Raw genomic sequence first — 72,089 nt, 5'->3', positions numbered from 1 at the left:
TTTTAACAGGGGAAAGAACTAAGGATTGGATAATTATGAAAATATGCTCTGCATGTAGATTTTCTTTTTAAGTAAATGAAATTTTAAAATGTATTTATTTTGCCAAATTGAACACTCATTGATATTTATTGAATGTCGTTAATTGTTCTATGGTAATATGACGTGATTTTTAAAAATTAATATTTAGCTTTTAAAAACTGAAATGTTAATAACCAACCCTCATATTCACGGAGAGAGACCACAGTGAGCACAGGGAGGTATGGGGACAGCACTGTATTCCAAAACTTCGTTTTAAGAAAAGTCTATTAACATTTATTAAGCTTTTACTATGAGCCAGAGTTTGAAGTGCTTTATATACATGTCATTTAACCTTCACAATAGCTTCAGGAGGTAGCTTCAATTATTCCTATTTGACCCACGAGCAGACTAAGATACAAGTCACACAGGCACTAAGTGATGGAGTTGAGATCTCAGGATGAGGAGCCCTGGGGAGTATATCACTGACTGAAAATAGAGAACACCATGTTTTAGGAGCAAAAGAGCATAGCAATCTTTCTCGGTTTACGGAGGAAGCACGGACTATCTCTCGTTCATCGAATGACAATAAAACTCTGGTTAAAGAGTGTGCTTCTCATATATTTTAATCCAGGTTTCTCAACCCTCAGAACGATTGACATCTTGGGTCAGATAATTCTTTGCTGTCGAGGCTGTTCTGTGGCCTGTAGAGTGTTTACAGCATCCCTTAAGTACCAGTAGCAACTCCTCCGCCAGAGCTGTGACAGGCAAAACCCTCCCCAGACGTTTCTAAATGTCTCCCTGGAGGCAGAATCACCTCCTTCAAGAATCATTGCTTGAATCTAATCAAAACATTCGCTTTTCTTTAGCACCTCTGCTGCCAAGCCTCACGTGGTTGACACAGAAAATACTGAATTATAAAGGTATGTGAAATCATATTGATTTTATGTCCATTTTATGGACACTTCTAATTTTCAGAATATTTCGATGAGTACCTTACTATAAAATATATAGGAAAAGCATTACAATCCCATTGGCAAATAAGGACTTTGAAACATATACATGAAAGGAGGCATCAATTTTGGTACAAAGAACTCAAAACACAGAACAGGATTTGAATGTTACACCTGCAGACTGATTAAAAGACATTGGGTAAATCTCCAATTTTTAGTCTCAGTTTTCCTCATCTGTCAAATGAGAATAATAATCCTGCTTCTGCCCCTCACAAAGCTCTTGGAACAAATCAGAAGATCACGTACAAGTACAAAGTGTACTCATTACTGTTGGTTTGTCAATGCTCGTCCAGAAAAGTAAGGGCTGAGATGAAATTGGAATATCACAACTAATACTCTCTTTCCTTAGACTAAGTGTGACAAATATGTGGGCCCCACTCCCTTGACTCTGCAGATATTGGTAATTCATCACAGATCTCTTTCCCAGTGTGACCCCATAACTTCTCAGTTACACACTCCAGACAGCTATAAATTGCAGTTCAGGTTTTGAACTTGAAACCAAATCTATTGGTTCTTTCTATATTACATAACGCTGCCACTTGATTCTGAATCCTTCAAAGATCAGCTACTTTATACCTTATTATTTACATAAAATGTTAATCTATTGGTATTTTAACAGGGAAGTCAGGTCAATTGACAAATCCAACATTTACCTCAGACTTCCAAATGTACAGCCTGTGATTAGTCAGAAATCTCAAGCCTCATTTAGGACGCAGGTCTGAGCGCCATAGTTCTCAAACTTTAGAGGGCAGCTGACACACTTGGAGAGCTTGTTGAGACAGATTGCTGGGCTCACCCTCAGAATCTGACTCAGTGGGTCTTTGAGGGGGCTTGAGCATTTGCATTTTTTAAAAATTTATTTATTTATTTTTGGCTGTGTTGGGTCTTCGTTTCTGTGCGAGGGCTTTCTCTAGCTGCGGCAAGCGGGGGCCACTCTTCATCGCGGTGTGCGGGCCTCTCACTATCGCGGCCTCTCTTGTTGCGAAGCACAGGCTCCAGACGTGCAGGCTCAGTAGTTGCAGCTCACGGGCCCAGTTGCTCCACGGCGTGTGGGATCTTCCCAGACCAGGGCTCGAACCCGTGTCCCCTGCATTGGCAGGCAGATTCTCAACCACTGCGCCACCAGGGAAGCCCAGCATTTGCATTTCTAACATGTTCCCCAATGAAGCTGACATTGCTGGTCCAGGGACCACATTTTGGAAACCACTGCACTAGTGAAAAGACAACTGCCTTAGAGCAAGAAGACCTCGGCTTGAGACATCCTTCTGGTTTTTATAATTTCTGTAATCTTGGGGAAAAAGTGCTAGTCCTTCCTAGGCTTGAGTTTAGTGCTTTGTAAAGTGGTTCATGAAGCCTGATCTGCTTACCTCATAGAGTTGTTTTGAAGATTAAATTACATCGAGGACATGGGAGATTCTTACAAATGGCAAATACTCTTGATGAGTAAATGCTTGTTAGTGCTTTTGCCGTTATTTAGAGAAGGTGCCTTCTTAGCCTGGAAGTTCAACCAGCTATTTATGGACCCACTTCCTCATGGGCAGTTGACCAGCTTTCTCTCCTCTCCCACAGCCACGGGCCAACTGCCGCAAGGAGCTACATGAAACATGTCAGGTCTCTATGTAATGTTCCCACATATTTGTCAGGCTTAACCAGAGTCCAAGTGAAAGAAATGCTTTCAGAATGTTCTGAATGTTTGGCCCAAGTCATTGTTCCCCTTTGCTGGTCTACAGGGAGTAAAGGGAATCTGTCAGTCAGAGATGAACTAGGGCGGAGCCATCAGCCACTGGCATTTACTCCTCAGAGATTTGCTTGTGACTCATGACAGCAATTTGCCAGGGTGAGGGGAAGGAAATTATCTGGAAAACACCCTCAATAAGAACCGAAACCAACATTCTGGGAAAAAGAAAAAAAAAAAAGTGAAAATTAAAAAGAAACAAAGTCAAGTTCCCCAAAAGATCCCTATCAATCTCGCCAGAATTTTTTCACTCAGAGTAGAAAGAACCCAGATCTTGATATTCTGATTCCAGGCTCTGACACTTATTTGAATGTAACTGTCGCTAATGTGATGAACAGAAACTAATTTATTCCCCAGTCAATTGTACCTTTCAGTTTAATATAATTCTGTTAACTTTCTGTCAATGGCAGGTTTCAGAACCTCATTTTTTTCCAGGAGATAGAGTCCAGTGAGAGGAATAGAATGAAGATCATCCCAAGGCTCTGAAAGAAAATAAAATCAGCAAGATTTGGAGAAACCAAATATGAAAATTGAGTCTACAGTCTGCTCATAAAACGTAGGAACATAGCTCTTCCCCTGGCACTGTCTCTGAGGATAAGGCAGATAAAGAGCCAGTAGGAGAGCTTTTAAATGGTAGCAAAACTGTTCTAGTTGCAGGGTTTACCTGGAAAGTTTGCACTTCTTTTTCATCTAGAAGATGGGGGGTTGTAACATTCCTCTACAAACAGACCCATTTGTTTCTTATTTATTCACTGAACTCTTCTTGTTTAGGTTGCGGAAATACTCCCTGAGAGTTATCTGACCTTTGGAATTCCTTGCAATGCAGAAGGCCAACCACCAGGAAAATCTACTCTAGGGTGTTCTGAAACACAAGGTAGCATCTCAGATATACTCATGAAAAAATTGAATCAGGTAGGATGTGATACTTGGTTCTCTCTTTTTCTGTGGTTCTTCTCTAAGAAATCTGCTTCCTCTGCCGCCAGATATGGGCATCATCGTTTTCCCCTAAAGTCCCCAAGTTACCAAAGTATATATTGTTCTTGCTTTCAGTTCTTTTTCTACATGAATATCAAGGCATGCTCCAGTGACTTTCAAAGTTCTCTCTAACATAGGTTTTTGTTTGTTTGCAATTGTTCCTACTAGCACTCTTCTCTCCAAAAGCATTGACTTGTCTCACTATGAACTGGAGTGGGACAACCAGAGAAGCAGAGACTCAGAGATTCTTTCTAAAACCTGATTTTCTTGATTCTCTTTTCTTGAGGTGACTTCTCCTTCAAGAGACCCCACTATGGACAAATTTGAAGCTCATGCTGGAACAGTCTTCTCCGTTCCAAGTTATACTAGCTACCTCAGACTTTAGCACCACTCTTTACCTTCTCAGTGTCTGTGGACCCTTCTACTCATCAACCACATGTATATTCCATTGTCCACTAGTTCAGCCTTGATTGCTTTTAATGTCTAATTTTCTAGCCCAGATGATGATTTCATAAGACCATAGTCATAATCCCTCCAAGTGGAATGGATTTTGGTCTGGTCCCCAAACTAAGCTAACACCTGCCTTAAAATCAGCTAAACTTTATTGAGGTTTATGCATCAAACACTGCGCTAATAGTAATAGGAAACACCTATAGGATGCTCACTATTGCCATGCCCTGTGTGCTTTGCAACTCGATAACTCAGTTTTTATTATAGCAACCCCATGAGGTTGGCATTCTTATTATTTATTCCCATTTTGCAGATGAGAAAACTGAGGTACAAGGAGGTCAAGTAACTTCCCATACATTTAGCAAGTGTTATTGCCATGATCTGAGCCCAGAAGTCTCTCTAAATAGTTCACAATCTTCACTATACCGCCATCCTGCCTCTCAACGGGTGAAGCTCTTTATAAAGGTTATCTCAATGAGTCATCATAGCAACTGCATGAGATAATTCCTGTTGTCATTCTCATTTTAATTTGGAAAAACAAAGATTTAGAAAAGTAAAGCCCCATGATTTATTTAATGTAGAACTGTAACTGAAATGTAAGTACAACTGATACTAAAGCCTATATCCTTAGTCACTGTTCTGTTCTATGTTCATCCATAAACATTTTCCTCTTTACCTCTTTCAGTGACACTTTTAACCAGTGTTTCTCAAACTTAGGCAATGTCTGTGATATTATAAGACATATAAGAAGAAAAAATGTTTTGGTTGTCCAATATTGATTTAAATTATTTTTATTATGTTACATAAAGACACATAAATATAAAACTAGATAAGTACTTTATATGCTTGCAGTTTTTTTATGATTGCAAAATCAAAATTAATTTACACATTAAATAAAAATACAGCCAATAATTCAATAAAAAACCAGTTAATATGAATAATATCAAGCATCATTTCAAGTGCAAGGTTTTTTTTAAGATTTAGGTGATAAAGATTTTATTTTTTATTTTTTATTTTTTTATTGAAGTATAGTTGATTTATAATGTTTTGGGAGTACAGCAAAGTGATTCAGTTATATTTATATATATATTTATATATATGTATTCTTTTTCAGATTCTTTTCCATTGTAGGTTATTACAAGATATTGAATATAATTCCCTGTGCTATACAGTAGGTCCTTGTTGGTTATCTATTCTATATATAGTAGTGTGTATCTATTAATCACAAATTTCTAATTTATCCCTCCCCGCCTCTTTCCCCTTTCTAACCATAAGTTTGTATTCTATGTCTGTGGGTCTATTTATGTTTTGTAAATAAGTTCATTTGTATCATTTTCTTAGATTCCACATATAAGTGATATCATAGGATATTTGTCTTTCTCTGTCTGACTTACTTCACTTAGTAGATAATCTCTAGGTCCATCCATGTTACTGCAAATGACATTATTTCATTCTTTTTTATGGCTGAGTAATATTCCATTTTATATATATACCACATCTTCTTTACCCATTCATCTGTCGATGGACACTTAGGTTGCTTCCATGTCTTGGCTATTGTAAATAGTGCTGCTCTGAACATTGGAATGCATGTATCTTTTTGAATTAGAATATTCTCTGGATATAAGCCCAGGAGTGTATTTGCTGGATTATACGGTAACTCTATTTTTAGTTTTGTAAGGAAACTCCATACTGTTTTCCATAGTGGTTGCACTAATTTACATTCCCACCAGTAGTGTAGAAGGGTTCCTTTCCTCCCACCCTCTTCAGCATTTATTATTTATAGACTTTTTGATTATGGTCATTCTGACTGGTGTGAAGTGATAACTCATTGTGGTTTTGATCTGCATTTCTCTAATAATTAGTGATGTTGAGCATCTTTTTATGTGCCTGGTGGCCATCTATATGTCTTCTTTGGAGAAATGTCTATTTAGGTCATCTGCCCATTTTTTGATTGGGTTGTATTTTTGATATTGAGTTGTATGAGCTGTTTGTATATTTTGGAGATAAATCCCTTGTCGATCACATCATTTGCAAATATTTTCTCACAGTCCATAGGTTGTCTTTTCATTTTGTTTATGGTTTCATTTGCTGTGCAAAAGCTTTTAAGTTTAATTAGGTCCCATTTGTTTATTTTTGCTTTTGTTTCCATTACTCTAGGAGACAGATCCAAAAATATATTGCTGCCTTTTATGTCAAAGAGTGTTTGCCTACATTTTCCTCTAGGAGTTTTATAGTATATGCTCTTACATTTAAGTCTTTAATCCATTTTGAGTTTATTTTTGTATGTAGTGTTAGAGAATGTTCTAATTTCATTCTTTTACATGTAGCTGTTCAGTTTTCCCAGAAGCACTTATTGACAAGACTGTCTTTTCTCCATTGTACATTCTTGCCTCCTTGATTGTATATTAATTGACCATAAGTGCATGGGTTTATTTCTGGGCTTTCTATCCTGTTCCATTGACCTATGTGTCTGTTTTTGTGCCAGTACCATACTGTTTTGATTACTGTCGCTTTGTAGTATAGTCTGAAGTCAGGGAGCATGATTCCTCCACCTCTGTTCTTTCTCAAGATTGTTTTGGCTATTTGGGGTCTTTTGTGTTTCCCTACAAATTTTAACTTCTTTTGTTTCACAAGTGCAAGGTTTTGATGGACAACTTTGTACTGAAATGACATTTTCAATGTGACCATTGTAATAATTGCTATGGAAGAGTTGTTTTGAGCTTGGCACTCTTGACTACCATATATCGTGTGATAATACAATCTCCCACCCATTGTCTTTATTCCATGTACTGAGAAACTTTTGTCTGTACAACGTTATCTGGCCTTCACATGCCCAAAGATATTTGCATAGTAAATCCATCTCTGTTCCTACATAATTAGCCCACAGTAATAAAGACAGTTTAATTTGTTGCTGATTTGTCCATTACACAGGACACACATGGCTAGTCTGTTAACAACTCCTGTGGATGGTGAAGACAAATTTTATCCATTAGCAAACTTTATTTGAAGGTCACCTAAAATGGAAAGGTATCCCTGCATCTCTGAATCTTAAACAGCTGGAACTACTTAAATGTCTTTTAAAAAAACCCCAAAAACCTTAAAGTGCTGTCTCAAAGTAGACCTGTAGGAAATACCCAATATACACTAATGCACTCACACGCATACACACAAACACACACACACACACGCAAACACCATTTATGGTGTTTTAAAAGCCAAATTAAATTCAGTTTTAATGTGTTTTAAAACATCAGCTCTGGAAGAAGGAAAAAAGTTTTTAAAAAATTAGAAGCAGTTTCATGAGTAAATGAACTGAATGCCTGTTAATTCCATTACCAGCAAAAACAGCAGCATTTAGAGATTAATGTGTATTCTCAGATTTTCAATTCAAAATTAGGTTACATGTTCTTGCTTCTAAGTGAAGAGAGAAAGGGACCTGAAAAAAAATCAGGTGGAGGATAGTCATGGGAAGTCAATTTTTCTTTTTACTATACTTCAAGGAAAAGGTAAAACTGCTCAGAAGAACATGAGCTGATATCCTATGGGAATGAACTTCTGTAACCACAGGAGAAACGGAGGCTCCAGAGTAAAGAAAGCTGCAGGACAACTTCATTTCTGGACCCAGGAGCTTTGTATACAGTGTCAAAGGACTAATAATATGGTAGTTAAAAGGGTTAAACTTCAAAAAATTTTGTTTTTATTGAAGTATAGTTGATTTACAATATCGTGTTAGTTTAAAAGGGTTAAACTTTTATTTTGCCCATACTTTAGGAAACTGAGGGAAAGGGTTAGAATTCCAAACTGTTAAGCACTCTGTTTTCAACATCTTTAAAACTAGATTTTGATCATTTGTGTATATTAGTCATGGTGATTTTAATAATGACAATAAGCTAATATCTATGTGCATTTTCCATGTTAATATCTTTACATACATTATTTTATTTCGTTCTCTTGATGTCAACAACCACATGAGGTGGGCATAATTAAAATCCCCATTTTTATAGGTAAAGAAAGTTAGTCATGAAGAGGTTAAAGAATTTACTCACAGTTAAGCATCTATCAAATGACAGAATCAGGATCAGAGCTTGGGTCTCTATGATCCCTAAGCTGGAGTTCTTAATCCCTAGCACAAAGTTTCCTTCCAAAAAGCACTCTCCAGGTAATCAAATCCTAATAATATAATGCACCCCAGCAATTAGCTGTCAAGCCTGCTTATATTTTTGATGGGAAACCTGAGACCCACAGATATTAAATGAATTCTTTAAGCTTATAAAACTAGAAGTAAAACTGGGTTACAAATTCGCAATCCAATGCTTCTACCACATATATTAATTTTTGAAAAAATAAAAACTATTAACATTCTGTATTTTTTATCTAATTTAATTCTCACAATTCTGTGTATCCAGTTATGCAGAATTAATTACATTAATTTCATATGTAAGAAAATGGAGGCTGAGATGTTAAATTCTTAGTAATCTCAAAATTAATTGTTTTGATTTTTGTAAAAAAAAAAAATCATAGTTGAATTATCCCTGCTCCTTCTTCTGTTAACTCTAGCCAGGCACTGCTATCCCACAGGATGCAATGCAGGCCATCAAGCTAATTCAGCTCATTGACAGGTTTTGTTCATAGTCGAATACCTTCTGGCCAGTTTCCAGTTTACCCTAAACCAGGTTACCTCTCATTGTCATTACCCAGCAGTCTCTGAAGGCATTTGAGTTTGTGAGTTTGTGCTAGCAGAGTACTTAGAAATTAGGGTGACCAGCTATCTCAGTTTGCCCAAGACTAAGAGGAAGAGCGTTCTCAGGACATGGACTTTTCAGGGCTAAAACCAGGAAAGGAGTAGGGAAAGCAGGATAAGATGGTAGCCCTATTAGATATCCATGAAGTATTTACTGTTTACCGGGAGGAGCACTGAAGTCTAGCTTTATAAACACATTCCAAGCATCATTCATATCAATAGACATTTATTTTCTACTCTGTGTCAGACAACTGCTAAGCACAAGTGATAAAAGTAAGAGAGAGAATCTGCCTTCAGTGATCATAGCATGTAGGAGAGGGGGATAAGGCAAACTTACAAGTAACTGTAGCCCCAGGCAAAATGATGAAAGTGGTGCTGGAAGCTGAAACGAATGTTCTGTGTGTATATTATTCATAATAGGGTGACACGGCTTGCAGTTGGGAGCCAGTTTATAAAACTGAAGTTCCCAGGAATCTCATCTCTCCACTTAAAAATGTAACAAGGTCAGTACAATGAAGGATACGCTGCAAATGCCAAGTACGGTTTCTTCAGCTGTTTCCAGGGGAATCCAATTTTTAATAGGAAATCCGAGTCTTTAATAGGAAAGTCATTCTTATAGGGAAGTCAATAATTGTGAGATAGTTTCTTAGCCACAGTCACTTTTCACACACATGCAAATGCCTTGATTGATTTACTTAAGGCACAGGCAGCTTAGTTGAACATGAGCTGTTTTTTCAGGTGACCCTGTGGCGTGCGTGGGCCTAGGAAAACCTCTCAGTGATATTAGCTGTAGAAAAGTAGCTTATGGCAGCTAAGCTACGCAAAGCGTAGCTTATTACCCTTGCGAGCCTGCTACCAAGCTCTACATCACTGCTGGTAATGACTGAGAAAACAAGTCATTAGAAGCCTGGCATACCTATCTGTATAATGGGCCACATTCATTTAACAGTTCAACAAACCTTTATGACTCTAGTTATTGACAGGGAGGGAAGGAAGTATAATATTAATTCCACCCTGAGGTTTTGGAGGGGTGAAGAAAATTGAGGAAGACTTCACAGGAGAAGCTACGCTTGAGTAGAGAATGGATGGTTCAGGATTCATTCCCTAAGAGGACGGGAGTAGAAGTGTCAGTCTTGACTGTTAGAGATGAGGTGAGCAGAGAGCTATGGATGTGAAAAATGGAATAAGTCTGGGGAATGGAGAGTAGTTCTGTATGGCTAGACCATCTGTGTTAGGCTGAAAAATGCCATCATCGGTATCCAAAGATGTGTACAGTCTAATGCTGGGAACCTGCAAATATGTTACCTTACGTGGCAAAAGGGACTAGGCCGATGTGGTGAAGTTAAGAATTTTGAGATGGAAGATTGTCCTGGATTACGTGGATAGGCACAATGTGATCACAATGGTTCTTATAATAGGGAGGCAGCAGGATCAAAGTGAATGTTAGATGTGACAACAGAAGCAAGAAGTTGGAGTGTCGAGAGGAAGGGACCATGAGTCAAGGAATGCAGGCAGCTCCTAGAAGCTGAAAAAGGAAAGAGGATGGATCCAACCCTGAAGACTCTGAAAGGAATGCAGCCTTGCTAACATCTTGATTTTAGACTTCTGACCTCCAGAACTGAAAGAGAATACATTTGTTTGTAGTGAGTTTGTGATAATTTGTTACAGTAGCAATAGGAAACCAATAAACCATCCTATGCAGCAAAGCCTCAGATCCTTGAGAACTTGGTGAGTTCTGCTAGGGTGTTATTTGATGTTATTTCATTGGTAACAGGGAGTCACAAAGGGACTTGAAGGAAAGGGTAATAATACACAGAAATAATCAACCTTTCCAAATTGCCAACCTTTCCAAAAATAGAGGCTGCACAATCCTGACTCTGAAGATCAGACAAGTTCTGCTGTAGCTCTGCCTCCACCAGTTCTTCGAGGACTTGGAAGGGATCATTTGTTAACTTGAACAATGACTGTTGCTGAAATGCTTTTCAATAATTGGTATAAATGTCATAGCCAAGATCAACTTCAGGGATGGGGAATACCAAACCTAGCTGCTTATCTTTGCTTCAAATAGGGGTAAGCCGTAATCCATGATGTTGGCACGAGTTTACTGAATAAGTAAATTTCAATTACAGAAAATGCTGAGGCTTAGATAGGAAGTTGTTATGCTGCAACTCATACTAAGAATCTGACTAAATCCAGGAAGGTTAACAAGCCACCTAGCGCTGCTTTCTTTGGCATGGTTGTACCAAGTGACAATGTGGAGTAATGACAAGAAACTAGGACTTTCCTATCAGGATCCAGATGCTCTGGCCCTGGCTTCCTGATATTTCACATTCTAGCTCCTTCTTTTCTTATCCTACTCTCTCTCCAGCCCCCCTTACTTCCTTAGAAGGGAGTATCATCTTATACAGCCTGTGTTTTTGAGTCAGCATTATCTAGAGTTGAATCAGTGCTACCAATTAGCACCTATATAACTTAAAAAAGGTACACAGTGTGTCTTTGCCTGTTTCCATATATGTAAAATATAGATAACAAAGTATGTGTCTCATGGGGCTATCATGAAGATTAATTGTGGTAATAATACCTGTAAATTACCAAGCATCATGCCATTCACAGAATAATTACTCAAATGTTAGCTTCTCTTATTGCTGTTATTTTTATTCTAATCCCTGGACTCTAAGATATGAGACTCCTAATGACTATTTTCATGGTAGAAATGAATGGTAGAAACTGCTATATGATCACCAATCCATTTCTTGTTCACGTGCTACACTACAGTTCATGTTCTCTATTCCACTATTAGGTGAAGGGATGGAATGTGAATAGAACAGAACTGCACCCCTCTAGGCCTTGCCCAAAACCTTCTGTGAGATTCTCCATGTTCTTTCCCCCTTTGGCTTGAAATAGACAAGTAAAGTGACCCTGAAAGCCACAAGTTACAGATTGCAAAACCACATAACTCAAGAAATATATGTCATGAACACTCATTTTAGGGCTTTATATACAGAAGACATAAACGTCAATCGTGCTAAGCCACCAGATTTCAGGTTATGTGAGTTTAGAGAAGCTGACCAATATTAGAAGTTTTTAAACTCTTTGTTCTCTTTCTGGTATGAACCCAAATACAAGAAGAAACAGAAAAAGTTAGTGTATCTCTCTCTTTTTTTTTTTCTCACTTTTGATTTTAGTGTCATGTCTAAGAAACCATTACTTAACCCCAAACCCTGAACATTTTTCTAAGAATTTTATAGTTTCAGCTCTTACATTAACATCTATGATCCGTTTTGAGTTAATTTTTGTTTATGGTCTGAGGTTGGAGTCCAACTTCGTACTTTGCATGTAGGTATCCAATTCTCGCAGCACCATTTGTTAAAAAGAGTATTTTTTTTTTCCATATTAAATTCTTTCTATTCTTGTCTTTCTATTCTTGTCAAATATCAATTGACCATAGATGTATGTGTTTATTTCTGGACTTTCAAGTTTATTCCATTGATTTACATGTCTATATTATACCAGTACTCTCTTGATTACTCTAGCTTTGCTGTAGGTTTTACAATTGAGAAGTGTGAGCTCTCCAACTCTGTTCTTTTTCGAAGTTGTTTTGACTATTTGCATTCCCTTGCATTTATATATGAAATTAGGATCAGTTTATCAATCTATTTTTAAAAAACAAGCTAGATTTTGATAGGGATTTATTTGAATCCACAGTTCAGTTAAATGGATTATGACCGTTTAAACAATACTAAGTCTTCCAATTCATAAACATGGGAATTCTTTCTATTTATTTAGATCTTCCTTAATTTCTTTTAATAATATTTTGTAATTTTCCATGTACAAGTCTTGCACTGCTTTTGCTAAATTTATTGCTAATTATGTTGGGGATTTTGGATGGTATTGTAAGTGAAATTTAATTTCTAATTCAATTTCATTTCTTGTTATAGGTCTATTCAGATTTTCTACTAGATATTTTTATTAATAGATTTTATTTTTAGAATAGTTTTAGATTTACAGAAAAATTGAGCAGATAGTAGAGTTCACATACACTCTCACATAGTTTCTTTCTCCAATTATTAACATCTTGCATTAGTATAGTACATTTCTTACAATTAATGACCAATATATTGGTACATTATTTTTACCTAAAGGCCGTGCTTTATTCATATTTTTTTCAGTTTTTACCCAATATCCCTTTTCTATTCCAAGATCCTGTTGAAGATACTCCATTTCATTTACTTGTAATATCTCCTTAGACTCCTCTTGGCTGTGACATTTTCTCAAACTTTCCTTGTTTTTGTTGAGTTTGACGGTTTTGAGGAGTACCGGGCAGGTATATTTGTTTTTCACAAAGAATGTGTGTGCATAGTTTTCAGAATCAAAACTGACTTTCCATGTCTTGCTGTACAGATTAAAGGTAAAATCTACACAGGACTTATTGTAGGGGTCATTACACAAGAGGAATTAAAAAAAAAAAAGAGCACCTTAATTCTATTGTATCTTGTATTGTTTTGCAATTTCATGAGTGCTCATTTTTTTACTTTATTTTCACAATAAATCTGTTGACTTCTTTAAATCATGAACCATAAAGTCTTCCCTTCTGTGTTCTCTGAAGTGCCGGGTTTATACTATGTGTTCACTAGATATCTGGTGGTCAGTTATTTCAGAAGCACTGAAGTTCCTTATCCTACTACCCAAATTCCTTAAGCATCTAGAACTCAGAGATTTATTTCTTTGGGTAGAGAAAACATTGAATAGATTACTCATTGGCGATTTATATCTCAGTGGGAATGAGTTAACCAATGTTGTCCTGAGTAAAGATTTTGATATGGTGTAAGTGGTAGATTGATTTGTGGACCCCACTATTTCTTCACCCTGTATCGCCATCCTTGCCAAGTGACTTTGCAGTTCTCTTATCATGAGAGGAATTTTACTCATATTATGGTTCGAAATCCAGCCACATGACTTGCCTTGATGAACAAAATGAAAAAATGGTGGTGTGCCATTTCTAAGCCTAGGCTTCAAGAAACATTTGTTGTCCCCACTGACCTTCTTGTACTTCCACCATCCCCATGACAAGGACATACCCAGACTAGCCTGCTGTTCCAGAAGGAGGATGAGAGACATGTGGGGCAGAGCATCTCCAGATAAACTTTCCTAGTCACGCCCTGCCTGGTGTAGAATTTCCAGCCAAGATGATATACATGAGCAATTCCAGCCTAGATTATCTGACCTGAAGCCAACCTACACTTGTGTAGGCTATGGTAATACGTGATTTTTTTAACTCACAACATATTTTGTAGTATTATGTTGCAACAGTTGATTGATTCAATAGCTTATAATTTAGGGCAGCCAAATATTGAGATGGGCAGGATGAAGTGCCCATCAATAAACTGAAGTGAGCAAGGAGGGAAGTTCAGGAGCATCAGATACAAATATTGTCCTAAGTTGTCTTGGTGTGTCGCACCCAGTCTGGTGAAATGGGTGTAGTGGTGGGGGTCTTCTGGTACTGGAGAAAGTCTAGCAGGGTCTGCTTAAACAGATATAGCATGTGCCTAATAATCACAAAATGTAATATTTACCGACTGTTTACCATTTAATATTCATTGCCATATGCCATAACAAGCAAGGTACACCTGGACTCATTTACAGAAAGGAATTAACCTTTTAAGGAATATACAATTATATTTACAATGTGGCATAATAAATGCTACAATAAGGGTAGTAGAAGCTGCTACTGGATAAATCAAAAGAGATACCTGAACAAGACTTAAAGGAATAGCCGTGGCCAAAAATGGAAGAGTTAACCAAACAGAGGGAAAAGGGTGGGGAAAGAAAACATTAAATATAAAAGGCATTGGTTATTGAACTCTTACTCTGTGCCCGCCACTGCTGTGTGCTTTACTTGTATTGAAGCCTTTACATCAACCATATGAAGCCAGGACATTTGCAGATGAAGAAACAGGCTGAGAGTGGTTATGTGACTTTCCTAAGGCCATAGAATTAATTAGCAGTAGAGTTGTAGTTGGAACCCGTTCTTTCTACTCTTAGCCAGTGCACCATAAGGTGCACTCTCTCTCTCTTTCTCTCTCTCTCTCTCTTCGAGGCCATGCTGGGAACACCAAGGTTCCAGTCTACTGAAAAGAGAACTCCCTTCTCCAAGTTCATCATCACTTTCCTGTCTTCCTACAGATGGGGATTTCTTTCTGGCTTCAGTGCAATTAACCTTAAACAGCTGTGTCACACTGTGCTCAGAATAAGAGGTCAGCCAGTTGGGGTGAGGCCAGATTATGGGTCACAACATCCTGAAAGCAAGAAAAGATCTGTGCAGATGTTTTGCTGTAACATTGGCTCCCAACCTTCCCATGTGAAGCCCTTCCAGCCAGAGCCACCATTCACTCTTAGCGCTCAAAAGTCAGTGACTATGGTTTCCAACCCCAGAAAGGGAAGCAGGGGAAGTGAGCTGGAGAGTCCATTATTCTTAAAAGCACGGTGTCAAGGCATAAAACAAACAGGCAAATTTCAAAATGCAAAGCCCACCCAACTACAGTTTTGGGAAACTGCTTTAGGGTATAGGAGCTGTGCTGGTGAACTGCTCGGCACAGCTGGACCTAATTGGGCTTTGGTCTGGGAAGCCTCTCGTTGCTGCAGGCTGCCTGGCACACCGCTCAGAGGTGAAATCCACTGAGACAAGAATATGATTCTGCATTCCATTGGAAGCAGCCAGGGATACTCTCTATGCTAGGGGACATGGAAATATTCTAACATACAAAGAAAGGGGCTTTCCATGGATTTCCCAATAATATGCATTTATCTGAAAAGGAAAGTAAGAAAAAGCCCCGCTGGCCAAACAGAAAGCAGATCTGTCCTCTGCACAGTGCAGGCACTGTTCTGAGTTCATTCTTATGGAAGAGACACCCATGACGTGTACTGTTTTAAATAACTGATTATTTGCTTCTCATTTGAGATGCATAATCTACTCAATGAAATGGGCACTTAATAACCCTCTCTTTGAAACAGAACAATTGAGTTAGTTGCTAGTCAAACATTTCTGTCTCTTACCCTGACCAAACATCCATGGAGTGAAAGAGGAAACTTCTCACTGCTCTTCCAACATAGATGGCTCTTTTCTGCCTTCCTGCCTTTGCATAAGCTGGTCACTTTGTCTAGAAAACTGCTTTCTCGCTGTTGAATGCTTAATAATCCTTCCAGATAACAGTGGTGGTGGTGATGATGAAGAAGAGTGGCCTATGATATTTGTCTTGGTGTGCTCTGTGCCTGTCACTGCCCTAAAAACTTTGCGTGGATTATTTCCTTTATTTCTCAAAAATAATGTGCTCTGTTTCTCCCCATTTTACAGACAAGAAAAATCAGGTACAGAAGAGCGTGTTGTCCAAGGCATATGGCAAGTAAGTGCAAAAACATGGCAGTACACATCAACTAAAAAGACTAAAATGAAAAATACAGAGCACACCAAATGTGAGGAAGGATACTTTCCTATATTCCTGGTAGGAGTATAAACTGGTAGAACCACATTGAAAAATTATTTGATAGTATTTACTAAAGTTGAAAATAGGTATACAAGTCATTCCACTCCAAGGTATATAGACCACCCCCCAAAGGGCAAATATATGTTCATCTACTAAATATGAACATAAGTAAAGCACTAATTCCATTCCAGGATACGTAGACCCAAATGAAATGCAAGTAGGTGTTCACTAAGCAATTTATACATAATAATGTTAATAGCACTATTTATAATAGTTCCAAATTTGAATTATTCAAATGCTATCAACAGTAAAGTGGTAAGACTGGAGATTTTCATCCTCACAACAGGTTAACATGTTAAAAATCTCCAAAATCAAATCAACAAGTAGACATTGTGCCCTAAATGCATTTCACTGTTTGTTGGGGTTCCCTTCCCTCCAAAAACTCCCAGCCTTGTAGGAAAGATATACTTATGAAGAACAATATTAATGCAAGATTAAGTGCCTTGTAGAATCAAGGTAGTATAGATTCTGAAATAACAGATTTGGGACTGAATTCCAGAGCCACAGTTATTTATGGTGTACCTAATATGTGTGTGTATATATATATATATGAGATATGGAGTAAACAAGATAGTTCCCTGGCCATTGTCAAGCCTACATTTCAGTGAGGAACAATCATATGAGACATTTTAACCAGGAGTACCCCTCATCTCGCGCCACATCCCATCCTTTTACTAACTCTCCAGCTATTTCCCTGAATGCGTCACCTGTGCTTACAGTGTCCTTCCAAAATGTATTCAGTTCAATAATTTTTCTTCATCCTTTGAAATTCTATTCAGGCATCACTATTTTGACAGTTACCCATACTACCTCAGAGAGAATTAATCTCTCCCTCTTATACACTAATAGTAATTTTTATACAGTTATAAAAATCCACTTGTTATGGGATATAGAACTGTAAGTCTGTATAAAAGACTTGGACCCTGTCCTCAACAAGTTTACCTTTGGAGAGTTTCTTATTGGTTTGCTTCAGCTGCCTTATCCCAAATCACAAGAACTGACTCTCAAGTTTTCAGGAATTTTGCAAACCTGTTGTTTAACTTAACCACTATTAAAACTTAAATTATATTAACTTACAATTAAATAAACCATACTAAAAGCAAAGTTAATACTCAAACTTTATCACTTTCTAATTATTTTACTATCTATCATCTAGCTCCAAGGTTATTCACATTTATCGTATCTATATGGTGGATATACTACATAATGGCATACTGCTGGTCACCTCTTCCCAACTCCATGTTCAGCGAAGTCATGTTGGTGGCTTGAAATTGTCCATAGTAGGAGTACTTATACTACAGAAATGGCAAATGCTGCAAATGAGTTATGATACATTTACTAGCATACCACTCATTCCAATTCAAATGAATCATTTAGAGGCAGCTGTATTACAACAGGCTATGATATTCTCATTTCACATTCAAAATGAATTAATCTTGACTGATACCTAGAAACTTTTCTAATTAGAAGAAAAGGATATCGGAAAAACAACACATAAATACAGCACGAGTCCACACTTTCCTAAAATGATACAGAATCATCCAAAATTTAAGAAGTTGTAATAACTTTATTTCAAATCCAGCTCTTTCTTTAAAGGCAATTTTCATTTTTAACTTGAAGGATCATAAATTCTGAGCAATAAAAAGGAACATTTAAGTTTTACAGGGTTTTTTTTTCCCCCTGAATACTGCAAACGTTCCCCCTCAGATAAGAAATGCTCTGGTCCTTAATTGGTTACCATTTTGAGAATTCATTATATTTGTAACTTGAAGAGATATAGGCTTTTTAACCTTTTCAAGTGCTCGTATTTTAATATATTTTATCTTTACTATAACACTGTAAATAAGTTAAAGTTCTACTAAACTATACAGACACACTCACATTGTATGTTTTTCAACATATCTTATTGTTTTCCATGTATTCTGTATTAATTTCCATGCTTTGATTCCTGGGGGGTTTTTTTTGCCATCTTCCTATTCAATCGTTATAAAATTTTGATAAATTGTTATATAATATTTACCTAGGTTGCTTGCTATAAATATTCAGATATTTAGATTTCAAGGTTTTACACCCAGAGATTCTGCCTCAGAAAGTGGAACCAGTTAACAGAAGCTAGAAGTATGGAAAGTCTTGTAAGAGTGGAGATAAAAATAATCCTCAGTCTAGGAGGTTCTAGAAAATAAGACCCAGTCCACCATCATCACATCTATCTCTAGTTGGGAAGCTGGAGAACCAGAAAGAAAGGAATTTAACATCCTTCATTCATTCATTAAATACATATTTAACATGTACTAGGTAGCACCCAGTTCTACAGGCTAGCATTGCAATGTTGATCAAAACAAAACAAAACAAAAAATCGCTGCAAAACTGAGAATTTTAGAGAGATTACTCAAGATTAGGCTGAAGATAAAAACATGTGAAAATAAGAATACGTGTCTTAGGTAGTTGCTGGAGAGTTACCAGCTGGGATGTAGGAGGAGAGAGGGAAGCTATAGAGTAGAGAAAGGGGACAGAACAACAGGGATATAGGGCAACTGAAACCAAACCAATCAGTCTACATACATCACAGGTTTATATCTGTCCATTGCCCAGGACCGGCTGGGATTCTCTGCTATGCTGTCTGACTTCCTAATCAGAAACTTGAGAGACACCAGGTGCCCCTGAAGGGGACCTCCGAATGTGGCCACACAGGCTGGTCATGGCCCACCTCCAGGCAGCTCCATTTACCTAGGTATGTGACAATGACACCTTAGTTGTACCATGTGGCAGCTCTGCTCCAAGACACATTCCAATAGCTCACCACCTCCAGTACTGGGAGATGATCTCTTCTTTCTTGGATTTATCCTAATCTAGATAATTTTTTAAAACTTGCCATCTGACATGGAGAATGACTTATATCAAGACCATATAGTTTCTTTTAGCTCTAACATTCCACGGGGCTGTCATTCTGATAGCTTTTGCAAATCCTTGGGGATTTGGAAGAAGAATAAAATGAATCCCACTCATACTTCAAGGCTCAACTCAAGTCTCATGTCTCCCTGATACCTCCTCTTCCCCTTATCACTGCCTTCTCCAAACTCCTCTAACAATTATGGTCTGAACTCTCCCAGGCTCAGATAAGAACAAAGTAGGCTGTCAGGAAAAGGGCTACTGAGAATGAGAAAGATGCTAGAAAAAGTCAGAATGGAGAACTCTGAAAACCAACACAGGGTGTGGCCAGCAGACCAAAGTGCATGCTCCTGGTGAGTTTGGTGATCTCAGCCTTGGGTAGAAAAGCTGTTAGCTATTTAGGAAGGTAAGTAGGAAGGGCAGAACACATCCAGAAGAGGAAAGTGTCTGTCTACTATGGGTTCCAGCTTTTATTCCAATCATAGCAGAATCATGGGTGGGGGGGGGGGGGTAGGATTTGGCTGGGAATAGCATTAAGCTCCATGGGGAAGGGCACTGGTAAGAGATATGCAGATAGGCAGAGTGCTGAGACACAAGCATATGCACACACAAGCGCACACACACGTGTATACTAATGAACACACACAATGTAATTTGTAATCGCCTAAGTATGTCTCACAGGTTGGAGGGGGAGGGTTATTTTATTTGTCTTCTTAAAAGATAGTATTTTGTTTTGTCATTATAACCATTCTATCCTTTGTCATCAGATACTTGGAACTCAAGAGGTTTAAAGTATCACTAGGGTTGTACTTCTATTTTTTTTTTTAATTCAAAAAATTTATTCCAAGTACAGATAAGACCTAGGTTCCTAAACGATTGCAATAGCCTCAGTAACAAGGGGCTATTTTCTTACTTATTTCCTTACTTATGTGAATTTGCAGAGTCCACCAAAGAACGTTAAAATAAGAAAAAGAGGGCTTACTACACTCTAATTATTTGTTTTAGAGGAAAGAATTGATCCAGATGACAGAACAATCTACCAGACAGAGCAGCCAGTAGGAAGAGTCCTTTGGGTGGAGGTGCATTTGCCTCACTAGATAAAGAAAGGAAGTGACAGGAAATCAGTTTATTTTTAACAATCCTATCCTTTCTTCCATCATAACATAAACAACCATCCCCTTTTCTAGTCAGAAGGCACAGTTTTCCATAGCCTCATGAGGCCGCAAATGAGAACCACACTAAATAGCCATTGCTGGCAGAAGATAAGGAGGAAAGAAAGTGTCCATATGAGGTTTATTTATTTTATCAGAGGCTGCAGCTGTCAGGGGGAGACTGTAAAAGCCATACACTATATTCTGGACGGGCTGTCGACTTCAAAGCAGAGGTCCGTGGAGAAGAGTCTGGAATCTTCTCACCACCATTAAGCAAAGCCCTGCCAAGTTAAGCAGAACTTCTCTAGTGTCTGTGAAATGAAACACACACACTGTAGGTTGCAGTTTTGCTGGAAGGTAGGTGTTGTTAAGAAAGCCATGGCTTTCTGAGAGGGTTAAGAACTGCCAAGGAAGAAAATACAGGGAGTGCACAGTAGACAAAAGTTGGAGTTTGTATTAACCCTTGGCCCGTGGTATTCCTGGCTTATTTTGCATTACTCATTTCAGGATATTTGAAGAAAGAAGACTGTGTTTTCTGACTGTAAATATGAGTGCAGCAGGTTGAACCGGGATACGCCAAATATTTTTCTAACCGAGGGAGACCAGTGTAGAATTTGGATGCCGAGAAGATGACTAACCAGGCGTTTGTCTCATATTTACTCATTTAGGGCTGATGGGAGTGGAAAGAAACAGCTGGTGTGAGCTATTTCTATTGGGAAGCAACGAGATCCAGCATGCCATAGGAGATTATTTTAAACCCAAGGTATATTATTGTCACGGGTCTTTTATAGAACCCTCCTACCCAGTAAGCTCCTTTGTCAATGTCTATACACATACACAAAGAAGTGTTAACTGGATCTCATGGGTGAGAATTTTTTTTTTGAAAACAGAAAGGACAAAAAACACATTGTGCCATATTAGGCCTTCATGGTGACAAGATGAACTGCTTCTGTTAAGAGTAAAGCAATGTCTTTATTTTTCATGTGTGATGTACAACTTCTGAGTGACCCTAACATTTTTCCACTAACGGTTGGTAACCACGTCACAAAGGCCCCCCAAGGACTGAATTCTTGAAGACATTTACTTTTTCATGGCTAACATTTCCAATACATCCTCCAAATTCAACCTTGTAGTCTCCCCTTTACCAGAGAAAGAGCCAACTTAGATTTTCTGGAGAAAGGCTTCAGGTAGTGGTTTATTTGTATTTTGTATTCCATTTAACATCTGACGCATCTCAATGCAGAAATGCAGTTCTAAGGCAGGTTCTCTGTCTTCATAGAATTTTAGACCAAAAGCAAATTTCTGAGAGCTTCAAGGTCAGTTTCCTTATTCATAGGTATATTCTCAATACTTAGCAAATTGCCTGGCACGTAATAAATGATCACTTAATGTTAGTTGATGGATACTGTTGGCTTTTATCCAGACCCTAGTAGCCTTTGTTTCCAATATTGGTTCTCATTATTCAAGATTCTGGCTGTAAACATGAAAGGGTATTGTGTGGGTACTGAGTTCAATAGGCATCAAATATCTGTTTTGTTTTGTTTTGTTTTCTTTGCTAAATCCCTGCTAGTTGGCTTTTGTTGTAGTTGTTTTGGTGGTTATTCTGTTTTGTTTGTTTGCTTTGTTTTGTGTTATCTAATTTTTTTCTCCAAAAGAGTGGCATAAAAAAAACACTAGATGTGTTTTTATAAGTTTTACATCCTGATGCCAGTTTTCCACCATTGCCAACACACACACACACACAGATTTGAGACTCCTATAAGGAATTTCTCTCAGGACCTCAATCATCCTTAGAAATTCAGTTATCTGCTTTTATCATCTACTACATTCCCCTCAAAAGATAATTTGCTTTTTAAGGCCACTCTTAAAAGCTGAAAACATTTCTAGTCTTCCTGTCCTCACTGCTAACATGTCTTTAATGATGACATTTCAGTCCTGTGCTTGACGCTAATTTTTAGAAAGCCCTTTCTGACCACTTTTATGTACAACCTCGAAGAGAATTTAAGTGACTTGACCAAGGTCTCTCATAAATTAGTTCTAGAAATAAGATGAGGATACAGGTTTTTCTGACTCCCAGTTCAGTGTCCTTTTCTCTACACCCAGCTGAAGTCTTCCATCCAAGAGAACTAGCACTTTCATAGGAATACAAAAATGGCAATATTAACAATAATCACATTGTAAGATGATTTCTCTAGTGTTATAAATGTCCATCATGTTGCTCAATGAAATAAAATGATGCCAAGTCAAATAGCAGAAGCTGTGCCCAGAGGCGATTGGAGGGTCATGGTATCAATGGTGCAACCTCAGATAAATGGTAAAACAAGAGTGAGATTTATCAAAGGGCCAAGGAAATACTCGAATAGAAGTGACTTGAGAATTTTAATGGGTTAGAATTTAATGAAAGCTTAAGCAACTATGATGTGTCAAAAACAAACAAAAAAAGAATTCCACTTTCCCACCAAATACACCTATTTTCCCATAAATATCATTGCTTACATTGTGACTGCTGTCAAAAATGTACTTTCTTTTCTTCCCTATTGTCTGAATCCTACCTTTTCTTCAAGATTTTATTCTGTTCCATGAAGCCGCCTCTGAGCATCTTGGACACACAATTTTCTCTCCTTACCCTGAGTCTAAGTCTGTGCTTTGACTCTGCTAAAAACCTTTTTTTTCCCCCCAAAAAAGGTTTTATTCTGCTGACTAAAGCCCCTGTGCCTTCCGCGTATTTGCTTTTTCCAAATAGTTTAATACAGCTTAATACATTTCTGACAATGAACTGACTTCAGGGTCTGGGAGTAAAGGCACACAGAGTTAAAGAAGCATGGGGCATTCAGGATGTGTCTCAGAGGCATGGGACCTGCATTTATAGTCTGAGTTCTCTTTGCATTTCTCATCCCTCCTTGTAGAAAGTCATCCATGACAATGAGTGCTCTGTCTGGCATTCTTAAATAACCCAGGAACTTATTTTTCCACAGGGGCAAAGAGTTATTACACATTCAGATGTCAGTCAATAGATGTCAGTCAAAACTAGAAGGCAAAATATTGTTTACAATTATAGTATTTAATGAGTTTGAAATTGGAATACACGGCCAGGACATGTATTTTTTTTCCTAATTTTTAAATTTACTCTTTAGAGAAAGAATGCATTATCTTTTTAAGAAAAGGTTATGTATTAGAATGAACAAAACCTGGGACACTGATAACACCAAGTGCTGGCGAGGATGTGTGTGGAGCAATAGGAACTCTCATTCGTTGCTGATGGGACTGCAAAATGGTGCAGCCACTTTGAAAGATAGTTTGGTGGTTTCTTACAAATCTAATAATAGTATCCTTTCCATACTATCCAGCAGTCAGACTCCTTGTTATTAACCCAAAGGAGTTGAAAACTTATATCTACACAAAAACCTGTATGTGGCTATTGATGGCAGTTTTATTTATAATTGCCAAAACTTGGAAGAACCAAGATACCCTTCAGTAGGTAAATAGATAAATAAACTGGTGCATCCAGACAATGGAATATTGTTCAGTACTAAAAAGAAATGAGCTATCAAGACAGAAAAAGATACAGAGGAACCTTAGTGCATATTACTAAGTTGAAAGAAGCCAATCTGAAGAGGCTACATACTATATGATTCCACTCTGTGACGTTGTGGAAAAGGCAAAACTATGGAGACAGCAAAAAGATTAGTGGTTGCCAGGAGTTGAGGTGGGGAGGGATGAATAGGCAGAGCACAGAGGATTTTTAGGGCAGTGAAACCATTCTGTATGGTACTATAATAATGGATAATGTCCTCATACATTTATGTGAACTCATAGAATGCACAGCACCAAGAGTGATGTAAACTATAAACTTTGGGTGATAATGATGTGTCAATGTAAGGTTCATCAGTTGTAACAAATATACCACTCTGGTGGGATATGTTGAAAATGGGGAAGGCTATGTGGGGAGCAGGAAGTATATGAGAAATCTCTACCTTTCCCTGAATTTTGCTGTGAACCTTAAACATCTCTAAAAAAATTAATTCTCAATTTAAATAAAGACACACAAAAACACAAAAATTAGTTACATTGATATGCCTGCTTAAGCATTTAAGGGGAAGTGTACTGATGTCTGCAACTAACTTTGAAATGCAACAAGTAAATATGATGGATTGTTGGATGGGTAGAAGGACAGATATGTGATATGGCAAGAATAGCACAATGCTAATTATTGATGCTAAGAACTAGGTTTATGAATGTTCACTGTAAAAATCTTTAAAATTTTCAGTATGTTTGAAAATATACTCAATGTTGAGAAAAAATCTAGTTATGATGTAAAAAAGCAATAAAAATAGATATTCCCGTATTTTATTTACTGATCAATCTATAAGCAGACTGTGATCTGTCAATAAAGCCCATGTGCATGTATGTGTGTGTACTGTGAATCTAAAAAAAGAGCTCCATTTGTTAACAAAACTCCCTAATATTAACCTGACTCAACGGACATATTAATATATCAGATTAAAATGCATTCATCTCATTTGTAGTCTGCCTTGTTTATACATGGGGAAGGAAGTTCCTGTCTAAATGGGGCTAGGGGGCACATTTTGGAAATAGTAATTTATCTGAAGCTTAAACAAAAACATTTGATGAACAAAAGCTTACTTTTTTTCCTATTATAAATGTGATATAAACTATTTGTAGAAAAATTAGATGATATAGGAAAAGTAAAAAAAGTTTTAAAATACATATTTTTCTCAGTTTTTTTCTATGTATTTTTGTTTTCTTATTTGCTTCACATAGATGAACTTGCTTATTTATTTTTAATAATATTTATTTATTTGTCATTACAAAAGCAACACATTGTAATTACAGTATTTTAGTGAATACAAAGAAACCCGTAAGGGCAAGTAAATGTCAGCAACGTCTCCACGAGTCACCTGCAACCATTTATAAATTTATTTTTATGGAAAACCAAATAAAGCTATAACAATTAAGTAACAAATGAAAAATAATTGGGAAAAACATTCTCAGTTTCATGTTTCTCTGGATCTAGCCTGTCTAGACTAAGGTATCCCTCCCTGAGAAATACTTGGAACCTAATCTCAATAGTGGCATCATACCACTTTTACCGTATTTTACTCATTAAAAGCAAATCACTAGGTTCAGCCCACATGCAAAGAGATTACACAAGACTATGAATACCAGGAAACAGGGATTAGAGGAAGTCATATCAGATGCTGTCTACAACATATGGTATGTGGCCTTTTATTTCTGAGTCCTTTTTCACTCAGCGTTAATTGTTTCAAGATACATCCAGGTTGTTATCCTATCAGTAGGGATATTTGTTTATATCCCCTCACCTCTTGATTGATTTGAATTGTTTACAATTTAGGGCTTGCTGTGGATGGAATATTTGTGTGCCCCTCCCCAAATTCCTATGTTGAAATCATAATCCTCAATGTGATGGTATTTGGAGAGAGGGCCTTTGTAAAATCATTAGGTCATGAGGGTGAAGCCCTCATGATGGAATTAGCACCTTTATACAGAGACAGAAAAGAACTTGCCATTCTCTCTCTCTCTCTCTCTCTTTCTCTCTCTCTATATATATATCTGAACTATGTGAAGACATAACAAGAAGATAGCCATCTGCGAAACAGATCCTTGCCAAAACCCATCCATGCTGGCACCCTGAGCTTGGAATTCCCAGCCTCCAAAGCTGTGAGAAGTAAATTTCTGTTGTTTAAGCCACCCAGTCTACGATATTTTTGTTTTAGCCACCTGAACTGACTATGACTAAGCCATTATGAATAAAACTGAAATGAACATTCATGTACAAGACTTTGTGTGGAAATATATCTTCATTTCTCTTGAGTAAATACTTAAGAGTAGTATTGCTGGGTCATATAGTAAATGTTCTTTTAACTTTAAAAGAAATGTCAAAAGTTTTTCCACGGTTATACTATTATTCAACGTTCCCACCAGGTTTCATTTTGCTCTGAATCCCCATCAACACTTGCTGTTACCAGTCTTTTAAATTTTAATTATTCTAAGGGTGAGTAGTATTATCTCATAATGTTTTAATTAGCATTTCCTTGATGACTAATAATGTAGAGTTTATTTTTGTGTCCTTATTGGCCATACATTTCTTTTGTGAAATGTCTATTCAAATCTTTTGTCCATTTGTTCACTGAATCTGTTTTTGGTTTTTTCATGTTATTGAGTTGTAACAGTACATTATATATTCAGGTTAAATGTCCTTTGTAAGATATAAGTATTGTGAATATTTTCTCCTAGCCAGTGCCTTAACTTTTCATTCTTAAGAGTATATTTTGGACAACAGAAAATTTTAATTTTGATGAAAATTTTATCAAATTTATCATTTTTAATTGTCTGTTCTCTTTGATGATCTAGGAAATATTTGCCTATCATCAGTTCACAAAGACGTTCTCTACTATTTTCTTCTAGAAGGCTTATAGATTTAACTTTAACATTTTTGTTTATGATCGATTTGGAACTAATTTTATATGATGTGAGATAAGGATCATGGTTTAATTTTTCCACATGGATATTCAGTTGTTCAAGCACCATTTGTTAAAATGTCTATTCTTTTCCTGTGGAATTACCTTGTTGTTTTTGTCAACAATCAATTGACCACATGAGTTTATATTTCTGGATTCTCTATTGTATTCCATTCATCTATTTATCTTTTCACCAATACTTTGCTACCTTGATTACTGTAGCCTTGTAATTTGTCTTGAACTCAAGTAACAAAGTCATCCAACTTATTTCTTCCATTCAGCACCTTTGCATTTCCACAAAATTGAGATATCAGTTTGTCTATTGTTGCAAGGAAAGAAAGAAAGAAAGAAAGAAAGAAAGAAAGAAAGAAAGAAAGAAAGAAAGAAAGAAAGAAAGAAAGAAAGAAAGAAAGAAAGAAAGAAAGAAAGAAAGAAAGAAGAAAGAAAGAGAAAGAAAGAAAGAAGAAAGAAAGAAAGAAAGAAAGAGAAGAAAGAAAGAGAAAGAAAGAAAAATGAAGAAAGTTTGCTGTAATTTTTATTGGAATTGTGTTGAATTAATAGGTTAATTTGGAGAGAATTAGTGTCTTATCAATACAGAATTTTCCAATCTATGCATATAGTGTCACTATTTATTTTAGGCTTTTAAGATTTCTTTTAAGTGGGTCTTGCACATATTTTATTAAAATTATCCCTAAGTATTTCATGATTTAAATTTTTTCAAATTTTTCATTGCTAATATGTGTAAATACAGTTAATTTTTGTATATTGACCTTGTATTCTGGAACCTTTGCTGAATTTACTTATTAGTTGTAGTAACAGTTTTGTAGATTCCTTAGGCTACATAATAATTTCATCTTCAGTAAAGACGGTCTTACTTATTTTCCTCAACTCAGGTTTTATAGACTGATACTATTTTTCTAATATTATTTTTATTTATTCTTTAAAATATAAAATCTTGTTCAGGATATATATATATGAAATTTTTACAATTAGTTTCTCTCAGAATGTGATGATCTTTTTCAAACTGTTTATTCAGGTCTTTATCGTGAAGGAAATTTTTTTCAGCTGCATCGTTGATTATCTCAACTCATCTAACATTATTCTATTACCCTAGTGTTAATAACTGTAATTCTTAGACTGGGTCTGTGTTCTTTGTCTTTTATGGCATCATCTTCACTCATCATTTTCGTCATTTTTTTTCTTTCCCAAGATTTCTTATATTTGTACTTCTCATCACTGATCTATCCTGGTCAGAACCTCTCTACCAAATAAAACTTCCCGATTTTTGTTTTACTCTCTACTGTTTCTATTGTGTGTTTTAATGCAACTATCTTTATTTTAATTGAATATTTCACCTTGTTCCTTTATTATCTAAGTGTAGTGTCTTTTTTCTCATTCTCTTTTTTCTTTTTCTCAGATATTATCTCTCTAGAAATTTTGCTTCTATTTCATAAGGAATCTCTCACATCCTGTTGTAAGATGTTATTTTAAAATTTCTTTTTGCTTTCTATATCAAATATATTTTAGAGGTAGGTCTTTCTTCTGAGCCTTGAGAAAAATGTATTTCCTCACTTTTCATGTATTTACTGGGCCCATGGTTTCTGATGTTGGGACTGGTTTTTGTTTTTTAATTTATTTTTTATTAATTTTGAAAGGAGAGCTCTATCCAGACATGATATTTGCCAACAAATCTCTGTGTGAATTGCCCTTGGCTTCTCTCAGTGCTCATTTGGCTTAGTTCAAACTTGTGTTCAGATTAATAGCTGGGGTGAAGAGGAGGGTTAAGGGGGATAGTTCGATAGGCTTTATATTTGACCTCATTTCCAGGCATGAATTCCTCTGCTTTAACTCTGCTGACTTGAAATGAAATTCTCTCTAATCCCTAGTGCCTGATTTTTTATCACTCTGCCTAAACTCCCCAGTATGTTATCTTCCCGAGATAGGGATCTTCCCACGTCTGCATTGCCCTGTTCCCGACTAGCTAACTTCCAAAATTGCTTTATTATAGAGACATAACTCCCAGGAGTCAATGTTCATGGCTTTCTATAAAAGGAAGATAAGGATGGTTTATGTTTACAGGTTTGTGTCTGGTAGTTTGGGGGTAAAAGAGAAGCATAAAGAAAAACACTCTGACCCCCAAATATAGGACTGAACATTAGAGAAGCAGTTGCCTGTTTTTTGGGGTTTTTTTCATCATAGTTTAAACAGAACTTGAAGTCAGCTCTGTTTGACTACAATGTTGAAGTTCAATACAGTAGACACTGTTTCTAAAAGCTGATTCATTTTCTTAAAAAAGTAGAAACAGAAATTTTTCTGCCCCATTTATACTACCAGATGCACAAAAGAAAAAGACACATTCCTAGCCCTCAAATATACAAACATCCATATATAAAATAACAACACAACTTGTGTGGTAAATTTTAGAGATAAGGAAAAAGGTTACATTTTTTAATACAAGTATTAAACCACCCATTTCCATAGTACAGTAAACTCCTCTTTGTACAGTACACTCTAAAGAAGTGGGTATTTGGGATAAACAAGAGTTGCAGTACATTAGGTGTGGTCTGATTCATGCCCAGACAGCAGGAGTATCACTCCCCTTGGTCTGGTCACTACAGTCCTGTTAATTCAGCCCCAGATCAAATTATCCTGTTGGCAGCCTTGACACACTGGTGACTCACGTTGGGCTGGCAGCCGACTCAAATCACTAATCCCTCTCACACGTGCAGCTGTTTAGTTACATCTCCCCCCATCCTGGCTTGGTGCAGTGCTTCTCAGAGGCTGAATGCTGTGTTTTCATATTCCCTAAAATCGTCTCATTTAGAAGTATGGAAATTTCACACACTGCATAATCAGCATGACATAGGGATGAAACAAGCTGAAACTGTTATTAATTTGCTTTTCAAGGTGAAAGCACTAAGTAAATTAGAAAGAGATGCCCAAAAAGTCAGGAATAATGTCAGTTTCCCCCAGCTTCTCATGTCTAATAAGATAACAGTTTTCTTCCGTCCTCCTCCTGGAATGAAAGGATTATGTAAATTTTCTGCATCCATATTTTCTCTGTAAAGTTTCCAGCTATGGAACTTTGAGGAATTCACAAACACAAGGCAGAGAGGTACTCTACTTCCTCTAGGTTGGTCACCTACTCCCCTTCAAATATAATTTTAGATGCCCTCTTCTCCCAAAAAGACTGAGCTACACTAAGGGGGAACTAACACTTTCTGAGCATCTGCTCAATTTATTTAGGTTTAGGCACTTTATTTATATAAGATATTTATATCATTGTCATGACAACCTTGTAAGATACACATGACTCTGTTTTATGGTGACACAATTAGAGGTACAAGGAGAATAAGGATATTGTCCTAAGTTACACAGAATATAAATGAAGGAGGCAGGATTTGACCATCAAATTATCTGGATTTAAGGCTTAGTTTATTCAACAAACCATGGAGATATTCCCAGGCAATGCAAATAAAGCAGCCAAGTCTAGGAGAAAAGCTCTAGGGTGAAAAAAGTGAAAGGACATTTACTCTGAAGGAAAGATTAATGAGGTAGTGTGCTTACTTTGGTCTTAGTTTCTAAACCAATGCCAAACTCATAATACATCCTCAGTAAATAATAGAAATTATAAATTAGCCAGGAAACGGTCAGGTATTTTTAATTTTGCTTGTCAATCCAGTCACTTTCAATTAATTAGCAGAAATGTATAAAGTTCTTACTTTATATTCAATACCTCCTGGGGTATCATGGGGCATGGGGTAAAATAAGACAATATGATTTTAGTGAAACCCAATATGCATGACCAATATTCTCCAATTTAATCAAGTAGCAAAATGTATAATACTGATTCTTGATGCTATGGATATTTAGAGATAGAGCACTTGAAGGATTTTGGGGGGGAAGGTATCATGGAACACATAGTGCTCACATGATGTGAGTTTTTGAAGGTTAGTGCATTTCATAAAAGGAAAACACCATGAGGAAGGAAGGCATAGGTGCAGAATGTCTTGGGAAAAGGAGAAACAGAGACATAGGAGTGATAGGAAATGATTATAAATTAGGGTAATGTTAACTGCTGTAACAAACAAATGTATAATGCATGGAGGTTCTTACTGGAAGTTTTTTAGAACCAGATACATAAGTGGTGTTTAACATATTTCCCTTCACATTCCATTGACCAGAACTCAAATATGTGATCACACATAACAGCAACGGATTTTGGGGAATGTTGTCTATCTGTATACACAAAAGTGTTCCGGTTAATAGCTAGCTAGTCTCTGCATCAGAAATGAGCTAAGGAGCTAAATGAACTAATTTTAAACACACACACACACACACACACACACACACACACACATTGAGACCTGATCTCTTTGCTTCAGTTTTTTTAATTGTACCACGGAGCTAAAACTCTTGATAACATGCTCATAGGCTTGATTTTAGGAGGAGCAAATGAGAGAATTAATATAAAATTGCTTTGAAAACACCAATAATTTCTAAAAATTTTTCTGGTTTGGGGGTTGCTGTCTTCTCAGATGCCAGCAGATTGTTATGCTGTAGCCATGTTTCTTTGTAGCTACAAGAAGATGGAGGACATGGCAGTAAATTCAAGGATCAACTGTATCAAGTATTTTGCACTGGGAAAAGTAGGAAATTATCCTTTTAAGACTACTTCCCATAGATCCAAGAATTTGCCAGCCATATGTTGGGTACTAGTTAAATATTTGTTGAATATATGAATACTGCCTTATTCTCTTAGAACCCAGAAAACGTATCAATGCCATATGTATAGGAGAGAATTCTGTGAGTGAAGATGTAAGACAAAAGGAAGGAAGGGTGAGAGAGAGAGAAAAATAGAAAGAGGAAATGTAGAAGGATTGGAGAATGCTGCCTTGCTTTACCCCATGTAATTTTTGTATATATCATAGTATTTTACCTTGATTATTAAAAAAAAAAATGTTGTACTGAGAACAGACTTTGAATGTATAGATGAACAGAAAAATATTTATAATGACTCTCCAAAAGCCATCATCTAGATTTAACATCATGATATGAGAAAGAAAGGTAGGGCAATGGCGCAATTGTCTAAATTAAAAATGACTTAAAAGACTGAACAATCAAATGCAATGAATGGAAACTTATTGGATCATAGTGTGAATAAAACATCCATGAAACACATTCTGAGACAATGAGGAAAAGGTAAATATGAACTAGGATGCTGTTAGATGATATTGATAAAATTATAGTAAGTTTTAATGGGTGAGATAATAATCTTCTCATTTAGGAAGAAAATGTCCTTACTTTTTCGAAATAAATACTAAGGTGTTTAATGGTAAAATATCATGATGTCTAACATTCCTTTTAAAAAATTCAGCAAAAAATAATGAAGTAAATATGACAAAATATTACCACTTGTTCATTGGCTTGCTGAAGGGCCTGGGGCAGTTGTCCTGAACATCTTGGTCTTCAAAGCATGGGATAAAGGGATAAAAACAAAGTAAATTACAAAGCAGAGCTTGGGACAAACTTTACCGGAAAAACTGAGAATGAGAAAGTGAAAAAAGGTAGCAGTGAAAGTTCGACTAGTTCAATGTAATCTAATGGATATTTACTGACCAGTAAAGCACTTATTTTATACAAAGCACTGTTAATCATTCTGGAGAATTCAAGGGTTAGTAAAGAAGTCCCTTCTATCAAGAAGACAAATGATGTCCTGAAAAAGTTACAAAGTGGGAGTTCCCTGGCAGTCCAGTGGTTAGGACTCAGATCCCGCAAGCCTCGCAGTGGGGAAAAAAAAAAATTTGGAGAAAATATTTGCAAATTGCTTACCAGACAAAGGATTTACGTCCAACTCTCAAAATTCAAAAATAAGAAAACACACCCCCCCCATCCCCAGAAAAATAAAAAGTTACAAAGTGCAGTAGGAAGCATCAGGAAAGGTCTCCTAGGACAGGGGAGTGGAGGGCGAGGAAGGGCATAGAGGTGGAGAGATCACCTTAAGTAAACATGTTCACTCATTCATTCATTCATTCACTGAATACTTGTTTAGCCCTGGGAATGTGAGATAAATAAATCAGGCCAATTAAAAAGATTCATAAGGTGTCATATAATCTGTAACCCAGGGCAGATTTTTCTTCTATCTGAAATTGAGTCAAGTTTTATTCTCAGAATGACCTCTGTATTCATATTACACTAAGGCTGCTGTAACAAGGTAGCAAAAGCTGAGTGGCTTAAAACAACAGAAATGTATTCTCTCTCAGTTTTGGAGGCTAGAAGTCTGAAATCAAAGTCTTGGTAAGACCATGCTCTCTCTAATGCCTCTGGGGGAGAATGCTTCACCCCTCTTTCTAGTGTCTCAGCTGGCTGGCCATTCTCAGGATTCTCTGACTTGTAGATTTCAGTCTCTGCCTCTGCTCTCACATGGTCACCTCTCCCTGGGTCCCTCTCCTCTTCCTATGAGGACACCAGTTACATTGGATAAAGGACTCACTTGACTCCAGAATGAACTCATCTTAATTACATTGGCAACGATCCTATTTCCAAATAAGGTCGCATTCTGAGGGTTAGGACTTCAATATATCTTTTGGGGAACAAAATTCAACCCATAAACACCTGTAATCCTAAAATCAATTACTTCTATAGAAGGTGTGCATTGGGTTTCACTCACTTAGAAGTACAACAATTACTTACTCCTCAGAAACAATTTTCTCAACCTATGATGAACTCCAAGTCTCTGGAGGGACTTGTCAGGCCATGACTCTGAGATGAGATGCACAGGAATTGTATGTAGTCCCTTACTTTTTGTGGTCAGTGTGGTCTTCTCTTAATTTATATTATTTAAATATAAGAACACATTTTAGGGTGTTATGATGGGCCCAACTTATATAGCAACATACCTGAGTCAATGCTTTAAAGAGCAGTCCTCTAGAGCTTCATTTAACAACAAATTTGTGCATCTGTTTCACAAGAACTTATCACCACTCCGAGGTTTCTTGGCAACTGAGCTATTTTTACCTGTAGAGAACTAAAGAGGAGCTGGAGGGTATTTAAAACAACACATTCCCAACTGTTTGGAAATTTGAGTCTGTGTCCTTGTGTAATATCTTCCTGGACAGCTGCCTCTGTTCTAACAGCTCTGGAACCCTGCCTTCGACTGACCAGACCCTTTCTGAAGCCTGCTGTGCAGGGTCTGTGGAAGTCATCAGGCAACTCAGGCCTCGTATCTACAAGATGCTCATTATATGTTTGTCAGTGAGCGATGTTACGAAGAGACAGGGATGCTTCTTACCTTGGAGACTCTCTGCAGTTTATTTCAATTATTTTTCACACACAGTTACTGATTACCGCCACAGCTGCATTGCACTACGGGCCTGGATTAAACTCTGGCTCAGGGATTCTCTGCTTGCGGTACTCAAAAGGTTTCTTAGCCTCTTTAATGCTCAAATGTCTTCACTGGTAAAGTTGTAAAATGGTACCCAGCTAGCAAATTTGTTGGGGGAATCACCTGGTATAGGGCCTGAGTGTAAGTCAAATCTGGGGAAGGGGAATAGAAAAGTTCTTGCTTTGACTCTTTTCCTTTTTCTCTCCTTCCCTTTCTTGTCACTGTCACTCAATGACTGTAGGGCCGTAAGTAGGGTTTTATTTTTAAAGAGGTGGGAGATTTCTTCCATTTCCATCCATTCAAGATGATGAGAAACTCCACTGTCATGCATACCTGTGCTCAAGAAGCTGACCTAGGCTTGGGAAGGATAGATGAATATTTTCTCAAACTGCATCATTATCACCATCATCACATTTTCATAACCCCTATATTGTCATCACCCTCATCAATAATTACAGCTAGCACTTATCAAGTGTTTTTACTATGGTCCAGGCCCTGTCCTAAAGCCTGCATCATTTATGTAGAGCTCACTTAAAGATCACCATACCCTTTTGAGTTAAGCACTATTCATTTCTACCAAAGTTGGAGAAGGAGTACAGCATAGTAATTGGGCCATTAGTCACTAGAGTTAAACTTTAAAGTACAGTTCGTATGCTGATAACTTCCAAATTTATGTTCCCAGCTTTGATTTGTTTTCCAAATGCCAGGTGCCTATAAGTACCTCTGCTTGGATGCCTAATAGAAACCTCAAAATCAACATGCTTGATCTTCTCTCCAAAGTCAAGTCTACCCACAATCTTCCCCGTCTCCACTGATAACACTGCCATCCTTCTAGTTACTCATAATCTCAGATGATCCTCGATTCCTCTCTTTCTCTCACAATCCTCATCCAGGATGCCAGGAAATACTATTGATTCTAACTTCAAAGTGTATTCAAAATCTTGTTTCCACGACTCCTATACAAACATCCCAGTCTGACATACATCACTTGTTAGGTGGATTACTGCAACACCCTCCAAACTTGTTATCCTGCTTCCCTTCTTGCACTTCTGTGGTCTATTCTCTAGAAAACAACCAGAGTGGTTCCCAGGGCTTAGGGAATTGGTGTGTGTGTATGAGATAGAAGAGTGTGGTTATGAAAGGTCAACACAAGGATTCTCGTCACAATGGAACCGTTCTGTGTCTTGACTGGGGTGGTGGACACATGAACTCACACATGTGGTAGAATTCCGTAGAACTAAATACACACAACACACACACACGTAAGTACAAGAAAAACTGGGGACATGTGAATAAGATAAATGGGTGGTATCAATGTCAATTTCCTTATTGTGTTATTACACTATAGTTTTGCAAGTTGTTACCATTAGGAGAAGAGGAAAACTGCATAAAGTGTATAGGATTTCTCTGTATTGTTTATTTTTTCTTTTTTAATTGAGAGAACATGACTAGGCAAGTTGTTTTCTCTTCCAGTTTTATTGAGATATAATTGGCGTACAGCACTGTATATGTTTGAGGTGTACAGCATGATGATTTGACTTACATACATCATTAAATATTTACCAAAGTAAGTTTAGTGAGCATCCATCATCTCATGTAGATACAAAAGAAAAGAAAAAAATTCCTTCTGATGAGAACACTTAAGACTCACTTTCTTAACAACTTTCAAATACAACATGCAGCAATGTTAGTTATACTAATCATGTTCTACATTACAACCCTAGTACTTATTCATCTTATAACTGGAAGTTTGTATCTTTTGACCACCTTCATCTAATTCCCTCTCCTCACTATGACAAGCACAAATCTGATCTCTTTTTCCATGAGTTTGTTTGTTTGTGAAGTATAATTGACTTACAATATTATGTTAGTTCCTGATACACAACATAGTGATTTGATATTTTTAAACATTACTAAATGATCACCATGAATAGTCTAGTTACCATCTGTCATATACAAAGATATTACACTGTTATTGACTATATTCCTCGTGCTGTACATTTCATCCCCATGACTCATACTTGTGACTTTGGAACTGGAAGTGTGTACGTCTTCATTTCTCTCAACTATTTCACTCATCCCCTTCTTCTCCTCTCTGGCTACCACTTAATTGTTCTCTGTACCTATGACTGTTTCTGTCTTGTTACGTTTGTTCATTTGTTTTGTTTTGTAGAGTACACAAATAAATGAGACTGTATGGTATTTTACTTTCTTTGTCTGACTTATTTCACTTATAATACCCTCCAGGCCCTTTCGTGTTATTGCAAATGGCAAGATTTAATTCTTTTTTATGTCTGAACAATATTCCATTGTATATAAATACTACATCTTCTTTATCCGTTCACCTGTCAATGGACATTTAGATTGCTTCCATATTTATTGTAAATAATGCTACAATGACCATAGGGGTGCATATATCTTTTCAAATTAGTGTTTTTGTTTTCCTCAGGAAAATATCCAGAAGTAGAGTGGCTGGATGGTATGGTAGTTCTATTTTTAATTTTGTGAGGAACCTCCATACGCCATACTTTCTATAGTGGATGCACCAATTTACATTCCCATCAACAGTGTACAAAATTCCCTTTTCTCTACATCCTCACCAACACTTATTATTGATATTTGTTGTCTTTTTGATGATGGCTGTTCTGACAGGTGTGAGGTGATAACACAGGTTGAGGTTCTTAATTTGCATTTCTCTGATAATTAGTGATATTGAGCATCTTTTCACGTGTCTGTTGGCCATCTGTATGTTTGCTTTAGAAAAATGTCTATTCAGGTCTCCTGCTCATTTTTTAATTGATTGTCTTTTTTTTTTTAAACTTTTGTGTTTATTTATTTATTTATTTATGGCTGTGTTGGGTCTTCGTTTCTGTGCGAGGGCTTTCTCCAGTTGTGGCAAGTGGGGGCCACTCTTCATCGCAGTGCGCGGGCCTCTCACTGTTGTGGCCTCTCTTGTTGCGGAGCACAGGCTCCAGACACGCAGGCTCAGTAATTGTGGCTCACGGGCCTAGTTGCTCCGCGGCATGTGGGATCTTCCCAGACCAGGGCTCGAACCTGTGTCCCCTGCATTGGCAGGCAGATTCTCAACCACTGCGCCACCAGGGAAGCCCGATTGTTTGTCTTTTTGAGGTTGAGTTGTATGAGTCTTTGTACATTTTGGATATTAACCTCTTATTAGATATATCATTTGCAAATATCTTTTCCCATTCAGTATTCTGTTGGGCCATTCCATTTCTAGAACCTCTGAGGGATAGGCTGAGGTTTTAGTTGAAACTGCATCTTAGCTCAGTTCCTTCCTCTGTCCATTCCTGCTTTCCTCAGTGTCTTCCAAGTAGTTTTTCCTAAAAGCATTCTCCTATAAACCATCTGCAAAAAAAAAAAAAAAAAAGTCTCAAAGTCTGTTTGCTAAGGAACTGAATGTAAGTCATACTATAAATACTCAGCACGATTCTAGGTGCTTATCTCTAGACTATAGGAAAAATTTACAACAACAAAAGACCTCAGTCTTGGACTATGCGAAAAAGTCCAAAAATCTTTTTTTAATTTTCATGAGTTGCCACTTACACTCTTGGAGTCATTCAAAAGGAGCAGCAGAGGCCCAGGTGGCAAGGGCGGCTGTAACGAGCATGTCCATTGTGCAAGTGACAGTGGAAATGGTGACCACAAGAAACGTCAGCAAGAGCAAAGCAATGGAAGTGACGGTAACATGACAGCTGCAACAGAGCAAAAGAACAGCTTCAGAGGTAGCCTGGGGGGTGTCTCCAGCTTACAGGGCAGCATCACACCTCCTCGTGGAAGAAAGGGACTTGGACAGGCACTGCAGACACTAGGTGTGCAGTAAGAAGAGGAGTTAGTGAAAAATAGAGGGAGTTGGTATTCTAGCAGTCATGTTCATGAGGGTTCACCAAGATGCTCATTATTATTGACTTGTGGATTTACTGTTAGAGTCTGGGACAACGTGTGTGACTGACATTTGTGAAATAGTCTGCTCTGCCTCTCTCCCCTTATGTATTCTGCCCACCATGGTTACCATGCAGAGGAAGGTGACCCTGCTTCATAAGGTATATCTACTCAGATGAGGGGGATAATGAGCTGAGGTGAGCCAGTCACAATTTCTTCCTCGGTGTCTTTAAAATAAACTTCTTTTTAAGTTAAATTAGCTCTACATTGTTTTCTCTAACTGGAATCCAGAGGAGTTCTGATAACGTGTTGGGTTAGGGACACAGAAGGAACGCAGTATTCGTGGAGCATTACTGCATGCCAGGCCTTCAAAAAACTAAATTTATCAGCTGATTATAGTCTAAGATAAAAGCAAGACACTTAATACTGAAAATATTCATATTTGGAAACTATGGTAAATGGACATTAATAAATCATTCCAGTTCAGATCAATTCAATTTGGTTACTAAGGGAAGTAAACTTTCCAGATTGTCATCCTCATCACTAGGTGCACTTCAAACCTTCAACAAAGCTCTTTACTGGGCTTTATTTGTGATCCAAATGAGTGATTTTAAATACCCACTCTTCAAACTTTTCAGAATTGAAATATATTTTTAGCTTTTTGTAAAGTCAAACCTTGAGTCACAGTTTAGTAGTCAGTCAGTACTGTTGAAGAGCTCTGTCCAAATTTAGCCAAAAGATATTCATGTGACCTAAGCTGGACCAGTCAGAATCTCCCTTGGGAGCATTTGAATTTCGAGTGCAGAGCACCACTAAGACAGAAACAGGGCTGATGCCCACTCCTTGGGGGAGGAGGGCCTGGGAAAGAGTAGGAATCAGGATGAGAATTCTCCTTTTATTATCCAGAGCTACTATGTCTCTACCCTTTTCTTTGCCTGGTTCTCTGGTTTTTCATCATGAGTAACTTCAGTACATTCCTATTCTGCTTTAATTAGCTGGTCTAGTTCTGTGTATTTGAGAAAAGGATTATTTAAAGATGAGGAAATCTTATAATTCTTATAATTCATCTTATAATTCATCTTATAATTCACATCTTTAGCCCCAAAGCTATGCTTTTCACTGTTCTAATCCTGGATGCATCAGTCTTTTATATTCTCTAAACTACATATTGTTAGATATACAGACACCTTCGTAGTCCGATAATCAAAGTAACATGAATGGATTCTATTATTTTAATACCTTGCAAAAATGTATGTATAGAGGTATGATTTCACTTAATGTTGTTAATATTTATACAAGAAAACAATTGTAAAGAGGTTATTAGAGATTGAAAAAGATTTGAAGAGAATCAATTTGTTTTGAACTCTGCCTTCATGTGCTATTGGACTTTGATGAAATTTCTTGTACTTCTGAGTCCCAATTCCCTCATCTATGAAATAGGGTTATTAGTACATCATTTATAGACTTGTTTAGTGTTAAATTAAATCATGTATTCAAACTGCTTGTTATTTGGTAAGAACTCAACCATAGTAACTTGTTACTTACTAAGTGTAATAAATAACAAGATCAATTATTCGCTCACTTGATCAACAAATACAAATTCCTCAGGCAATAAGCATTGCATGTTGGTAACATATGTTTACAAAGATGAGTAAGATATTGTCCTCTTCCTTGTGCAGATCACAGCCTATTAGAGAGAGGAAAAGATAGACTTTTAAATAGTTAATTTAGTATATAAGGACATTATTACTGAAAAATATGTGTATTTTGGAAATAAAGGATTGAGTCACCAACTCATATTTTGTGACTGTAAGAAGGGCTTCTCAGAGGAGGTTGTGATTTTAGCTGGAGCTTGTAGGATGATGAGACAAAGTGAGTAAAGTTTAAAATTAACCAAGTACTTTGAGAGATTGGGATTGACATATATATACTAATATGTATAAAACAGATAACTAATAAGAACCTGCTATATATAAAAAAATTAATAAATTAAATTAAATTAAAAAAAATTAATCAAGTACATGGATAGGAACTAGTTGAATTGAAGTGATTATCTAGTAATTTTTATTCCACTGTACCATTCACATCTGTCAACTTAGATTAAACAAGAAAAAAATAGTAATAATTTTATCAGTAGGTTTAGGGTAAAAAAAGGAAAAAGTCCAAATGATAGAAGAAAAGAGAAGGTTAGGCTAAAACTGTAAGGGCTCATATTTATTAGATTCCAAAAGTTCAGCTGGGTTAGAAAAACTCTAAAGAAAAATTTCCCTGTTTACATACAGATTCTCACCCAGTCATAGTTCTGTAGACTGCCTGTTATCTGGTCTATGAAGGAAATGACTTAAACATGGAAAGGAAAGATAGATAATACCTATGGCATCATTGGATTTGTCTCTTGCCAAATAGTATCATTCCCATGTAGACGCTTTCTTAATTGGACTTTGTCCAGGTTGGGCTTCCATCCATGCAGTGGGATATTAGCTCTGTATGCCTAGAAATAATGCTCTGAACAATTTGGAAGGTTGCCACCTAATGGGGTCACAGCAACATAAGAAGCTTCAGTCATGGTCCTGGAAGATCAATGGAAGCTTTCAGCCCTCTTTACACTCGCTAATATCTAGCTATGTTTCTTCCCCAAAAAATTTCCTGAGGGAAGACTTACTGTCCCCAAATCACCAACCATTGCCTAGATTGTTGGCTATACTGGGTGAGACTACTCCTGGGTGGAGCTAAAAATTAGGCAAGTAATAAAATATTAGGCCTCTTGGAGGAGGTGACCTAAATGACAGGAAGAAACCAACCATGCCAAGTTCATAAGAGTCCCTTAGGCAAAATAAAGAGCAACAGGTAATGATCCTGAAGTGGGAACAGGCTTGTCTTGGTTGGGAAACAGAAAGACTGCCAGTGTGTAGTGTTAAGGAAAAAAGAAGTTCAACAGGAAATCATGGAAACAGACAGAGAGCAGATCGTGTAGGACTTTGTGGAGCAGGGCATCCTGAGATAGAAGACATTTGAAGGCTTCTAAGCACATGAGTGACACGCTCTCACAGTGGCTGTTTCCTGGAGAAATACAGAGGGGCAAGTGCGGAAGAAAGATAGATAGATAGGTGTCTCTGGCAATAGACACAGGATGATGGCAGCGTAGCTAGGGTGGTAGCAATGAGGATGAAGACAAGTGTCCACAGTGACTCAGGCCCTAATCTGACCTGTGCCATGGGAAAATCTGAATGTCTCCTTCCAATGCTCAGAGCTAACAACGAGAACTCAAATCGGAAGAATTTCTCTGAATTTCTGACATCCTATGAGGTTTGTAGAGGGAAGTTCTTAGACTTTTATAAATGAAGAAATTGGGGTGTCCACTCACAGTCAACCAGAACACGGACAGTGGTGCCAGGACTCAAATCCATCAGATGACAATGTCATACTCTTCCTACTGGCCCACCGACCACACTTTAGATGTTCCGAAGCATTTATTTTGTCAGATGCAGAATTGTCTGTACTGAGTTCTTCTGGAGGTCAGAACAGACAGTTATAGCAGTTGTCCTGCTCTGTGTCTAAAGGAGAAGAAGGCCACCTATTTCTAGAGAAATTCTTAAGGCTGTAGCAAAGCCCCAAATTGGGTGAATTAAAATGCATTTTTGAGAAGTAAAAGTCCTTGGTATTTAAGTAAATATTCCAGGCCTGGTCCAGTAGTTTGCTGAGTAAAGCGATTTTAGGATAGAAGGAACAAAGGAAGGGAAAAAGAAGGAACATTAAGGAAGTTAGTTGTTTAAGAAGGAGGGGAGAAGAAAAGAAAACTTTATTGAACCCCTATTATGTGGCAAGTATTTTCCCTAGGTACTTTTCATATACTGTCTTGATTACACAATAACTGAGAGGTGAAAGTCATTAGGTCCAAACTTTTTCTGGCCTCATGTTCTTTCAAAGTGGGTAATACGGCAACAATTTGTTTGGGGGGCAAGAATTTTAGAATATCCATTTTTGACATGTTATTATATCTTTCATTAGTGCTAAGAATTCCAGATACTGTGATGACTATTCAGGGTGACTTTTTGTTTAAAATCGAAATATCAAAAACTCATAAGCCTGAGAGCTTATAATTTACAACTCCTTTTGGTGGGAATGGATTCAAGTACAGTCTCAATATGTCCAATTTAAGAGTAGAGTAGCTGCCTGGAAATTGCATATTTGAGGTTTTCTGCATTATAAAGCGAGCCTGAAACACCTGGGTAAAGGAGAACAAAAGGCTAGATCCAGGGTTTACAGATAACTGTGAAGCCTTGACCAAGGTGCTAAAACCAACTGAATTGCAGTTTACTCCTTTGAGATAAGGATCCTGGACTCCCTCCACTCTCCTTCTTTCTTAATACCTTGCTTCAGTCCAGCAAAGATTTGAGGAAGCTGACTTGCTCTAAATGAACTTGAAGTTTTCTTTCTACACGAATTCTGCTAATAGCTTCCTAAAACTGGCCAATCAACTTTGATTCCAAAAGATCCTTCTTCCAGGATTTTTAACTCCTTAAAGCTTTCACCTATGTTTCGTTTTGCTTGTTTTGCTTTTTAATTAAAGAGACATATCGGGCTTCCCTGGTGGCGCAGTGGTTGAGAATCTGCCTGCCAATGCAGGGGACACGGGTTCGAGCCCTGGTCTGGGAAGATTCCACATGCCGCGGAGCAACTGAGCCCGTGAGCCACAATTACTGAGCCTGCGTGTCTGGAGCCTGTGCTCCGCAACAAGAGAGGCCGCGATAATGAGAGGCCCGCGCACTGCGATGAAGAGTGGCCCTCACTTGCCGCAACTGGAGAAAGCCCTCGCACAGAAACGAAGATCCAACACAGCCAAAAATAAATAAATAAATAAATGAAAACTAGTAAATTAGCCACATAAGATCTTAAAAAAAAAAAAAAAAGAGACATATCATGCGTTATCTGGAGACACAGGGTGTCTAGTTATATGACATACTGTTATTGCCTCTGTTCTTCTGAGAGTGAACATGCATACTATGATTTTATCCTGATTTAGTTAAATTTTATTGCATTTGATTTTATGACTCAACAATCAACTCAATCCAAGACAGAGAAAAAATGCAATCTTTCCCTTCATTTATACAGCAATTGTGCCTCTTTTGAGTCATTGCTGTCATACATTGCCAAAGTTGTTTCAAAAATCAGGCTCACCCACTCACTGTACTTTTTCCCAACATATCAGGATTAAACTCTTTGTTGCCCTGAATAGCAGAGCTAAAATAAGTTATTTAGGCTTGTCTTAGCTACAGTGTGGAGAGCTTTCTGACAGCTAATGGGTAAACCAAACTCTTGAGAAGACCCTGTTTCTATAGCTCAGGGGGGAGACAAAAGATCCTGCAAGCTCCTCCCTCTTTCCCCGTGGTCTTCACATCTGGAGCTGATTACACAAGTTATAAGCAGGTTAAGCTCTGAGTGTTGTTTCTTGATCATGAGTGAAAACAAATCCAACTTGTGGTGTCAGACATGATATACCAGCATTGTCTAAACTACGTACTGCAGGGTAATAGTGTTAATCCAGATATTAACCAACATCCTTGCGGAAAGGATACCATAGCTATCAAAGTGTAAATATTTCTGTATAAAAAGGGCCTGTCTTGCTGATTCATAAAGCTCATCAGCAGGCTGAAGGTTTGTGAGAATTTCTTCAGTGAAGAAACTTGATATCCTCAGTGTTTCCTAAACACGCCTAAGGATAACACCCTTTTATTTCATGGAAGATCTCTCATCATCTCAGGGCACTGGAAAAGCAAGCACTTACTCCATTAAGAGTTTTCCTTCTAAGCATGGAGCCTGGTATATAGTAAACTCCTAATAAATATTTGTAGAAAATCAAATAAGTACATGAATGAGTGAAATCCTATAAAGTGAGGATATTTATTTATATGCTCACACTTGTGCTGTCAATAACATTTTTTCTGATAGAAACACATTTAACATCACCTAACCCATGTTTATTGAGTTCCTGCTAGCTAAGTGGCTCTATGCTAGGAGTTGAGGACTGCAGAATTTAGAACAACAATATCACATGTGGACGAGAGATAGTAAGTATATGGTGCTACGGAATATAGGTGGCAGGGGTGCAGGGAAGATTTCAGGAGAAGGCGGTATCTGAGTTGAGTCATAAACAACAAATGAGAGTTAGCCATGGAAAGAGGTGACTCCACAAATATATCTGATGTGCATGTATAGGAAAGTCTTCACGTGTGCCGTATTTAAGCAACTATTAATCATATATTAATACACACATATATTTTGTGTTTTGAAGACAAAACTTATTATCAGAAATGCTTTTTTTTCAATAGCAGGACTAGCTTTATATTCTAGAAAAACAGGTGACATACAAACAAGTGTCAAAAATACTTATCCAAATTGTATCAAGGAAAACCTGAAGCACAAACCAAAATAGGAAATGCAACATTTAACATTTAACTTATTAAGTTAAGAATATGATTTTTGTCTGCGTTTGTGAATCCTCATTATAGGAATTCTAGTGAATTGTCATGTCACCTTTCTCACGACTAAAAAAGAGCCTCCAACCATAAATGTTCCTTTCCTTAAACTGATGAAACTCCACCATCTCTATCTCTCTTTCTGCCATAAGTTATAACTCTATCCAGGGATAAAGGGATTCTTTATAAATGAAAAGATTGGAACTTGATTTTTTTTAAATAGAAATCAGACTTTGGCTCTTTCTTAAGCTGTACTGGGAGTTTCATTCCCTCACCCGTTTATTCAGTCCACAAGTTTTTATTGAGTTCCTACCACATGACAAGCTATCCTAAGCTCAGAGGATGGGATATTTATACAACCTCACACAGTTCCTTCTTCCATTGAGTTTATCCTATAATAAGAGAGACAGGTATCAAGCAAGGAATCATAGAGGTGGAAATTAAAAATAAGCACGATGACTTTCAATAGGAGAATATACTAGAGAAACAATCATGGAAGGAATGCCTGAGAAAATAATGACTAAAGTGAGGCTAAAGGATAGGCTGAGTTAATTTGGGAAATTCCCTAGCGGTCCAGCAGTTAGAACTCGGTGTGACCACTGCAGGAGGCCTGGATTGGACCCTGGTTGTGGAATTAGGATCCCACAAGCCTCATGGCCAAAAACAAACAAACAAAAAAAGAGTTAATTAAACAAAGGTAATAGTGGGAAGGAAGTTTGCTTGTTAAGAAGTTTTGGAAATGCCCACAGAAGGGTAGGAGCATGGCTTGATGGAGAAACTCAAAGAATTCCTTGAAGGCAGGCATAATCTCTTATTTTTGAAATCCCAGCAAAGCCTGGCACATAATCACACTCAAAATCTGTTTGTGGAATGAATGTCTTAACTTGGTAGACAATGACAAGGTAACTCTCTTTCTTGTGACAGAGGTATCAGCTCACTGCCCAAATCTAAAAGAAAGTTCAGCCTTCATATCACAAAGCTTTTTCTGTAAGCAAAGTATGAAAAATGCCACAGATTTTCCTTAAAGAAAATTCATTACTTGAGTCCATCCTTTCTTCCTTCTTCTTTCATGCATTCATCTACTTATTCACCAAATTGTATTGAATACCTAACTCTACTGGTCACCATGAAGGATTCAAAAATGATGAAAATGTAGCGTCAGCTTCAAAAACTTTTAGTGTACCAGGATATTATCATGTGCACTGATATTCATAACATAATACAGAAGAAAAAAACCAGAGCTGCAAGGCAGAGATAGAATGAAGTATTATGAGAGTGAAGAGGAGCGAGAGATCACTTTAAGTTGAGATATTTGGGGAAGAAAATGGTAGTAGAATTATACCTTGAATGAAGGATATAGAAGAATTTTTACAAGTAGATATGGGGAGTGGGAGGGGAAAAGCCATTTCAGGTTGAGAACAAAATTGGTAGAGAAAAAGGGTAAAGTGTGTGCAAGAGGAAGCAAAAAAAAAAAAAAAAAATCTAGTTTGTGTTTTTAACATAGTTCTGCACAGTACCAGCTACAAGGCAAGGTGGGCCATGTCAAAAGTCAAACTGGAAAATTGAAGCTCTGGATTAGCCAGGTTAAGTGTACCTGGTGCAACAATTTTTATGCGCCAGTTCTTGACATTAAACCTTGATATAAATTCTACGTAGTAAACATATTTATGTAGGCCAAGAGCAGGAGAGATGAAAAAATTATGTGTGTAATTCAGAAAAAAACTCCTCCCTAGAAAGTAAAAGAGGACAATTAGAGCTGAATCTGCCAATTTTTGATCTACATTCTTTATATTTATTATAATTTAGCCAACTCAACCATGTAAACCTCATACTAACATGTAAAGTGAACTGGAAAGCTGAAAAAAAAGGCAGGAAAAATATATTCAATTCATAGACAGGATTAGGTAAATTCAGATCACAGAACAAAATGATGTACTGAATTGTATTTATCCAAATTATACAAATGAATTTTTTTCATTTTCCAGGTTACCTAGCTTGGGAAAACACTGCCAGAATCCCCCCAAATTATTCCTTTTTGATATTAATATGTCATCCAGTTCTGGATGCCTAGTGTTTTCTTTCAATGACTAGCATTCCTTCTTTTTAATCTTATGAAAAAATTGTACTTTTCTACTCCCTGGACTTGCTTCTCAATGATTTCTTTTTTGTACACAAAAGTATGTATTCTACTCCCGAAGCGTGACAGGCTTTTTGGCCTTTTCTAGAAGAAATGAAAAAAAGTTAAAATATTGAAAATTTAAGCAGCTTTTCAAAGAAATAAACTACAAATTTTTAAAAGGTAAAGAGAGAGAAAACATTTCATTCTTTCTATAATGAGCAGCATCAATCAAGCTGCACATTCTGGGTAGGAATTTTAAGTATGATTTTTTTTTCATAATGTATTTTATTTTTTAAAAAGGAAGCACAGGTGTGTTTTGAGGGAGAGGTAAAATATAGAAAATGCAAAATTTGTTTTAACAATTGGTATACAATATTTTGAAACAGTGTAATTATTTAAAAATACAGCATAGCCAACAGCCTGTAAAATTTCTTTTGGCATTTCATTTGGTAAAGTTAAGTAGGAAGTCTTTCTTAAATAAAAACTAGCTGTCAACACAGTCCATAAGTTAGATTGTATATGTTTTTTGTTTGTTTTTTTTTTTAATTTTTATTTTATATTGGAGCGTAGTTGAATAACAATGTTGTGTCAGCTTCTGGTGTACAGCAAAGTGATTCAATTATAAATACACATGTGTTTATTCTTTTTCAAATTCTTTTCCCATTTAGGTTATTACAGAATATTGAGCAGCATTTCCTGTGCTATATATACAGTAGGTCCTTGTTGGTTATCTATTTTATTTTATTTTTGATATTGCTACTTTTTAAAAAATTTATTTATTTTATTTATTTTATTTTTTGTTGCATTGGGTATTTGTTGCTGAGCGCAGGCTTTAATTGCAGCAAGCGGGGGCCACGCTTCGTGGCGATGCGTGGTCTTCTCATTGTGGTAGCTTCTCTTGTTGTGAAGCACAGGCTCTAGGCACGCGGGCTTCAGTAGTTGTGGCACGCAGGCTCAGTAGTTGTGGCTCGCGGGCTCTAGAGCGCAGGCTCAGTACTCGTGGCGCACGGGCTTAGTTGCCCTGCGGTATGTGGGATCTTCCGGGAGCAGGGATCGAACCCGTGTCCCCTGCATTGGCAAGCGGATTCTTAACCACTGTGCCTCCAGGGAAAGTCCATCTTCTTTAAATGTAAGGGTTGTATATGTTGAAAGAACTTTTTCTCGAGTTTCCAAAATCCTTTTCTTCCATGATAACCCACATAAAGCATGGCTAGTGAGGTATACAGGGCAGAACACTGTTAGGCGGATGTGCTGTAGGGATAATTGCATAACCAGAATTCTTTTGACTTTTACAGAAATAACAGGGTAAATCTGAGCTTCCTCTTGTTGAGGAGGCATAGTAATTTGGCGGAATCAAAATAAACCCATAGAAATGCCTTTGTAAATGTCCCAGCAACAGTGATATGTCTCCTTTGTTGCCATAATCTGATGCCACAATTCTGTACAATCAGCACAGCTCCTAGAGGAAGAAGGTTTTGTGTATGTCTGCAAACCTCAATGCAAGATTATATATCAAGCATCATGTCGTACTGTTGTTTCTTCTTCCTCCTGCCACATTTTTTGATGAAAACCACATACAGTGTCAAAACCACTACCCAACAGCATACATAGATGGATGATGAAATAGTTAGAACTTTCTTTTTGGATTCTGAGAATGGCTTTTTAGATTCCTCATAAATGGTGAATATCAAGCCACCCAGAAGGATTACAGACCAAACCAATACTGGAATGAGTCCCATGAAATTAACAACAATGGTTTTCCTTCCAGATGGGCCCCATCAGGTTTGTTTATGGTTAAAATTGCAAACATCTTAGCAGGAAGTAAACTTGACATGTATAACACTGAGTAGAAGGACATGAAGAGCGTGGCAATATTTCCTCTAAGGCAGGTAGCAAAGGATGATTTTATGAGACCTACTAACTTGACGGTTAACAAGAAGAGACGGATGTTCCAAACGTTACCCCTGTAGAAGAACTGGATTACTGTGGCAATGAGAAAGAAAGGGAAGAACCCAGTGATGACTGCTTCATAGGTCATCCACAAGTGATGTTTATGAAACCACATGGCATTGTACAGCCACTCTCGGAAGTAGGACTTGCTCCAACGGGTCTGCTGGTTTAACCATCTGAGATATTCTATAGGTGTTTCAGTAAGGCACTTGGATCGAGCTGTGTATTTTGTTGCATAGCCAGACTCAGCATCCGGTTCGTTAGATGCCTGTCATCTCCAAAAGTACATTGTCTGCCCAGAAATGTCTGATTGTACCAGTCTTCCACAAATTCATGCAGTAAGGAGTTTCTGTACATTCCCAGAGGTCCACCAATGCACTGGACACATCCAAAATAAGACCGACAGACCTCTTCTATGTTAAAAGCCATCTAGTATCTTACACTGTTGAGGAAGGAGATCCAGGAATCATACTTGTTTAAAATCTGCAAGAAAAATAAAAGTAACTAAAAATAATTAAATAAAGGTAAAACTCAACTAAAAATTCCAAAAAAATCTGCACCATCTTGAGGTCATTACCTAGTGTTTTGTTATTTTATTTGCCTATTTTGGCTTTCTTCCTATTTTTGACATGGTCATATTTTATTTTCTCTGATTCTGTATTACTGGATTGATTTGATAAGTGGAGTGCATGTATTGGGCCTCATTGATAATAAATATTTTTTTCTACTTCATCGTCCTCTGTAATTTTTTGCTATGATTTTTGTTCCTGTTCTTGTTGTTATGTTATAATATTGAGGGGTTTTTTAGGCTTAATTCTCAGCTCCTAAGTTCTCTCCCACTCTTTCTTACCATCTAATATTTGAAAAATTTTAAGTCCTATTCTCTCCCACTCTGGTTAATTTCCAACTCATGCAATTCTGCTAATTTTCCTTCTCCATCCTCCCTACTTTTTTGCAATGCCAATGATAAAAAGGTTTGCTCTGGCTTCTACCCAAAACTTGAATCCTGAAATAAGGCTCTATACAAAGGCCTTTGAAAATTAGTTTTTTTCTTGGCAATATTTCATAATTATCTCCTCTGTCTCAACTTTGTTCCGTTTTCATCTGAATTTTGCATGCTTCCTTTTTATCACCAGGCTATTTCTGTGTCCATCTAGTGCATTTTATTTCCCTTCAGTATTACCATGTATATAAATATGGGTTATACAGCAATGCAATGCAATTTAAAACTTTAAATTTAAAGTTATATTTCCATATGCTTCTCATCTTTTGCTAAAAGCTAATTGCACTTTTGCAAAGGAGTCATTTTAAACCTCACATATTTTCACATATTTGTTTTCCCATCCCATACATTTCAATATTAATATTGATAACAATTAATAACAATATTAATATTTGTTTCACTAATTGTTTCCACATTGATAGCAAATAATAGGAAATAAATAATTGGAAAACCATCGGTTTTAAATACATAGGTATGAGATGTAGAATCCATTCCCTGCCATACTTCCATTTTTTAACCCTTGTATTAAATGAGTTCCAACATCATTTTATCAGAACATTAAGTTACGGCTCAAGAAGAGATGGTGGAAACCATACACACTTACATTATATTTCAGATTACTTATCAGCCACCACATACATGGGTTATGACCCAGGATTAAGCAAAGAAATCATAAATTATTTTAATTTAAACAAGAGAAGACACAGTAAAGTGTGTTCGAGGCACGTTCTAATGTGTCTCCAGCACCAAAAACAATATGTGGCACAAAGTTCGGTGTGTAGTAAACATATGTTCAAGGAGTCAACGAGTGAGGGTGCTACTAAAAGTGACGCATGCAAAAAGTGAAGCCATATGCACCTGGACATCTCCTCTGACACCTCCAACCATGGGATCTTCTTCTAAAACTTTTACCATCTCCACAGTTGAGGCAGAGTCAAGCATGGTGTCTGAATCACAAACCTGCAAAGAAGAAAGTAAAAAGTAAATTAAAGAATAGAAGACAATAAGTGTGCTCCATATAGTCAAAACTGGACATATATATGATATCTTCAGCCTTATTGTCGCAAGGCCCCAATAAGCAAGTGTCACAGGGATGACAGAGTTTGTTATATCGTGGCGAATACAAAAAACTTGTTTTTCAGCAAACTCAATATTTAAGTTCATGACATTGCTGTACAGAACAGCTGAAATGATGGGTTAGGTATGGCTCGGAAGGTGACCAGCTTTTCCTGGTTTGCCATGGTTGCTCCCAGTTTTGGCAATGAAAGTCTCATGTCTTAGGTAGCATCCTAGGTTTCCAGGACCTGGAAAATATCTTGGGTTGGTCACTCGAGATGTCTTTTTTTAAATTGCTTTAAATAAGGCTATTAGGCAACTTGTCCCACAGGTCTGAAAGATATCGAAAACTTCTATGACAGTATTGAAAGGGAGGTAGGTTTAACAGTGATTTTTCTCCAGTTTTAACATGGTGAATAAAAGACAGGAAGGCAATTCTCTTAAAACTGGTTGTATAATTCTAAAGCAAGATGTCCATATGACCTTGACTTAGCAAATGACCCTCTATCAGAAAGGAAACTTGTATGACCTTCAGATCATTTTTTATTCTAGAGTATTAAGTATTCATCTAGCCCTTTGTACATAAAAATAGATGTAAATAACTTAAGCAGTTGTAGAAATTCTAATTGTTGTTCTTAAAAACAATCTTGATATGGGTCAAAGAACACAATTTTGAAACCAAGAAAATTATTGGGGTTTTTCTATGTCATGAACCCCTAACAGACATTTCTGTTTGCACTTTTGTAGACATTAGATTCTAGTTCTGTTAATCGTATTGGAGGTTTTGTTACATAGCTGTAAACTGGATTAAATCCAGAATTCTTCTAGTTTCCTCAAATATATGGCTAAGACTCTCAAACGAACGTTGCCAACTTTTTCCCACTCATCTACTTTGGAATCACTAAGAACAAAGACTGCCCTTGAATATCTCTGGAGGGACTATACCAGGTCTTCCTCACTACTCAGATGGCAGCCAAACTTCAAGAACTTGAACCTTAGGTCTACATCTCCCCATAAAGAAAGGCTCCTTCAGACTCTAGGAACTTCACACTAGCTTGAAACCTCAAAATCAAATTGATGAGGAATAGAAGTAGCTGACATCAACATAATTTTCTTCTGCCAGAAGAAAGATGCCAGATCAAAACTTCATAGTTTAACCAAATGTGAAACACTCTTTTTCTCTTCCTTTCTTTTCAATACTCTGGCATTAACTTGGAAGGATAATGCAGTCACCCATCTCCCAAGACATTGCTAAGGGGGATAACCTTAACACTTCTGGGGAAATTGAAACTCAGTTACCCAAGATCAGTGAGCAAAACACTTGGCTTAAAAAGATGACTCCTTTGATGAGGTCTTTTCTTGGACTTATTTGGTTTTGATTGGTTTGGGTCTTGAGGACCATGGCTCTAAAGTGCTCTTCAGACATTGGGAATTATCCTGCTTATAATAGTCACCGCACTCTCCCTGGTGTGTTGTATTCTCTCAAAAGCTTTAAATACATGTTCACAGTCACTAAGTGCCAAGCAAATGTTCCTAAAAATAGCTCCTAATTTTTTTAAAGAACAATTCCTTAAATTTTGATCACATTTCTGTTAAGGTGAGAGTCTGATCTAAATGTGGAAATTGTTAAAAAGAAACAACAGGCCCAAAATGGAGTCAGTTGTGCTTGGCCCCATGTCAGCAAACCAAGACTTAATATTGAACCTAATTATAATTTAAGCCTCTGCAAGGAATGTGACTTTCAAGCAGTCAATATGGAATTACCTGGTCAGCACTAGTGAGGAAATATGCCTGATAGAACCCCCAGCTTCTCCCAAAAGAAGGTAACCTTGCCTGAAACAATCCACTTTTTGCTAGAAACTTCCTTTTTCCAGCCCTTTCTGCCAGAAACAAAACAAAACAAAACAAAAAAACAAAACCCTTCCATTATGTACAGCTTCTCAGAGCTCCTATCTGCTAAGATGGGATGCTGCCTGACTCATGAATCATTAAATAGAGCCAATTATTGGACCTTCAAATTTACTCAGTTGAATTGTGTTTTGTTCTTTAATATTATTCTTTTCTGGGAATGTAGCAAGGCCATGGTAGATATAAATTGATCAGAGCTAACATATAATGAACCAGTTTCACATCCCCATCCAAACAATAAATTGACATGGTTGGCAGATATGGGGGTATTATCTGTAATTCCCATTATTTTGCCAACAAGTCTGGCAGTCCTAGATGGAATTTAATCAAGACTTAGCCTAATTATTTATATCACAGGCAATTATTTTTACAGTTTTTTCAATACTTTATAAAAATAGTAGGGATTTGATATACCAGTTTTGAAAAAAAAAAAAAAACTAAGAAAATAATTTGTAGAAGCATAAACTCTCACAGTTGAAGGAGAATTTATGCGTATGTAGCATGACCCGCTCACATAATAAGTTAAGGAATCCCAGCATTTTAAAAATTGCATCTGTGTCAGTTTTACTAATTGGTGTTTTTTTCTAAAAAGATTATATATGAATAAAAATGTTGGTAAAAACAGCAATTTAAATGCATTATTGGAACATATGACTTAAGGAGTATATAGGGTATCCAATTATAAAAAGTGAACTCATCACCTCTCTAGATTTACTAATTATAGCAATTTTAGGGTTAACTTCTGAATTTTTAATTTTATATTGCTTATTTAGAAGCATAATAAATATATTATCTAAATAAAACCCATTTATTGTTTTCTTGGCCTTCTATATTGGCCCAGCATGGTCTCACTTTTCTAGGGGAAAAAATTTAGACAAAAACTAGGCATAAGTTTTTCATTGTAGAAAATAAGATTTTTCTAATACTTCAGTTTATACTCAAGGGTCCCAAGCCTCAGAAACCTAAACAAATTCCTACAATAGCGATGTTTTGCCTCTCTCTTGCCTTGTCTGTCACTGTTTTGTATACGGCTATAAGCCTGGCAGGCCAGTAACTAGGGTAGTAGAAAGAGAAGGCATAATTTCAAATCCACTTTTCAACCTCTCAGCATCCAGAGTTTATGGCCACACCCACCTCTATTGACTCAAGCTGGGAAAGGTAAAACCAGAAAGCTAAAATAAGACTAAAAACAACAGGAAGGGGGCGACCTAGAATTAATGGTCAAGTAACTCCGCCTGCTTGTAAGATAAGCAAGCCAAGGGAACTGCCTCTCTGAAATGACTAAACTTGAACCAAACTTCTGAGGTTCTGCATATTTAAATTGGTCCTGCCCCTCCCAGTTTCCAACAGCAAAGTGCCAGAAGTTCTCTGAGAGAGATTGTTCACATGGTGAGTTTAACTGTCAGAAGGGAATGCTCTCAGAAATCTCCTGGGAGGGGTTTGTTATAGTGGGATCAAAGAGTTTTCTAAAGAAGTTCAATTTCTGGATGTTCTTTAGTGATAGAATGCCAACTAGAAAACCACCATCTACGACAGTCTGTGAAAGTATGTATGTTCATGGATATAACAGTGTTAATTTGTTTGTGTGTAAAGGGTATAATTCTAGCCCTTCTTAAAATCAGTCTAGTAGAAACAGGATTTCTAGCTGTCTCCTCACCAATTAATGAGAAGTGTGCAATTTCAAAACTGTTGGCTGTTTAGCCCTGGGCTAGAAACTGTGGGAGAAATACACCAGTTCACAAGGAGCTTAACCTCACACTGGGAAAAAACACAGGACTGATTTGCACACAGGAAACAATTGGAGAACAAATCAAAATGTCTTTCTGTCCACACTGAATGTATCACTGTAATTTGTTGAAACTACATGATCGCCAGTCGTAAGATTTCTCACTAGGAGATATGGAAATGAGGCAAAGTCACCAAATTTTGACTAAAATGAGTGGAAAATGTCAAGACAAGAAGACGTTATTGGGAAGAACCAGCCACCTCAGTCTTAACCACAGAATCATCAGCTAAATTGCTTAAGACCATGGCTCCCCCTCCTTCACTGTTCTAGCCAAGAGACAGTGACGCCCCTTTCTCCGAATCTAAAACAGGAGTTGCCAAACTAAGGTCTACGGACAAGTCTGCCTTCGCACCAATTTCTATATGGCCTGGGGGTTAAAAATAGCTTTTACCTTTTAAAATAGCTGAAAAAAAATTGAAAAAGAATTTTTTGTGACACATGGAAATTACATGAAATTCAAATTTCAGTGACCATAAATAAAGTTTTATTGGAACTCAGTCATGTGCATTCAGTTTCATATTATCTATGGCTGCTTTCACACTAAAACAGCAAAGTTGAATAGCTGCAACACAGACCATATAGCCCGCAAAGCTTAATGATTTCTATCAGGCCTTTTACAAGCAAGTATGCCAACCCTGAGCCTAAAAGAATTGGTTGGGGGGCCGGGCCGGGGGTGGGTCTCTTTCATAAAAAAACAAAGAACAAACTAAAAGAACAAGTTGAGATAAAGTATGTGCTAAGTCCCAATTTCACTCTACTAGAGGTTTTTAGGATTGCCTCTATCTCCTATTCTTATAATAGGCCAAGATTTGACTATTATAGCAAATCAAGAGGCCGCAATGAAATCTTGAGTTCTGTACCTTACCACTTTTATGACCTTGAACAAACTGTTACCATCATCATGATACCACAGTGACACACTGTATGTAAAAGTACTTGGTAAATTACAAAGTCTCACAGAAAAGTCATATATGCCATTAGTATAGGGTAATAATCTTTCATTGTTTGTACTTGCTAAGTAAACCCACTCATTACCATGAACAGGTGACTCAGTAAAGAGAATCACTGAAAGGAACATGAGCATGGATTACATATCAAGAATATCTTATCACAATGAACAAGTTCAAATGTATCCAAAACATCTATAGCAGTTAGATATAGAAATTGCTATAAATCTGTTAAATAAGCTGTTAGACTGTAAGTCCATTCCAGTTTATCTCACTGATCTTAAAGTTAATCTACCTCACAACAAGTTAAATAAAAATATCCTGTAGAAATATTGTTATTTATTCTACCATATGGTTTTCAACTTCTAAGACCCAAGTCTAAAATGCTGAGTATCCATGTTTCACCTTTTTTTAAACATATTTCCTTTCAGATTGACTGGTGGGTTCTCCACCTCTGCCTGCCCCGAACCACTTCAAAGGGCACTGAGAGCTACACAGCAAGAGGAAACCTTAACTATTCTGGCTGCCTTCAATGAGGAAACAGGTTGAAAATAAATCAAGACCCTTTCTGTTGCTACTGCCTTCATCCTTTGGCTGCTTGTAAACCTCAATCCTTTCTTCATCTTGACCCTTCATCTTAACCTGAACCCAGCGAGACTATTTCTTTCTACCACATTTGAAATTACTCTTGATTGTGACCCCACTACCTAGTTTCCCTGCCACCACTTAACCACAAAATAAATGGAAAGTCCTCCTTGCTCTTCCTTCCCCTGGGACATTTCTCTAGTGAAAAGGGGTCAGCCAGAACAACAACAACAAAAATTCACAAATAGTTATTTACCAGCAAACCCAATATGGTTCCAGCCCCTTGAAGTCCTAAGAGTACCATACCAAAGTAAACACATTACTGAAAGGAAAAGAAAGCACTATGCAAAACCTTGGAATCAGACAGATCTGAGTCCCAATCCACCATCGACCAGTTATATTCATTTGGACTAGCTTCTTAACCTTAGACCCCTTACCTCACCTTTCTAAGTCTCCATCTCTCGGGTGAAAAATATGGATAATTATATCCACATCACAGGTTTATTGTGATGGAGAATTAGGTAATGTATGTATAGCGCTTAAAAGGGCTAGCTCATAGTAAATGCTCAATAAAAGGAAGGCATATATATACTAAGAAGTGATAAATCAAAACAAGAGGCACAAACTAAGGACACTAAACCAATGAGGAAAGGAGTTTTTATCATCGCTGTAAATAAAATATGACACAGAGAGCAAAAACTAATGCCTGATCCAATGTCCAACAAACATAAACATGTCAGTGTACCTGAGAAGGCAATGGAAGAATCCTTAGATTGGGCCATCTACTAAGGCAAGAATTATATTAGAGAGCAGTTTACAGCTGATTACGATTCATTTATAGCATGAATTATATCCTTGGAGTACAATGTATGAAAGTTCCTGTAGTAAAGGCTGGACCCATGGAAACTTACAAAAGTATTTGTTGCATCTTGAGTCAGCATCTCTTCATTGACTTTGACCCTGCTGAATGTGATACTACTTAAAATAAACATAATCTTTCGTTTTGGAAGTACATAAATACGTATGACACAGTTTTATCTGTTTAATATAGGCCCTAAGAACTGCACTGTTTGATGAAAAAGAGTACATATGACTGGTAATTTGTGTGGGACCATATGCATGCAGAAGATGGGGGAAACCAAAGAACTGGGACAAAAAATAACCTTCACGAAAATAGAATATTGCACACAGTTGACCAAAAGCTCAATCAAAATTCACAGCACATGGTCATTAATTATATTAAACAGACTTCTAGGACTTTATCAATATTACATGATATTTTCATTTTAAAAAATCTTTTTCTATTTATTTGCATTCTGGATAAATAGAATTTACATGTAAGCATGCAGCTAAATTTACCAGCTTCAGATTAAGCAGCAAATACATAATGGCGAATGATGGGAGTGGCAAATACAAAATCATAAAATCTAAGAATTTTAGAGCTAAAAAGCCCATTTGAAATTAATGAGTAAAATAATTTCAGAAGAAAAAAAATGTCCTCACAGGAAAAGAAAAGATAATCTTTCTTTTGGGAGAGAGATGGGGAATGGGGAGGACAATCCTCTCTTAGAGTATTTGGTTTATGGTATAAGATCTCAAATCTAGCCAATGGAAAGCCTCTACTTCTGGACACCTAAACAATTCGGCATTTCTTTATTACTCTTCTTGAAAGAGATTAGGAAGATATATTCCTTCTTTGGTAGAATGAATTACCCAAATTGTTATAAAATAATTCTTGTCTCTGGTCAACCTAGAATATCTTCAAAACATTGAATTTTTTTAAAAAAGGAATCATTTGGTTATTCTCCTTTCCTTTTTAGGAAGGCTTAAACATAAGTGAAGTTTATAGAAGGTGTAAAGCAAAGGTGACAAGCCAGCTGGAAAAGTGAGAAACCAAATGTTGTCACCTCTAAGTCTTAAGCAATGAAACACCCTTATTCCAAATGTTTGGAATTCTTATTCTAAAAAAGGGAATCAGGAAATCCTATAATGGTGGCCCTTAAACACCAATCTAAACAACTAAGTTGAATCTAGATTCAGATTTTCCCTTTCTTAGTTCAATGTGCTCTTAATCTTATCCTATAAAATGAAGAATACAAAGAAACATAGTATATAACATTCTCAGCATTGGCCCTCAGAATATTTAAGTTATTCTTAGACTTCCTATATAGAACAGGAACCAATCAAATATTATGTACATTAATTCTCATTATTCACAGTAGCTATGTTCTACCAAGTTTCTATGAACAATGAATTAGCAAATATCAAAATTTGCTTCCAGCAGAAATATAGTGTTAGAGTCCTCCAAGCCTCTGATCACAATATTTTTGTCTAGTGATTAATGTCTAAACTTTTTTTATTTGTGTTTCTGTTTTAAAACACACACACACACATGATTCATTAACAGTGAATTCATGTCCAACTATAACTACACTATAACTCATGCCTGAGTAAAGCTCATCTAACAAACCTATTTTCTCCGTAAGGCAATTATAGTCTTCGTGTGTTATGAACCCTGGATAGCACTTTGACGCTGCAGTTGGGGACCATTTTAAACAAAAACATGGTATTAAATAAACTAAAGGTGTTACTTGTTTACTGTCTAAAAGCTGAGACAAGAAGGCAAGCATAATCTTGTTTGACTTTAGCAGGGAACGTGCATATCGGGCAAATCAAATCTTTTGCCGCTCTGCACGTGTCTGCAAATGACTACAAAAGCACTGCAACTGTTGATTTTGGGGTAGCGAATACAATTTAGTGAGTAGGTTAATTTACAAATACAGAATTCATAAATAATGAGGGTCAACTCTACTATTATGAATGATTCAATTTTACTTTTCTCCTGCTCAATGAATCTTGGATACCTAGGATGCTACCCGATTAAGTTAATAATAAAGTTGTCTCCTATATACTTTCCTTTAGAAAATATTCGTATTTACAATAAGTCCCCTACGTATGAACGAATTCTGTTCCAAGAGCGTGTTCGATAAGTCCAATTTGTTCGTTAAGTCCAACAAAGTTAGCCTAGGTACCCAACTAACACAATCGGCTATGTAGTACTTTACTGTAGTAGGTTTATAATACTTTTCACACAAATAATACATAAAAAACAAACAATCACAAAAAATAAAGAAAACATTTTTAATCTTACAGTACAGTACCTTGAAAAGTACAGCAGTACCCGCTACATCACTGCTGCTTTTACACTTGCTTCTGGACATCCTGGGGTTGAAATAAAGATACTGTTCTACTGTACTCTATACATTACTGTACAGTAAAGTACACAAAAGCACAACCACTTGTAGAGGATGCACGCACATGACAAGGTATGCCAGACACGTGAACTAACTTATGTGATTGGACATGTGAACACATGTTCGCATCTTTGAAAGTTTGCAACTTGAAGGTTCATATTTGGGGGACTTACTGTATTAATACAGTTGTCTCCTATATACTTTCCTTTTAGAAAATGTTCATATTTACAGTATTGTATATTTTCCACCTGGGAAATCCCTAATGCACACTTCATGAGATAATTTTTCTCTTTCATCACACAGACTGATAGCCATTTACATTGTAAAATCCATGTTCAGTGACAGGAGATATGTTAAAGCAATTAAATAATCTAGATGTCACAGGATACTTAAAGTCTTCTGATATTGTAGATTAAAAAATGATGCAAAAAGGCAAGTATAACATAATTTAAAATTTCTTCTTTTAAAGAGTTTTTTTGGTGTGGACCATTTTTAAAGTCTTTATTGAATTTGTTACAATACTGTTTCTGTTTTATTTTTTGGTTCTTTGGCCACAAGGTGTGTGGGATCTTAGGGATCACCGATCAGGGATCAAACCCACACCTCCTGCATTGGAAGGTGAAGTCTTAACCACTGGACTGCCAAGGAAGTCCCTCAAATTTTTTTTTTAAAAAGAAGGGGACTGTTTTACCTTCCGGTTTTTGTTTCATCTATATTTTTATTTTTTCTAACATACCTGTTAGTTTTCTAATCTTATTTTATTTTTTACTCTTTGTTATTGTTCTGCTCCTTTTTTTCTTTTTCTTTTTCTTTTTTTTTTTTTGCCGCCCTGTGTGGCTTGTGGGATCTTGGTTCATGAGCGAGGGGTCAGGCCTGAGCTTCTGCAGTGGGAGCTCCGAGTCCAAACCACTGGACTAACAGAGAACCTCAGACCCCAGGGAATATTCATCGGAGTGCGGTCTCCCAGAGGTCCTCATCTCGGCACCAAGACCCAGCTCTACCCAACAGCCTACAAACTCCAGTGCTGGAAGCTTCAGGCCAAATAACTAGTAAGAGAGGAACACAATCCCACCCATCAAAAAAAAGAAGCAACAACAAAAGTCACAGATGAAGGAGCAAGGTAAAAACCTATAAGACCAAATAAATGAAGAGGAAATAGTACCATGTGTAAAATAGGTAGCTAGTGGGAATCTGCTGTATAGCACAGGGAGTTCAGCTTTGCTCTCTGTGACGACCTAGATGGGTGGGAGGGGGGTGGGGGAGGGAGGCCCAAGAGGGAGGGGATATAGGTATACATATAGCTGATTCACTTCATTGTACAGCAGAAACTAACACAGCATTGTAAAGCAATTATATATCAATTAAAAACTAAATTTTAAAAATTAAATTAAATTTAAAAAAAAGAAGGGGAAAGAAGAGAGATATATGCTGGAAAGTATTATATTTGACAATCTATGTTTGAGTCAAGTATTCGCTGCAGATGATTTTAATTTTGCTTATTGTGATTTGCTACATTTTTTAAAAACACACTGCCCTAATCATGTGTTATTTTGGCAAATAAAAAAACTAACATAAATACTAATTTGAAAAGATAAGAAAGACTTTTGCCCTACCTTGAGCCATATCTAGACAGATCAGAATCTGTCCTTCTTTGAAAAAAAAAAAACAGTTTCTCCAGAAAATACTTTGATTCAAAATTAAGAAAATCTTCCTCATTCTCCTCTTTATTTCTCATTCTCCACATCTATGTTTTGTCATTTTGTTATTTTTCTTCTTCTGTTTTTCTAACTACTCTGTCTCTGAAAGGAGCCACTAGCATCATAGATGAATTCTCTACCACATTGCATTTATCCTAGACTAAATCTTCCCTCAATATTCCAGGTCAGTATTAATTATTTGAGGGGCTATAAAACTGAGACAGTAGTCAGTAGAGAAGACTAGAAATGACAGTTGAGAGAGATAGAGCAAGAGGTGATAACTGATAAAGATTGGTCTGGAATAGACCAGAGGATGCCTACCCAGAGAGCCCAGGAGAGTAGATGGAAGGGTACCTTTGAAACTGTAAGCAGGAGAGAGTAAAGAAGATCTTGACAGCCTTCAGAACACATATTTTTGATATTCTGTTTCATAGGAGGCAAGATCACAGGTAGCTAAGCAGGGAAGAGTTTGGGTAAGGCCTTGGCAAAGTGGTGAAAATATGAAATAATAGACATGAGAACAATAAGCAAAACATTTACTCAAGATCAAATCAAATGAAAAGAGTGCTGACCAGTGCTGAGGATCCAGCTGCAACTGGAAACCAATCATTCTGGCCATCTCTCTGCACAGCTAAACAGTGTTCTCTAGCCAGGTTAGCAAGTATGAGCAGATGGTCAATTTCTTCCCCTTGCCCCCATTCTCTCTTGTGCATTAGCACCTGAATTTTGCTTCCTTCCATCCCTAACCAACTTGAACTCCACATTCAATCACTTGTAATGCTCAGGAGCCAATAACCTCAACTCCTCCCCCTTTGTCTTTCTGTGGCTTCTGCTCTGCAACTCTTGGACCTTGGGTCAGTCAGAATGGAAGATGAGAGTGTATTTTTTAATTCAGTATTTATTGAAGTATAGTTGATTTACAATGTTGTGTTAATTTCAGGTGTACAGCAAAGTAAATCTGTTATACATATATTTAAATTTTAGAAATTTCCACTGCTATAGGACAAGGATGGTTAAGTATCTGGGAATTTGATGAAGGATGACCGAATGGAATTTACTGGTCTCAGAATGCCAAAAGATTTTTTTACCCTGTTTAGATGGTTGGAATGGGCTGAGAGTCTACAAAGGTTTCAGGGCCCAGTTAACAGTTGCTGCTAGGGTCAGTCTATCTGGAGGCTTCACCCTGAAGGAAGGAAATTTCTCAAGCCTGGTTAGGTCTGTAGCAGGAAGCCTATTCTAACATTTCATATTTTATATTATTTTTTCCTGGACAGGTACAATGTCAAATTGTCAAGAATACAAGCAAAATTCAAAACAAAAAAGATGGGAGATGTAGATTTGGGAAGAGCAGGTTTAAAAAAAAAAAAAAAAGGAAACCCCACACAATGACTTCTTGATTAGAAATAACAAATGTAACGATGGTTTTAACTAGAATTAAAGGGAAAATATCAAAATAGATGTTCTCTCCTTTTAGGTTTCATTCTTCAAATCCTCTGCAAGTTTCCAAGTCATCCCTTCCTTTAAATATTTCATTTTATTTTCTCATCTGGGCCTGAAGTTGCAAAAGGCAAATATGTAAAAATGTCCTGAGTTAATTACAACTACCTAAATTGTGATAGTTCTAGAAATTAGAAGAACTTGGGAGTGAAACTCTATCAACTCCCTAGAAGGGAGATTAATATGCAGATGGTATCAACTTAAGAAATGCTTCAAAACTCTTCAGAGATTAACCAAATTCACTCTGTGGTGGGCATTGACATGTACTATAGTTTTGAAGTAAGGACTAGATGATCATATAAGAAAATAACAATAGTATTGTCAGCAAACTTTTTAATAATATTAACAATACCATTATTAACAACTTTTGTTAAGCCCCTTTGGATACATGATTTGAAATAATTATCTCAAACCCTTTATGAGATTAGTTTCTTGTATCCAGATAACCGAGGTTTGGGAGGTGGTCTTGCTCAAGGTCAACCACCTACTAACAACTGTGATTAGAATCTCAGTCAATTGACTTTAAAGCCAGAGTCCATTTTTATCCCATTACACAAAGAGACCCACTGGGCATCACTTCATGCCCATAAAGATCCCTAAAAAATATGATGGGTCCTCTGAAAACTAGAATTTTACTGTCAACAGAAGGCTAAGAGTGTCCAGTGGATTTTGTAAGCCGGAGACATTTCTCCCTTCTTGATATTATTATGACCAAAATCTAATAAAGTATCTGCAGAAAATTACAACTAGAAAACTTACAGGAGAGATTGGTTCAAGATGGTGGAGTAGAAGGATGTGTACTCACTCCCTCTTGCAAGAGCACCAGAATCACAACTAACTGCTGAACAACCATTGACAGGAAGATGCTGGAACTCACCAAAAAAGATACACCATATCCAAAGACAAAGGAGAAGCTGCAGTGAGATGGTAGGAGGGGTGCAATCACAATAAAGTCAAATCCCATAACTGCTGGGTGGGTGACCCACAAACTGGAGAACACTTATACCACAGAAGTCCACCCACTGGAGTAAAGGTTCTGAGCCTGACATCAGGCTTCCCAACCTGGGAGTCTGGCAACAGGAGGAGGAATTCCCAGAGAATAAGACTTTGATGGCTAGCAGGATTTGATTTCAAGACTTCGACAGGACTGGGGGAAACAGAGACTCCACTCTTGGAGGGCACACACAAAGTAGTGTGTGCATCAGGACCCAGGGGGAAGGAGCAGTGACCCCATAGGAGACTGAACCAGACCTACCTGCTAGTGTTGGATGGTCTCCTGCAGAGGCAGGGGGTGGCTGTGGCTCACTGCGGGGAAGGACACTGGCGGCAGAAGTTCTGGGAAGTACTCCTTGGCATGAGCCCTCCCAGAGTCTGCCATTAGCTCCACCAAAGGGCCTGTAGCCTCCAGTGCTGGGTTACTCCAGGCCAAAACACCAATAGGGAGGGAACTCAGCTCCACCCATCAGCAGAAAAGCAGATTAGTTTTACTGAGCTCTGCCCACCAGAGCAACACCCAGCTCTAACCACCACCAGTCCCTCCCATCAGGAAACTTGCACAAGCCTCTTAGATAGCCTCATTCACCAGAGGACAGACAGCAGAAGCAAGAAGAACTACAATCCTGCAGCCTGTGAAATGAAAACCACATTCACAGAAAGATACACAAAATGAAAAGGCAGAAGACTATCTACCAGATGAAGGAACAAATAAAACCCCAGAAAACCAACTAAATGAAGTGGAGAAAGGCAACCTTCCAGAAAAAGAATTCAGAATAATGATAGTGAAGATGATTCAGAACCTCGGAAAAAGAATGGAGGCAAAGATCGAGAAGATGCAAGAAATGTTTAACAAAGACCTAGAAGAATTAAGGAACAAACACCTAGAAGAATTAAAGAACAAACAAACTGAGATGAACAATACAATAAGTGAAATGAAAAATGCACTAGAAGGAATCAATAGCAGAATAACTGAGGCAGAGGAACGGATAAGTGACCTGGAAGACAAAATGGTGGAATTCACTGCTGTGGAACAGAATAAAGAAAAAAGAGTGAAAGGAAATGAAGACACCTAAGAGACCACTGGGACAACATTAAATGCACCAACATTCGCATTATAGGGGTCCCAGAAGGAGAAGAGAGAGAGAAAGGACCTGAGAAAATATTTGAAGAGATTATAGTTGAAAACTTCCCTAACATGGGAAAGGACATAGCTGCCACCCAAGTCCAGAAAGTGCAAAGAGTCCCAGGCAGGATAAACCCAAGGTGAAACACGCCGAGACACATGTAATCAAACTGACAAAAATTAAAGACAGAAAAATTATTAAAAGCAACAAGGGGAAAATGACAAATAACATACAAGGGAAATCCCATAAGGTTAACTGCTGATTTCTCAGCAGAAACTGTACAAGCCAGAGGGAGTGGCACGATATATTTAAAGTGATAAAAGGGAAGAACGTACAACCAAGATTACTCTACCCAGCAAGGATCTCATTCAGATTTGACGAAGAAATCAAAAGCTTTCCAGACAAGCAAAAGCTAAAAGAATTCAGCACCACCAAACCAGCTCTACAACAAATGCTAAAGAACTTCTCTAAGTGGGAAACACAAGAGACGATAAGGACCTACAAAAACAAACCCAAAACAATTAAGAAAATGGTAATAGCAACATACATATCGATAATCACCATAAATGTGAATGGATTAAATGCCCCAACCAAAAGACACTGGCTCGCTGGATGGATACAAAAACAAGACCCATATACATGCTGTCTACAAGAGACCCACTTTAGACCTAGAGATACATACAGACTGAAAGTGAGGGGATGGAAAAAGATATTCCATTCAAATGGAAATCAAAAGAAAGCTGGAGTAGCAATTCTCATATCAGACAAAATAGACTTTAAAATAAAGAATGTTACAAGAGACAAGGAAGGACACTACATATTGATCAAGGGCTCAATCCAAGAAGAAGATATAACAATTATAAATATTTATGCACCCAACATAGGAGCACCTCAATACATAAGGCAAATGCTAACAGCTATAAAAGAGGAAATCGACAGTAACACAATAATAGTGGGGGAATTTAACACCTCACTTACACCAATGGACAGATCATCTACACAAATGGACAGACCATCCAGAGAGAAAATTAATAAGGAAACACAAGTTTTAAATGACACAGTAGACCTGATAGATTTAATTGATATTTATAGGACATTCCATCAGAAAACAGCAGATTACACCTTCTTCTCAAGTGCACATGGAACATTCTTCAGGATACGTCACATCTTGGGTCACAAATCAAGTCTCAGTAAATTTAAGAAAATTGAAATCATATCAAGCATCTTTTCTGACCACAACGCTATGAGATTAGAAATCAGTTACAGGGAAAAAAATGTAAAAAACACAAACACATGGAGGCTAAACAATATGTTACTAAATAACTAAGAGATTTGATCAGAAGAAATAAAAAAAAATACCTAGAGACAAATGACAATGAAAACATGATGATCCAAAACCTATGGGATGCAGCAAAAGAAGTTCCAAGAAGGATGTTTATAGCAATACAAGCCTACCTCAAGAGAAAAGAAAAATCTCAAATAAACAATCTAACCTTACACCTAAAGGAACTAGAGAAAGAAGAAAAAACAAACCCCAAAGTTAGTAGAGGGAAAGAAATCATAAAGATCAGAGCAGAAATAAATGAAATAGAAACAAAGAAAACAATAGCAAAGATCAATAAAACTAAAAGTTGGTTCTTTGAGAAGATAAACAAAATTGATAAACCTTTAGCCAGACTCATCAAGAAAAAGAGGGCGAGGACTCAAATCAATAAAATTAGAAATGAAAAAGAAGTTACAATGGACACCGCAGAAATACAAACTTCATAAGAGACTACTACAAGCAACTCTATGCCAATAAAATGGACAACCTGGAAGAAATGGACAAATTCTTAGAAAGGTTTAACCTTCCAACACTGAACCAGGAAGAAACAGAAAATATGAACAGACCAATCACAAGCACTGAAATTGAAGCTGTGATTAAAAATCTTCCAACAAACAAAAGTCCAGGACCAGATGGCTTCACAGGTGAATTCTATCAAACATTTAGAGAAGAGCTAATACTCATCCTTCTCAAACTCTTCCAAAAAATTGCAGAGGAAAGAACACTCCCAAAGTCATTCTACAAGGCCACCATCACCCTGATACCAAAACCAGAGAAAGATACTACAAAAAAAGAAAATTACAGACCAATATCACTGAAGAATATAGATGAAAAATCCTCAACAAAATACTAGCAAACAGTATCCAACAACACATTAAAAGGATCATACACCATGATCAAGTGGGATTTATCCCAGGGATGCAAGGATTCGTCAGTATATGCAAATCAATCAATGTGATACACCATATTAACAAACGGAAGGATAAAAACCATATGATAACCTCAATAGATGCAGAAAAAGCTTTTGACAAAATTCAACACCCATTTGTGATAAAAACTCTCTAGAGGGCTTCCCTGGTGGCGCAGTGGTTGAGAGTCTGCCTGCCAATGCAGGGGACACAGGTTCAAGCCCTGGTCTGGGAGGATCCCACATGCTGCGGAGCAGCTGGGCCCGTGAGCCACAATTGCTGAGCCTGAGCATCTGCATCCTGTGCTCCGCGACAAGAGAGGCCGCGACAGTGAGAGGCCTGCACACCGTGATGAAGAGTGGCCCCCGCTTGCCACAACTAGAGAAAGCCCTTGCACAGAAACGAAGACCCAACACAGCCATAAATAAAAATAAAAAAAAACTAAAAATAAAACAAAAAACAAAAAACTCTCTAGAAAGTGGGCATAGAGAGATCTTACCTCAACATAATAAAGGCCATATATGACAAACACACAGCAAACATCATTCTCAATGGTGAAAAACTGAAAGCATTTCCTCTAAGATCAGGAGCAAGACAAGGATGTCCACTCTCGCCACTATTATTCAACAAAGTTTTGGAAGTCCTAGCCATGGCAATCAGAGCAGAAAAAGAAATAAAAGTAATACAGATTGGAAAAGAAGAAGTAAAATTGTCACTATTTGCAGATGAAATGATACTACACATAGAAAATCCTAAAGATGCCACCAGAAAACTACTAGAGCTAATCAAAGAATTTGGTAAAATTGCAGGATACAAAATTAATGCACAGAAATCTCTTGCATTCCTATACACTAACAACAAAAGATCAGAAAGAGAAATTAAGGAAACAATCCCATTCACCATTGCATCAAAAAGAATAAAATACCTAAGAATAAACCTACGTAAGAAGACAAAAGACCTGTAAGCAGAAAACTATAAGACACTGATGAAAGAAATCAAAGATGACACAAACAGATGGGGAGATATACCATGTTCTTGGATTGAAAGAGTCAATATTGTGAAAATGACTATACTACCCAAAGCTATCTACAGATTCAATGCAATTCCTATCAAATTACCAATGGCATTTTTTACAGAACTAGAACAAAAAATCTTAAAATTTGTATGGAGACAAAAAAGACCCTGAATAGCCAAAGCAATCTTGAAGGAAAAAAATGGAGCTGGAGGAATCAGGCTCCCAGACTCCAGACTATACTACAAAGCTACAGTAATCAAGACAATATGGTACTGGCACAAAAACAGAAATACAGATCAATGGAACAGGATAGAAAGCCCAGAGAAACCCACGCACCCATGGTCAACTAATCCATGACAAAGGAGGCAAAGATATACAATGGGGAAAAGACAGTCTCTTCAATAAGTGGTGCTGGGAAAACTGGACAGCTACATGTACAAGAATGAAGTTAGAGCACTCCCAAACACCATGCACAAAAATAAACTCAAAATGGATTAAAGACCAAAATGTAAGGCCAGACTCTATAAAACTCTTAGTGGAAAACATAGGAAGAACACTCTATGACATAAATCACAGCAAGATCCTTTTTGACTCACTTCCTAGAGAAATGGAAATAAAAGCAAAAATAAACAAATGGGACTTAATGAAACTTAAAAGCTCTTGCACAGTAAAGGAAGCCATATACAAGACAAAAAAGACAACCCCCAGAGTGGGAGAAAATATTTGCAAACAATCAATGGACAAAGGATTAATCTCCAAAATATATAAACAGCTCATGCAGCTCAATATTAAAAAATCAAACAACCCAATCAAAAAATGGGCAGAAGGCCTAAATAGACATTTCTCCAAAGAAGACATACAGATGGCCAAGAGGCACATGAAAATATGCTCTACATCACTAATTATTAGAGAAATGCAAATCAAAACTACAATGAGGTATTACCTCACACTGGTTAGAATGGGCATCATCAGAAAATCTACAAACAACAAATGCTGGAGAGGGTGTGTAGAAAAAGGAACCCTCTTGCACTGTTGGTGGGAATGTAAATTGATACAGCCACTATGGAGAAGAGTATGGAGGTTCCATAAAAAACTAAAAATAGAATTACCATATGATCCAGCAATCCCATTACTGGGCATATACCCTGAGGAAACCATAGTTCAAAAAGACACATGCACCCCAATGTTCATTGCAGCACTATTTACAGTAGCCAGGTCATGGAAGCAACCTAAATGCCCATCGACAGATAAATGGATAAAGAAGATGTGGCACATATATACAATGGAATATTACTAGGCTATAAAAAGGAGCAAAATTGGGTCATTTGTAGAGATGTGGGTGGACCTAGAGACTGTCATACCGAGTGAAGTAAGTCAGAAAGGGAAAAACAAATATCATATATTAACGCATATATGTGGAATCTAGAAAAATGGTACAAGAGGGAAGAGGTATGGGAACATATGTATATGTATAACTGATTCACTTTTTTACAAAGCAGAAACTAATACACCATTGTAAAGAAATTATACTCCAATAAAGATGTTAAAAAAAAAAGAAAAGAAAAATGGTACAGATGAACCGGTTGGCAAGGCAGAAATAGAGACACAGATGTAGAGAACAAATGTATGGAAACCAAGGGGGGAAAGCAGGGAGGGGGTGGTGGAATGAATTGGGAGATTGGGATTGACATATATACACTAATATGTATAAAATAGATAACTAGTAAGAACCTGCTGTGTAAAAAAATAAAATTAAATTAAATTAAAAAAAAAAAAAAGGAAGAAAACTCACAGGAACCCTACTAACATTCTAAAAAAGAAAGCCTCAATGACAGCTAGGAGAGGAGAAACCGAAGAGTGTGCAGGCAGGGAATTAGTGAGAGACACAGCCTGTCTGATTTTCATGCAAGCAAACGACATCACAAATGTTTTCAAAGTTCAAGTTGCAGTGAATGAGGTAATGCTGTTTGGAAAGTGAAATAAACATGACTTAGGTTTTGCTCTGGAAAGTTGATCTCCCCCACCCTTTTTCATTTTCCTATTCTTTTTCTCTGTGTCTAAATTTTGAATTCCTTATCCTGTTAAATCAAAATTGTTTTCTCCATTCTCATTTTGCCTAGTCTCTGTGAAACACTTCCTTGGGCCTGCAGATTTTCTCAAGACACTTCTGCTGGGACAGACACTATTTTTTTGCAAGGCTGGTGATTTTAAGATTGTGGAAAATAATGTTGGACTTGACTTGGCACATCCAAGGTGGAAGAAAAGGTAAGATAGGGGAAGAGAAGGAAGGACGAGTCTCCTGTTCAAAATAATCTTGATTTCCAACCAATAACACTGTACAAGTTAAGCATTTTCATTGTCTTAACCATTTCATAAGATTTTTTTTCTCTCTTTTGGAATGTGCTTTCAACAGTCATGCTGTTTTCAGATGAACTGAAAGAAGTACTGTGTCAAAGGACAAGTCATAGCATATGACTGGAGAGCTACAAAAGATGCCTTATTTAAATGTATGTTTGTCCTGGCAGATGTGGAAACCTACCTGTACGTAATCCACACTTCGTCCCAGTGCCCTGAAGGCCCTGTACATGACTTCTCTTTTTCCACCCCATTTTTGCATGATGCAAAAATGTCTGTTGGACAAAGCCAACTGTGTGACAAGTTGTGAGCTTTCTTTATGTGACTCACCCGTCTCACCAGGACCCTTCACGTGGAAGTTGTTCTTCCAGATATAAGTGGCTGATTTGTCCCTGCCCCTGACTTTACTGAAGATGTCCATCATGTAAAGGTTATCTTCCGAGTTTCCATCTATGACCATGACAACTTTAATTCCAGGGTAGGTTAGCCTTTTCACGGATTGCAAACATTTCCATAAGTAGTCTGGATCTTCTTGATACGCAGCAATGCAAAGAGCAACAGTTTTGTTCAACTTAATGGGGGTTTCTAGAGATTTTTTCATTTTTTGGTGCTCCAAAAAGGCAAACAGGCTTTGGATGATGAGGTGTGATGCTAAAAAGGCACCATATGGTCCAAAAGATAAATAGTAATCATCTGTATGGATAAATTGGTAGCCAACAATATAAGAAACTATGATTCCAGTGAGGAGAGAGGCTCCAAAGAGTGTGGTTCCAGATATTCTCAGGAAACTTAGAAACTTCTCACAATGCATCTGTAAAATAATCACATGATGCACTTGGTTAACCACTCTTGTCCCAGGCTTGTTACATACATGGTATCACAGGGAGAGCATTGGCACTCCAGGAGTTCTAACCCTGAGTTTCTTTCCTTTTTTTTTTTAAACTTTCTATTTTATATTGGAGTATAGCCAATGTTGTGATAGTTTCAGGTGCATAGCAAAGTGACTCAGCCATACATATACGTGTATCCATTCTCCCCCAAACTCTCCTGCTATCCAGGCTGCCACGTAACATTAAGCAGAGTTCCCTGTGCTATACAGTAGGTTCTTGTTGGTTATCAGTTTTAAATATGGCAGCGTGTACATGTCGATCCCAAACTCCCTAATTATCCCTTCCACCCATCCTTCCTCCCTGGTAACCATAAGTTTGTTCTCTAAGCCTGTGAGTCTCTTTCTGTTTTGTAAATAAGTTCATTTCTTTTTAGATTCTGCGTGTAAGGGATATCATACGATATTTCTCTTTGTCTGACTTACTTCACTCAGTATGACAATCTCTAGATGCATCTATGTTGCTGTAACTGGCATTATTTCTTTCTTTTAAAAGGCTGAGTAAATTCCATTGTATATGTGTACCTTATCTTCTTTATCCATTCCTCTGTCGATGGACATTTATAACCCGGAGTTTCTCACCTAAGTAGCTGTGTGACTTTCTGCACCTCAATTTACTCATCTGCAAAACAGGTATAAGGATGCCCTTTCAGCACGCCTCAGAGGACTCTTTCAAACATCAGATGAGATGATGGTGCAACATATCACTGAAAATCATAATGTGTTAAACAAATATATGGATGCAGTATTTTTAGTGTATTAGATTATCTTCCTAAGGATGCACTCTCTGTATGGGGTCATAGATAAGTGTATAACCTGAACTTCCTAACAAGCAAGACACTTTCTTCCTGTACCATGGTGTTCCCTCACCCCCAATACTGACCAGTGAAAAATCCACAGGTTTTGCTA

The 72,089-nt window shown here is 37.2% G+C and overlaps 1 protein-coding gene across 1 annotated transcript; it reads right to left on the bottom strand.

Moving 5' to 3' along the window:
- Positions 1-48,394: 48,394 nt before the first annotated feature.
- LOC118883585 (hyaluronan synthase 2-like) lies at positions 48,395-71,105 on the bottom strand. Its single transcript, XM_036830578.1, is given in 5 exon segments — positions 48,395-48,669; positions 48,672-49,082; positions 49,085-49,322; positions 50,701-50,802; positions 70,479-71,105. Coding segments are annotated over 5 exon segments (1,653 nt in total).
- Between the last annotated feature and the right edge of the window lie 984 nt (positions 71,106-72,089).

This window comes from Balaenoptera musculus, chromosome 17, assembly GCF_009873245.2.
Source record: "Balaenoptera musculus isolate JJ_BM4_2016_0621 chromosome 17, mBalMus1.pri.v3, whole genome shotgun sequence".
Classification (NCBI taxonomy): Eukaryota; Metazoa; Chordata; class Mammalia; order Artiodactyla; family Balaenopteridae; genus Balaenoptera; species Balaenoptera musculus.
This window is presented reverse-complemented; position numbering and strand designations above follow the sequence as displayed.